Raw genomic sequence first — 62,710 nt, 5'->3', positions numbered from 1 at the left:
GTCTCCCACGCCTGCCCCCTGCTCTGTCCCTCTGTAGTGAGTGCTCCGCCGGTCTGAAGCATGCTTCCTTCTTTCCTTCCTTTGGTCAATTTATGCCGTCAGAACACACGATTTGGGTATTGAAGGATGAATAGAAGTCTGCCAATCACAAGCAAAAGATTGCCTTTTCTGGAAATTATAGCCATTCGCCCCATTTGATGGATGCCAATCCATCTGCCCAGACATTTTAATGCTGGACCAAGAGCTGAGGCAACGCGCGGGTTCCAGTAGAACAGCCCTGTGGGGCCAGTGCCCTGGGACTCAAGTGTGACCTACAGTCTTAGTTTCCATGTCACATCTTCCCAAACCATTAAGAACGCTTTACTCACAGATTGACACTGAACTCCCTTCTCTGCACCCAATTAAAAGTATAATAATAACAACCTTATTAGATCTAAAAGAAGCCCAGAATAGAAACAGTCTGTTTAAAAATCAATAAACTGCCCCTAATCCCTGCAGTGGAAAAAGAGACAGGCTCCTCTCTGTCTTCCCTAAAAAGTCAGTATTTACACAAAGCATTATGTTGCCGGGTTCAGAGACGCAGCGGTGCCCGAGCTTCCACGTGCCTGCCTGCGCCCTCTGAATGCTGCATGACTTATTTGGCTATAACTAATCTCGGCTCCAGGCTTGCTTACATTTTTGGGTTTCCCTGTCGCCTGGAATGCATCTCAGTGTTCTCATTAGTTCTGTCTGCCCGGCCCAGGCCCTCTCTCTCTCCTTTTGTTGCTGTTACTTTCTGTCCTGCCATTAGTAATCTTGACTGCTCCCAGCAGGCAGCCAGGCCCTCGTGTGTTCCCCATCACGCTGACACCCTCAGTCCCCGTGCCAGACCCAGACTGAGGCTCAGACTCCGCGCCCCCCGCCCCGGTCCCCACAGCCTGGGCCACTGAGGCCTCTACAGTAGGCATTTCTTTAAACTCTTCTTTTCTAAATATATTTTATGCTTTTTATAGAAGACTACAAAGAAAAATATTGAGAAAGCCCCCTGATCCAAAATTAAACACTATTTTACTTTTCTAGCATAATCCTTATTTCATTGTATGCTCCATTTTAAAAGTAATGCGTCTTCTTGATATGATATGATGAGAATGTCACTTACCTTCTTTCCCCAAAACTCGTAACTCCAGTCTAATTACGAAATAACATCAAACAAACCCAAATCGAGGGACCATCTACAAAACATGTGACCCGACTCCTCAAAACTATCAAGGTCATGAAAAATGAGCTAACTCTGAGTAAATGTCACGGTCTAGAGGCCCTTAAGGAGACATAATCAGTATCCGTGGTATGGTATCCTGGATGGGATCTCGGAGAAGAAAAAGGACATTAAAAACTTTAAAAGTCCTGTTAAAGATTTGGACCTTAGTGTATAATAATGTATCAGTATCGGTTCAGTGGCTGTGACAAATAAACCGGGGCAAGATGTTAACAATAGGGGAAACTGGATACTACGGGGCAACTCTCTGTGTTATCTTTGCAACCTTCCTATAGATCTAAAACTATCTTCAGATTTAAAGTTTATCTTTTAAATGGGCTGCGTGATCCCTGGGGGTGGAATTTTGAACTGTGATGTACTGGATTGAATGGTGTCCCCCCAAAAATTCATACTCACTCAGAACCTCAAAATGAGACCTTATTTCAAAGCAGGGCCTTCAGCCCTGGCTCGTGTGGCTCAGTGGATGGCAGCCAGCCTGCGAAGCAAAGGGTGGCTGGTTTGATTCCGGGTCCAGGCACACGGCCCTGGGCTGTGGGCCAGGCCCCAGCAGGAGGCATGCAAGAGGCAACCACACATTAATGTTTCTCTCCCTCTCTTTCTCCCTTCCTCTCTAAAAATAAATAAATAAAATCTTTGAAAAAAATAGGGTTTTTACAGATGCAATTCTGTAGAATGAGATTATATGGAAACAAATGTCTTTAAGCCAAGGGGCGCCAAGGATGGCTGGCAACCACCAGAAGCTAAGAGCAGATCCTCCTTCAAAGCCCCCAAGAAGAAACCGACTCTGCCAGCACCTGGATTTGGGGCTTCTGGCCTCCAGAACTGTGACAGAATAAGTTTCTGTTGTTCTGAGCCACCCAAGTTGTCATGCATTTGTGCCCCTTCGTCTGCTGTTTTGCTTTCCGCAGTTTGTTACCCCTGATGAAGGTGGTAACCGTGTTTGATATTAAATTAAAAATTCCAGAAACACAACTCCTAAGTCCTAGATGGGGTGCTATTCTGAGTAACGTGAGGAAACCTCATGGGACCCCACCCCGCCCACAACGTGATGCGTCACCGAGCCCGGTCTCCGCACCGTGGATGCTCTCCCTGCGTTAGTCATGCCACAGCGGTGGCTGTTGTCCAGTCTAGTATCTCGCTGTCACAGTGCTTATTTTCAAGTCCCCGTTATTTTGTTTAATAATGTCCCCAAAGTGCACGAGCGGTGATGCTACTCAGTCGGATCAGTCGGGTACGCCAAAGAGAAGCCATAAAATGCCGCCTCGAAGAGAAGAGGTGGGATTATGGAGGCGGTTTATCTCCTCACAGCATCACAGGAAGGGTGAGCACAGTACAGTAAGGTCTTCTGAAGGACAGAGACACCTTATTCTTGTAACTTTTATTGCAGTATATTATTGCGATTGTTCTATTTTATTACTTACTGTTGGTAATCTCTTACTGTGTCTGCTTGATAAATTAAACTTTATTAGAGGCATTATATAGAGGGTTCGGTACTATCTGTGGTTTGGGGCATCCACTGAGGGTGTTGAAACGGTTCCCATTGGACAACGGAGACTGAAGTATTTTGCATACAGTGGGCTGTGGCCTCAGAGGGACCTGGGTCTGAGCAGAACTCTGGCATTCGAGTGGGGACGGGGGCACTGGTTCCCACTGAGAGGGCCAGGGAGGTGTCTGGGGGCATCGACAGAGATCACAGGTGCCAGGCTTTGAGTAAAAGTCCAATCAGAGTCCAGGTGTTTTGTGTCATCCGTTCTCTTCAGTCATTCCCACCTGGCGGCCATTTCTTCCTGGTCAGAAAGACCACAAAGATCAGTTCCTCTCTTTTATCTGCATCTATGGTATTTCTAGATTTAAGTTGTCATTTGTCAGAATATGCTCTTAATATACAAAGCATCCACGTTGCAAATGCGTTAATTTTAAAAGCTTTGCCTGACTGGTATGGCTAAGTGGATTGAGTGCTGGCCTGGAAAACAAAGGGTCGCTGGTTCAATTCCCAGTCAGGGCACATGCCTGGGTTGCAGGCCAGGTCCCCGGTCAGGACCTGTAGGGTGGGGCACGTATTAGAGGCAACCAATAGATGTTTCTTTCCCTCTCTTTCTCCTTCCCTTCCTCTCTCTAAAAATAAATAAGTAAAATACTTTTTTTTTAAAAAAAAGAGGGGTGTTGCATCTGCCACAAAAACTGATTTTGGGTAGAGAGTCTCCTTAAAGGAGAGGCTTAAGATTGATGAGAAAAATGTAAATGGGATGTTGGTGATAACTCTTCAGTGCGTGAGACCTGGGGACCACTTGGGTCCGAGGATTAATTGTCCTTATGGAGCTGGGAGGGACCATGAGGTCCTGAGGCCAGTGTGCGGTGAGGAATTGACTCGTCTTCTGGGGGTTGTGCTAGACCGTAAAGTCTTGAAGGAGTTTAATGACTTTTAGTACAACTATGGGGTCAGAGTGGCAAGAAACATCCCTTCTCTGTCTCACCCTGGGCTGTTGTGCATGAAACCCGAGGAAAGAGGGTGAGGTTTGTGGGCAGAAAAGCAACCCCTGTGGTTCACCGCAGGAAGGCAGGCCGCACCTGCGGAGCTGCGCCTCCTGTGCTCTGAAGGTCCCGGCATCACTATCGGTGTTCGTTATCCACTGCAGCGTAAGCTCAAAACCTAGTGGCTTAACACAAGGATAAAACATTTATTACCTCATGGTTTTCGTAGGTAAGGAATCCAGGGGTGAGTTAGGAGGATAATTCTGGCTCTGGATCTCTCTGAGGTTGCAGCGAAGAGGTCAGCCAGAGTTGCAGTCGAGTGAAGGAAGGACCGCCTGGGCCTGGTGGATGGCTCCCAGCAGGCTGGCTCACTCATCGGACACACTGGTGCTGGCTGTTGGCAGGCGGCCTCAGTTTTCGCCAAGTGGACTCCTCCGTAGGGGTGGCTTCCCCCGGAGCCAGAGAGATCAAGAGAGACTCAGAAAGATGCCGCAATGGCTTTCACGACTTAATCTCAGAGGTCGCACGTTGCATCATTTCCACAATATCCTATTGGTTACACAGGTTGGCCCTATTCGGTGTGGGAGGGGCCCCCAAACCAGGAGGTGGGGATCCTTGGCTGCTGTCGTGGAGGCTGGGTGCCACCCTCCGCAGAGCTAGGCCGTGCTTGTGGCTGCATCACTCGGTCCAGGGCTGGCCAAGTGCCTGGAAAACTAACTCTGAGGCTAGGGCTTCCAAAACCTGAGCAGAAACTATTTCTTTCTCAGCCCTCAAAGCGAAGCATTTGAAATATGCCCAGCCACACTGGGAACCTGGAAAAGAGCCTGAGGAGTATCCCAAAGAGGTCCGAATTCCAAGACAAACCTCACTCTGCTCTCGCTCATCATTTCCCCCAACTCTTTCTTAGCCATTTTTTAATGTGAATCTTACACATCATTAAATGCGTAAATCTTAGGTGTACATTTGCTCCGTTTCGAATAATGCCTCATACCTTCATAACGCAAACCCCTATAGAAATATAGACAGTTCCCTCTCGTCCCTTCCCAGCCAACCCTCCCACCCCCCACCCCACACACAAACACTCGCAGGCAATCTGCTGTGACACCTTCCACTACAGGGCTGTGCGTTCTAGAGTCTCAAATAAATGGAATTATGCTCTTTTGTGTTTAGTTTCTTTTTTATTTGTCATGCACCAGTAATTGGCTATCCCTTGCACTATTTTTTTAAATTTCAAGCTGCAGAAAACTGAAAGATAGTACAGTGAACCCTCATAGACCCTTGGCGTTGATCTACCAATTGTTAAAATTTTGCCACACTTGCTTTCTTTCAGTTTCTCTTTCCCTTTACTGAACCCCTTGAAAGTTGCAGATATCAAGACTCTTCATCCTTAAATACTTCAGCATGTGCTCCTAAGAACAAAGACATTCTCCTACATAACCACAATACCATTATCACACCCAAGACATTTGACATCGATTCAATAATCTTATTCAGTATGTAGTCTATATTTAATTTCTCCAACAACTTTCTTTAGAGAAGGGCAGGTACACATTGTAGGAAGTATGGTGGGGTTTGGCAGTACAGGGTCTGCCGTCCTGACCTTGACCTCTTCTTCTTCTCTCTCCCCTGTTTTCTCCCCATCCCTTCTCCATGACTATCCAGTGTATACTCAGTCGTGGCTTGGGTAGTCACCCAAATTTCCTGCAGCTGCTCAACTCCTCCTGGGCACTTTATTTCAGCAACATTTATAGGAACTTTCCTACCCTTTCTTTGGCAGCCAACCCCTCCACAGTGCACCTCACATACTCACAGATGCCCCTCCCCAGGGATCTTGGGGTGAACCTTGGTAATGGACAGAAAAGAGTCTTTGCCCATTCCTTGAGGTACCATAGACACTGGAAAATAATCCCCTTCCTCATTTTTTTGTGTTCAGGTCTAACTGCTTACACAAACCTCCCTGTTCTCAGCCTTCTCCCACAACGAGGCACAGGGGCGTTTTCCTGGGGTAAGAGTAAACACATCATTCCAACACCCACGTGCGAGCTGTACCGGCAGCCTCGGACTTGGGACCGATTCTTCCCCACCACCAGCCCCACCCCGGGAGTCTCCACTGGGGCGAGGCAGGAGCCATGCAGGCCGCCCAGGCCAGCACCATGTTGAGATACAGATTCACAGCCCTCTCAGAGAGCCCTGCAGTCTCTTTGCTCTGAGCCCTTAGTAAGCTAACAGGGCCTCCTACTGAACCCCAGAGATCCCTCCTAACCTCAGTTCTCACCTGGTCTCAGGGAAGAAATATGCACTTTGCTCCAGACAGTAATTGGTTATTCTAAGTATTTATGCTCAGTTCTGCCCCAGTCCCCTGCATCAGGGCGTTGCCAGCATGCAGTGATGAGCCTCTCACGGCAGCTGGGAGGCAGGGGAAAGATGGGTGCAGGCACGGAGTTCACGGAGAGCCAGCAACGGGCTGACGACCTGGCCTGTCTGGCAGAGCAGCATCAGACCCCAGCAAACCCTGCCCACCTGCCCGCCCAGGAACAGGTGGGGCTTTGCAAAAAGAGCTGCATATTTACTCCGAAGACTTTGTTCTAGCCTGAGTTACTGCCCATGTTTGAAAGCCTGGCCTCATGAACGAGTGGCAGAAGTTCCTTCTGCTACCTTGTCTAGTGGTTGGAAGCAAGGAATTCAAAAAGTAACTTTTTGGTGCACAGAGGTGTGTGGCTACCAAAGCAGATTTCAGCGCTTTGGCAGGAAACTCCGGCCCCCGCCTGCGCCTGCCTGATTTGCTGTAGGAGTCCCTTCCCTCAGAAAGCTGTGCACCCTGCTTGCAGGGAAGGCCACCCTCGTGCTTCCAGCTGTGCTGAGCGCCTTTCTGTAATACTTGCTCGTAGCCAGGATGGAATCACATTGTTAGACCAGCCAGGGAGTGGAGTGGGGGGCAGTAATTACCAGGAAAGTTCACCAGGTATTTTGAGTCAATTAAAAAATATAGTCCTTTTGTCATTTCCAGAGGCCAGGAGAAGAGTTATAAGGAAAGGGTTACAAAATCGAGAGGAATGAGAAGGAGCCCACCTTGTACCTTCAAAGCTTCATTAAGCTCCCACCTCCCTTTTCCACGTTCAGACCCTTTCCTAAGGGCGATCGCTTGTGGGGAGTTGCCCTTTCTATGATCCCCTGTGCACTTTTTAAATCTGGATCATTCCTTCGAATGTTTACTGGTATGTTTATTAGAGATCTGAACTGGTTTACAAAAGCATAAAATAAAGATTAAAAACTCAAGGTGTAATATTGGCATAGAGAAAAGCACAGTCTTATACAGCTGGGAAAAGAAGGCCAGAAATGTTCTCTTAAGTCTCCAGGAGGCCAAAGCTAAAGGGCACGCCGTCCTTGCAGGGGCCGCACAGGGTTCCTTATGCGTGATCGGGCTGGTTTTTAGGAAGACAACATCTTCTCTGAAAACTGAGAACTGAGAAAAACCTCCCCAGTGGGCCCAGCCAAAGGGCCCTGCTGCACCTTCTCATCTGAGAACACTGCTAATCTCACATGACAGTGCGGGGTGTTTGTTTGGCTTTGTTTTTTTGGTTGCGGTTCTTTCTCTTTTTTAAAAAATCAGAATCACAAGTTGGCTGAAATAACACTGTTGTAGTGACTAATTCCTTTGGTAGAAATGAGAAAAGGGTAAGTCAGCGCAAATGGACAAGGAGGAGTCACAGGAAGAGAGAAAGGGTGGGAGAGGCATTTTATAGCTTATCAAGATCAAAGCACAGACATGCACATGGAAAAAAACAAACCAAAAAACAAAACCCAAACTTCCAGAGCAGAAGTTTGCTGCGTCTGAAGTTTCCTGCACCCCCACTCCAGCATCCATCACAGTGACTGGCCCAGAGCAGTTCCAAGTTGCTGTTCTATGTCACATTGGCATTAGCCTTCCTATCTGGAACTAAAAACGTGCGTTTAACAACTGCTTCCTTCCTTATCTGTTCTTCGGTTGACAGAAGAATTACAGAGCTTGATGAGGCTGCAGTGTTTCAGCTTGCCAGCAGGTGGCGTCAGCTAACAGATTTCAGAGAAGACTGAAAATGCAAAATTCTTTGTCCCTACTTTAAAACTTTCCAGGCCAACAGGCTGGGTGGAGGTGGGCAAAAGTGGGGGAGATGAGGACATGTATAATAATGTCTACAATAAAAAATTTAAAAAATAAAAAATAGCCCTGGCTTGTGTGGCTCAGTGGATTGAGCACCAGCCTGTGAACCAAAGGGTCACCGGTTCGATTCCTAGTCAGGGGGCACATGCCTGGGTTGCAGGCCAGGTGCCCAATGGGGGCGCCTGCAAGAGGCAGCTGCACACGGATGTTTCTCTCCTTCTCCTCCCCTTCCTTTCCTCTCTAAAACTAAATAAATAAATAAAAATTTAAATAATTTAAAAAAGTAAAAATAAACTTTTCATGGAATGTAAATGCAGGCAAAGTACAGGTTTTTAACTTTGACATCTTAGGCCCTTCAGATTTGCTCTCACTTTTTATGGCCTTGGATCTTACCACTTCTGGCACCCATTCAATCAGCAGAAGTTTACTGAACATTCATCTTTTACAAGGAGCCATGTTGGGTGCTGGCGATGAAAAGATAAGAGATGTCGTCTCTGCTCTGGAGAAGGTCACTGCCTACTCCACCCAGGAAAGGGCTAAGCTGCTATGTTAAAGAGACAGCCACACACACACAATGGCTTAAAGAAGATTTGGTTTATTTACTTCTGCATCTGGGTAGGTGGGCATCTGGCTTCTTCCCGTCTTGTTGTGTGTCGTCATCCATGAGATACTCTTCCTGTGTCATTATCCGCAGACAGTTGTCTTTGGTCACATGGGCAGAGCTGGGTCACGTGACCATATCCCGGCTTCCGCTTGGGAAACGGGAAGGGAAACATGGGAAGACAAGAAATTTCCTTTTAAGCCAGAAACACAGAAGGTAGGCCCACCCCTTACTCACATTTCATTCAGGGCACGGACCTGGTCACGTGGCCACATGTGTCTGCAAGCTGGGAAATGCAGTCTCGAGCTCGGCAGCAGCACGAAGCTAGCAGTCTGCTCAGAAAGCATCTTTTTCACACAACCTGACTTTCCTTTTAATTGATTCATGCGACAATTTCGTATCTTCTAGCTTTGCTATCAATTGTAACTGCACTGTCAGGGTTTAAAAAGGCCGGTTCATAGAAATGCATGGTGACTAGAATGTCCTATAGCAGTTTACTGTGCACATTTCATAGTTCTGAGACATATTACTGCCCATCAGAGGTGACGAGTATTATCATTGTAAGTAAGTTGCTAAAATTCCAGTAAAATGAAACTTAGGATCAAGTTTATTTTCTACTTGTGAGAACATGACATTTGAGTTGGCTTCTCTATGCTGTGAAAAAAAAGGGTATGGAGGAATAACACCCGTCTGCCCCTGGGTGGTTTCTGTAAGTCACACCCAAAAACCCCAACTTGAACTCCTCCACAAAGTGTTTCTTGACCTCTTCGGGCTAAGCCGACTTCTCCATTTTCTGAACTCCATTCTTAAGCTGCATCGCTGCAGTGCACTCTCCTGTTTATTTACGTATGTGGAAGAGACTGCCAGTTGTTGCCAATTTTTGTTCTTTCCCTCTTCCGTAGTTGTTAAACTTCCCCAAGCTTTGCGTTTGGCACATGGCTGAATAGAATAAAGCTGACATTTGTCAGGTTCTCTTACTATTAGGTGTGGTCATGTGATTGAGCTCTGGCCAGTGAGGTGCACGCAGAAATAATGTGTGACAGCTTTCAAGAAACCCTTTGACGCTTCTCTTCCTTATTCCTGTTGGTTGGAACAGCAAGGTAATGGCTGGAGCTATGGCAGCCACCTGAGACCGTGAGATGATCTTGGGAATGGAAGCCATGCACATGAGAGGAATTGGAGAGAATTTGTGTTTCACAGCACTATAGTGTACAACACTATCTCTGAGTTACTATATATATCATTTTTGAGGAAGGCCTAAGTTTCCGTTGTGTTTAAGTCACTGTTGTTTAGGGTGACTTTGTTACTCCCGGCCAAATCTCATCCTTATCCTGCAACTCTTGTCCTTGGAACTTTCCAGTAGACTGTGAGCCCTGGAGAGCAAGGACTGATTTTTAATTGTTTTTACCTTTCTAGTGCCCTTTCTTCAGACTATATTCATGTATGAGATAGAGTTCACTTTGACCCTAACCAGACTGGTTCTGTTCTACAAATGATCTCTTGGACCTACTGAGTAACATTGTTGGGCTTTTCCAGTCCACTTACTCTCTTACTCTCATAAGCACGATTTCAAACCCACTCTGCTCTCCTTAGACCCCCTCATGATCAGCAGGCGGCGTCACTCCCACCGTACAGTGGAATAGAAGTGGTTGAGACAGCAGTTCTTTGGTTCTTGCCCAAACCAAACAAAAAGCCAGCCTTTTCCTCGCGTCATTGCAAGGGTGCTGTCCCTCCTCCCAAAAGCTGCATTCCTGCCTTGAATCTTGACAAAGAGCCCTTCATATGAACACAAAACTGCCCATTACCCTTCTCTCTCCTGTTCTCAACCTCTGGCTCCTGGGTCCTTTCTATTAATTTCATAACATACACAAATCATTTCAGAAAAGAACGAAACAAAACATATACCCTTGGCACATCATTTTCATGTATACCCTCTTTGCAACCAAAGTTGTCCGAAGAGTGGTCTACACTCACTACCTTCATGGTCTCACTTCAGCTCCATCAGCAGCATCACTAAAAATGCTCCTGTTGCTAAAGCCAGTGGGTGAGCTTCCATCGTCTAGTTAACCTCTCAGCAGCGGTGAACCATGTGGACCATCCGCCCTGGAGACGTCAAGCATCCCTCCCGACCCCTGGCCTCATCCCCTCCCTCTGCGGGCCCTTCCTCTTCAGCTCAACTATGATAGTAATGACTGATCCAAAGGGACCTGAAGGTACCAGTTGCACTCCTTCTCGCTCTATCCTCTCTCCTTTGTCACCTTCTTTATTACCAAAGCCTCTGGCACCCTCTATAGGTGGACAGATCACACACTTATCTCTCTAGCCCAGACTTGAGAGCCTGTAGCCAATCTGACACATCCTCCTTTGCAATCTGCAAGCCATCACAGATCGCAAACTTCACACTCTGAAATACCAAAGTCTAGACCTTCCCTCCCAAAACTGGCACTGCTACCCATCAAGTTGCATAAGCCACAAATCTAGATGGTGTTCTTAATACTTCTCTCATCCACGCATTCAGTGTATTTCTAAGTATTATTAATTTTATCTCCAAAATATCTCTTGAATCTGTTTACTTCTCTGTTTTCTAATCAAAATTACCCAAGTTCAAGCTCTCATCTTTGGTCTCCTGGGCGCCTGTAATAACTTCTTAACTGTGTCTACCTACACCCCTTTTCACCCCTCTCTATTCTATTCTAAACTATCAAAAATAAACTGAAGCATATTAAAATGTTGAGTTTATTTGAGCAAGAACAAAGTCATGTTGGGCAATATCCAACCTAGTGGATAGAAAGGAGCTCTGCAGAAGCATACAAAAATGAAAGGCTTTATAGGCAGAAGGGCCCAGGACAAAGAAGTCAGACTAGGAAAAAGGCAAAATTACTTTTCGTTAGGGAATGTCAGAAGGTTAACTGGAAGATTGTCTAACTAGTACTGATTAGGTAGGTGATCCTTAACTGGGTTAAGATTCCATTTCTGGGAGAGATGAAATTGTAATTAGGTCTTGGTTTGATGATGTGGGACAAGTAACTCCATTTTTTGGTCTGTTGTCTTGTTCTTAACTCCATACAACAGTAAGAATGAGAGTTTCAAAACACAGATCAGAGCATAACACCCTATGTTCATACACATGCCTCAGTAGCTTCCCCTTGCTCTTAGGATTGAGGAAAGGTAGTTCCTTAGGTGGTCCACAAGGACCTCCATGGTGTGGTCTGTTCCCCGCTTTGTCTCCAGTATCCTGGCATGCCACACATTCTCCTACACTCCAACCTTTCTCATCACTTCACACTTGCCATGATTCCTTCCAGGACAGGACGTTGGCACGAATCGCACCCCTGCTTGGAAAGTGTTTCCCTCCCCACTTCACCTGGTGAAGTTGTTCCCAGGTTACCTCCTCAGGGAAGCCTGCCGTGAGCTCTCTGGATGGCTCTGTGCCCATCAGTACTCATGAGTGTAACTCTCCTTCCTGTCCCATTTGACACAAGTGTAATCTTCCATTAGTTTGTGTGTTGGGTTGGTTGATGTCACATTCACAGTCACATGCCCTTTGTGGTTCTGTTCTCCTCCAGTTAGACTGATCACCAGGGTCCTGGAGGCAGGGCCGTATCTTACATCATTCATCTCCTTCAAAGGGCCTGGCCTGGTGCTGGGGTGTAGTTGGGACTAGAATAGTCAGCAGGTTCTAAGCCCCCTTTCGCAAAAGTATGGGTTTAAATATGAATAAAACAAATGCCTCCTTATCTTGTGTATCACAGTGCTTCTGCCCTTTACCTAGGTAGTTTAAACAGCTGCCCATTAGCCTGTAAGTCACTAGAGTCAGAGAAGAGGTGATTTATCCAATCATTTATGTTCTTATACAGGTATTTAATTAAGAAATATTCATTGACATCAGGCAAAATGGTAGGCAATGGGGAATACAGAGATGACGAAAACACAGTAGCCGATGACGCAGAAGAGCCAGTGAGGAGTGAGCACAAACTGAAAACCAGTTCCTGTTGTACCGGGCAAGTCCTGAAGCAAAGAGCTGCATGTGCCCAGAGGGTGCGCCTTTGTCAGCGAATTCAGAGGGGCAGTTCCTGGCCGTGGGCTAGTTGCTTAAAGTTGTGGGAGAGAAGAAGAATGCACTATGAAGTAAGGGCTAGAATTAAGAAAAGGCTCTGAGGGCCCAGAGGAAAGGGGAACTCAAACCAGTGGAGAACTGAGCAGCCCCTGAAAGGAATGAATAATCAGACTGAATTCTTCCCGCCGGAAGTAAGCATGGACATTGTCCTCTGACTCAGTTGCTTTATCCCAGGAGAGGCCAGGGCCCTCAGGGAGGGCACAGGGAGGGCAGGTAGAGTGGAGAAGGAAGGGGAGTAATTAACAGAGGAAAGGGGGCCCCGGTGCGCACTTCTCTGTTTTGCTCTGGTTTGACTCTGAAAATATTTGTTTGCAGACATGCTGTCTCCGTGGCAGGGACACCCAAACAGAGCTGGACAAGTGAACCCACATGGGCAGGTAGCACCCAAGGGAACCGGTGACACACTAAGCCTGGAATGTTATATGCTAATTAGCAGCAGCCCCCTCCCAGCCTTGCCCACCACCCAGTTGCAATGGGACACCGAGGTGGAGAGGCAGTTCGTGGGGCAGAGGTTTAGGTTGTGTCGGTGAAGAGGAGGGAAAAGAATAAGATAGGGCTCAGGGTTGGCCCACATTGCTTCAATTTGTGGAGGCTTTCATTTCTGGAACCAGAGATTCCACTCACATATTGAGTCCAGAAGCCAAAACCCCTTGCTAGGCTTCTAGCAGGATATGTTTTAGATCTTTAACAATGATTGATAATATTACATATATTCATTTTATGGAGTAGAACACCTCACATATGTTATACAATTTGAGACAGGAAACAACTCAGTGAGGTGGGTGACTTGGCTGAGGTCACACACATGGTTGGTTAATGGGCAAAGCTAGTACGGAAGTCCCTGCCTGCCTAGTGTCAGAATAACTGCTTTATTGTTTTTTACCCAGAGAGAGGGAACAGCAACACCTGCCTTGTGCGGTGGCTATGAGGCTGCAATGAGAAAATCCACACAACGTGGCCCCGTGCACTGCACCCTTAGTTTGCAGCCAAGGGTGACCAACCCCTGACAAACCACAGTACAGAGAACTTGGCCTGGTCCTGGGCCACCGCTGGCCGGTACATGTCCCTGTCTCTATCCCTGTCCCTGTCTCTCCCCCCCGCCCCCCCCGTCACTTTCTCTCTCACACGCACTTTCATCCTCTCTCTCCCTTTCTCTCTCTTACTCTTTCCCTCCCTCTCTCTCTCTCTTTCTCTGATTTCACGGTGTGTACCCATTGCTTGTTGATCAAAGAAGGCATCCTCTAGCCATCAATGCTCCTCATCTTGCTCCTTTCCCAGTAAAAATGCAAAAGTCTGCATGAAGCCTTGGCCGACGTGGCTCGGTTGCTTGAGCAATGTCCCACCAAGCAAAAGGCTGCCGCTTTGATTCCCAGTCAGGGCACGCGCCTGGGTTGCAGGGTCAGTTCCCAGGCAGGGTGCTTACGAGAGGCAATCGATCAATGTTTCTCTTTCACACTGATGTTTCTCTCCCTCTCTTCTCCCTCCCTTCCCTTCTCTGTAAAAATAAAGTTTTAAAAGTCTTTTTTAAAAAATGAGATGGGTTTTATGCCTATCAAATTAGCAGAAATTGAGAAGTTTAATGATATTCAATTTGGCAAAGATGTGATAAAAAGGGAAATTCTTAAACTCTGGTAGAAGCATCAGTTAGTACAATGACTATGTAGAACAATTCACTATTACCCAGTAAGACTGAAAATGTAACTGCCTATGAGATGGCATATTCGCTTACAATTACTACCGAGAAATACTCTTTTTTTTTTAATACTGGCTATTTTTACTTTCTTTACGTCTTTTTTTTTTTTAAAGATTTTATTTATTTATCTTTAGAGAGGAAGGGAAGGAGAGAGGGATAGAAACATCAATGTATGGTTGCCTTTCATGCGTCCCCTGCTGGGAACTGGCCTGCAACCCTGGCATGTGCCCCGACTGGGAATCGAACCGCGATTGTCTGGTTCTCAGGCCCGAGCTCAATCCCCTGTGCTATACCAGCCAGGGCTTCCAAGAAATACTCTTATACATAAACAAGAATATATATATGAGACATTCTTTGAAATATTGTACCATTCTTTGGAATATGGGACAAAATTGAAGACAAAGCGCTCATCAGTTTTTTTACTTTATTTAAAAATAAAAAGCAAGTACTGTGCAAAATCTAACACAGATCAGGAAATGTGGATGGAAACGTCTCATTTGATTCCGTGGTTCGAGGAACCCTGCAGGGCCCAATAGGCACACATACGCAATAGTAAGAAATTGCGCCCCTGGCCAGTGTGGCTCATTTGGTTGGAGCATTGTCCCATGGACGAAAAGGTTGAGGGTTCAATTCCTGGTCAGGGCACATACCCAGGTTTCGGGAACAATCTCCAGTCAGACATCGAGGGAGGCAACCAAATGATGTTTCTTTCTCATATCAATGTTTCTCTCTCTCTCTCTCTCCTCCTTTGTTAAGGATAAAATTAAATAATATTTGTTCTTTTAAAAACTCACATTGTATGTTGTCTGCCAAAACTGTAAGAGATAAATAATGCACTATGCCATTAAGACATTCCTGTCCATTTAAAAGCCTCCAGAGAAGGCAGCAGATGAGCGTGGAGTGAGCTCAGGGGTGGAAGTTACTGCTGGCTGATTATAAACGGTGTTTTGGGGACTCTTGAAAACGCTAAGGAAAGTACAGCCCTGAGGAGCCAGGAGTCAGTCACTGGTGAAAAATACCAGTGCAACACTCAAGATTTAGGAATTTAAGAGGGGATGTGCCTGGCACTGGCCGGTCTGTGGAATCGGGAACCGCATTCATCCGTGGGGCGCAGTGGTGGCCGTACCCCATAATCCTCGCCTCCCGGAATCCATGTCCGTCAGTGGCCTTCACCCACAGTGACTCAGAACCGGTCCCATGTGGCCACCAAAGTACAGTGGAAATGACGCATGTGGCTTTCAAGAGCAGGTCATATACGGATGTGTCCCCCTTTGTTTATCCATTCATCCTGTGATGGACACTCACGTTGTCTTTAGTTTGTACTGTTGTGAGTAATGCTGGTTTGAACACCTGCATGTAGGTTTTTGTGTGCACATATGTTTCATCTTTTGTAGATAAATTCCTACAAGTGTAAATGCTGGGTCATATGGTAACTCTACGTTCATCTTTTTGAGACACTTCCAAATTGTTTTTAGAATGTGGATGTACCATTTTCTGATTCTGCCAACAATGAATAGATGTTTCAGTTTGTCCATATTCCCACCAACACTTGCTATTGTCTGTCCTTTTTATTTTCTTGCTTTGTTTTGATTGAATATAATATTATGCCCATACTTTTACTTTCAATATACCTGTGTCATTACACTTGAAGTTTGTTTCCTGTAGACATTATAGAGTTCAACATTTTTTATACACTGTCAATTTCTGTCTTTTAATGGGTGAATTTAGGCCATTTACATTTAACGTATTACTGATCTGTTAGGGTTTATGTCTGCTATTTTTTTTTTGTTTTCTGTTTTCTCTCTCTGTTTCACTTTTCTATTTTCCTGTCTTCCTTTACTTAAACATTTTCTATTTGTTATTGTATTTTTAGTATATCTCTTTGATTAGCTTTTTTTAAGTGATTGCTTTGGATATATATACATATCTAGTCACAGATATGTATATATTTTATTGTATTGGTATATATAAAACAGTTATATTCAGAAACTTTTAAAAAATAAAAATTCTTTTCTTTAAAAGTACTATATATTTAAGACAAATGCTATACTGAATCACATATTTGAAAAAAACAGATATCAGCCAGGACTAACTCGGACAATCTTAGATGAGACAAAGACCCATCTGAGTCTGGTTTACTATTGTATTCAAAAAGCCTGGCATAGTGCTTGGCTCACAGCGGGCAAACGTATGTGAATGTGAGATTGTGGTATAGTAAGAAACATGTATTTGGTTCCTTGAACAAGGACTTCTAAAACCCTTGAAATTTCCCGATTGATAGGTGTCAGTGGAGTGTCTTTTATCATTCATCACAAGCCCCTTTCGACCACACCTGAATTCATGCCAATGAGGTGACCCTGGGTGGGTTCCTAGACAGCTTCTTGATGGTCCCCAGAGGAACCAACCATGAGGTTAGAGGGTTGGAACTTTCAGCCCTACCCCTGACCTCTGGGGAGGTTGAGTTAGTCACTAGCGTCCAATGATGGCATCAGTTAGGCCTATATAATGGAACCTCTAATAAAACCCCTAACCTACAGGGTCCCGAGAGCTCCCGGGTTGGTGAGTACATCTGGGTGCTGGAAGGACAATGTGCCCAGGGAAAGCATGAAAGCGCCACACTGAATCCCCTCCCCAGTCCTTGCCCTATGCATCTTCTCCATTTCGCTATTCCTGAATTGTATCCTTTATAATACACTGGTCATTGTAAGTGAACCATTTGTCCTGAGTTCTGTAAGCGATTCCAGTGATTTTATAGCTGGGTGGCCAGAAGTATGAGAGGCCTAAACTTGCAATTGGCCTCTGGAGTGGGGGCTGTCTTGTGTGACTGAGCTGTTAACCAGTGGGGTCTGCTGTAACCCCAGGTAGATAGTATCTCCAGTTGGTGTCTCGAGAGTCAGAGAACTGGCTAGTGCAGGGGAAAAAAACCCACACATTTGGTATCAGAAGTACTGTCAGTGAAATCAGAGCACAGTAGTGGGACTTAGTGAAGTCATTATGTATTACTTCTTAGCAAGCTGTCCCAAAATGTAGTGACTTAAAACAAAACCGTTCTTTTTTTAAATTTTAGTGTAGTCCACTATATTTTTTAATTTAATGTTTATTTTGTTTTACAGTTATTCCAATTATTTCCCTGTCTACTCAGCCTGCCCCCCACTTCCATAGTCAATCCCCACCCCATTGTCCATCTCCATGGGTCCTTCATACACGTTCCTTGACTAATCCCTTCCCCTTCTTTCAAACTTTCAAACCATTCTGCTGCCCCCCACCTCTTACAGCTGTCAGTCTATTCTGTGATTCTATGCCACTGGTTTTACTTTCTGATTAGTTCTTTACTGTTCATTAGATTCCTCTTATAAGGGAGATCATGTGGTATTTGCCTTATTTCGCTTAGCGTGATAGTCTCCAGTTCCATCCATGCTGTCGAAAAAGGTAGAAATTCCTTCTTTCTTTCTGCTGCTTAATATTCCATTGTGTAAATGTACCACAGTTAATAAAGCCATTTATTATATCTCATGATATTGTGATTTGGCTGGGTGGTTCTTTTGCTGGTCTTGCTCAGCTCACTTAAGCTGCATTCAGCTGGTGTGTTGGCTGGCGTTGGGAGGTCCACGATGGCCTCACTGGGCAGGGGTAGTTGGGAGAGTGAGACCTCTCTGTTTACACAGGATGAGCTTCTTCACATGGCATCTGGATTCCAAGAGAGTAACCCCAAGGTACAAGTGCTTATCAAGCTTCTGCTGTGTCACAGTTACAGCTCATTAACCAAGCCAGTCATAAGGCCAAGGCCAGAGTTAAGGTCCCTAAAGGCAGGAATACCATGCATACCAGCGGGCCTGATTCACTAGGAGCCTTCAGTGTAACAGTCTATGATTTTAAATATATTATCCACATGATTGTCATCATCACCCCCTTTTACAGATGAGGAAACTAAGTTCAGGGAGGTCAAGTAACATAGACTTGTTCAAGGTCTATTGCAATTAAGTGGTGGGAAATTCTAATTTTTGATTTCAAAGTCTGTACCTTCCACTTTATCACAGGATCCACCTGGGAAAGTCTGGGGTAGAAAAAGATGCAATTCGTAAGAGAACCCCAACCCATATTTGTGTTTTCATGGGAAGCATGGGAGGCTTTATCTCTGCTTGCATGTAATGAAAAAGATTAATGAAGGAAATATTATGGGTGGAGGAGAGTTTAATGTAGGTCAGTTTTCACCTGGATGGCCAAACCATTCCACGCTTTCAACGAGTCTCATGGTTTCAATGAGTCACACGATATTTACACATAATTCTCTCCTGTGGCTCTTACCTGTGTACCATTAATTGTTCCCTATTTATTATGGGTTCCTCCTGGTCTGGGTCCACACTGCCTTGTACATTGTCTGAAGCACAGCAGGCTCTCAAAGAATGTTTGTTGAATGAATTAATGAATGAACGGAGCAGAAGTCAGGGGGGACAACAACGAACTCTTTCGCAGTTTGCCAGGGACCCTGGGGAGAGCCAGTGCATAACGGGGAGTGAGGCATTGAGTGTGATGAACAATCAACTATGTATTATTTGAAGAACAAAAAGGAGTTCACAGAAGCAGATGTTTTAGTTAAATAGGTTTGAAAAATGTGTTAACCTAAAAAAAAATCTTAAAATCAATTTGTGCTTATAAGTATTTTTGTCAAAATTTTCACTTAGAAAATCTCTCATTCCTTTCAGCCCGGTCTGGTGTTTTGTTTTGTTTGAGTGTGGGTTGTTGCTTTTTTCCCATAACATTTTTTTACTGAATAATGTTGTAAGTTGACAGGGAGGAGTCCCGCCCCACAGCACAGGCTTCTGCTCTTGCTTGTTCTACATCTTTCAGAGCTGACATCAAGAATTTACATGTTCTTCTCCAATTCAAAGTAAGGGCTTGTCCTGAAGAAACTGTTAAAAACTGCAGGAGTTGGGAGGTGTTATCTCGAGGGATATTGAATGGTTTGGGATCAGGATTCTGGTGACACTGGGCACAAGTGCAGGACAGGGGGTAAGCAAAACTTAAATTAAAATATTAACTTATAAAATTAAGTAGAAGTCCGCACACTAAATGTGGTATCTCCACCATTTTTGAACACCATGTTTAAGCAGTGTTGATGGATTGTTCTCAAAAAAAGAAATTATCACCGGAATTGCAGGCAACACTGAAGTCCACATGCTCATTCTCAAATGGACAGTGATGATGCGGACCCTGGGGTTATGGATGAGATACGAGACAAATTCACGTGCACTACCGAGTCCTGTGGAGGAAAAGGGACGGTGCGGCCACCCTCTCAAGAGGAGGGCACCCTGACCCTTGCCTTGGCAAGCTTTTATTGGGTTCAGTTTGCACAGGAATAAATCTCATCAATCATTGTCAAGCAGAAATGATTAAATAATAGATAACATTCAAAGAACTCTGAGGGCTTATTTTGAGTCAGGGTCAGATAGTTAAAGGGCCATAAAACTTTGAGGAGCAAACTCACTTCCTGCTTGGTTCCTTATTATTTAAATTGAGGATATTAGCCAAGTGGGTTTCACAGGATTTTACATATTCTTTCTTAGGCCTGATTGCCCTAGGGAACCCGCCCTTTCCAGCACAGGGTTGCACCACCGCTGGCATTGTTTCAGGCTTAAGTCCAGCAGAGGAAGTAAGGCAGCCGAGAGATTAGGAGACTTTTTGCAGACAGAATAAAGACCCAAGCTATGTCAAAAGGGAGGGGCGAGGGTCCATCATCCCCTCTTTCTGTAGCTCCCAAGTCCTTCCCTGGGGGGCCCCGTGATCGTGCCTGTCTTAGGTCTCCCCTCCCTTGAGGAATCTTACCCATCACTGGCTAACTGATCAAGCATTGGGGGCCAGGCAGGGTGAAGTAAAAGGAGCAGAGGCAGCGCCCCTGCCAGAAAGATAAGCTTTGTCTCCTTAGTGGCTTATGGTCCCAAGGTCGCTCACTCAGCCTTAGCCATGGGGGTGGTTACAGCTTCTGAAACCAGGCAGGGTGGTTCTCAACACAGTGATCTTTCCTCAGTTTCCCAGCACAGCCAGTAAGGGCTGCCATCATCCCTGTGTCACCCGGGCTGTGATGGCAGGGGCATCCTGGGGCCACTCTTACTTCCAGATGTTTCTGGCCTTTTTCGGAAGGGTCTGCAGCTCATGTCCCCTGGAAGACTTTGTCCCCTGGAAGATGGTGGGCAGATGGTAAAGCCAGGGCTGAACAGTAGCAAATTTTGGGGGCCTGGGACAGAGCTCTGGGGACCCGGCACGGATTTCAGGTTAGTTCGAGACCGTGTCTTAACCTAAAGGAATATCTTTATGATACAATTTCTGGAAACAGCCATAAGGCCTGTGGGACAAGGTTTGATAATTTCCATAACGGTAACTGATACACAGCACTTAGTTTGAAAAGAGCCTCTATAGCAATCTACAGCACAGGTGGCAAACACAAGGCCCACGAGCTGAATCCGGCCCTCCACCTTGTTTTATCCGGCCTGGCGCCTTGTTTCTACCCAGCGGCAGCACCAAGCTCCTTGCCCCTAGTTAAGGAGCAGTTACATTGATACAGTCCTAAAGTTACATCCGGCCCTTTGAAGGCAACCTCGAGGCTGATGTGGCCCCTGGTGAATACGAGTTTGACACCCCTGCTCTATAAGCTTCATCTCAACTGAGCGAGAAGGGCAAGCACAACTGATCTTAAGTTACCTAAAGGCAAACTGGGACTTTATGAAGACCATGCTGGAGCCAGACAACAACATCAGGACCAGAACCCAGTTCTTGAAATTAACCACCCAGGCAGAGACCTGGAACCAGCAGATCAGCCAGGCCTTCAGCCCATTGCCAGCTCTGTGAACTTCATACCTGGGCTGGTCCCTCACCTTCCTTCTGGCTGTGGCAAGAGTCTGCTCCTCACTACAGCTGGCGATGCCCAGATACAGAGGACAGTGGCAGAACCCAATATACATAGTTATTAATTAAGTTAGTAAGACATGTACTGAGCAAAGTGTGGACTTCTGCTCTGAAGATCAAGGAAACCTTTGAGGGCTGGCCGGGCTGGCAAGGACCAAGGGATCCATCTCTATACATGGCAATGTGCCTGGGGACAAGCTTCCGTGCCTCTCAGCTCCCTTTGACCTATCTCAGCCAGGCACTGGTTGTATCCCCAGGGGACATTTGGCAATGACTGGAGACATTGTGGTTGTCACCACTGTGGGGAGGAGGGTGCTCCTGGCTAGAGATTGGGTAGAGCAGTAGCTAGAGCCTGGGGATGCTGCTACATGTCCTACAACACTCAGGACCGCCCCGCAAATGGCAGTTGTTCTAAGGCTTGGAGACCTCACTTTCAGGTCACAAGCCCGGGCTTAGGAAAGCGCTCCCCTGACAGAGATTTGCCCCAGACCTCACAGCTGGTGCGACCCTTGCCTGAGACGGGGGATTCCAATCAGTGCGTTCCATTCTCACGGGTCTCCTCATTCATTCTGAAGACAAACAAACAAGCAAACAGACACAGTGCTTCTGGACGTTTTCATCTTTCCACTCTTACTCTGTTTCTGTGGGGTCGCAATACCTACCACCGAGTGTAACTGTGAAGACCGAGTAGGCTAGAAAGCAGTCTGGAAACTTGTTAAGGACTTAACGAATAGCTGTTATTCTTATGAGTAATAAGATTGTGAATAACTGAGTGGTACAAAAGGACCCATATCTGGGTCCTCAACTCAACTAAATATGAGTGTCAGACGCGAGAGATGGCTAAAAGAAACCAATGTGGTCTTCATCTGTAAGGTGAGGGACATCCGGTGGTTCTCAAATCTACAGCACAGTGGACAAGAGCATGGCTCTGGGAACAAGCCATCTGGCTTTGAACCCTATTGCTACCACACACTAGTTGTGTAAACTTGGCAGGCTGTGTATTCTCTCTGCGCCTCGGCTGTAAAACGCGAGGAATAAGGTCTCCCTCACATCACATTGTTTCTTGTGTATAATACTGCTTGGCACATGAAGTGCAAAACAAAGGTTAGCTGTTATTATTGTGGCCATCGCTGATGTCTCCTGCTTCCTACAGCGCTTTCTGCTTCTGTGTTCAGCGTAAGCCCCACCCACGAACATTTCTGCCAAATTCGACTCTGTCGTCTATGCTGGGGATCGCCTGCAGGCTGGAGTCAGGACTGTTTGGGTTGGCATTGTATCTGCACTGCCTGACAGGGTGTTGCGGACTGAATTGGGCCCCACCCCCAAATTTATACGTTGAAGCCCCAGTCGCCAGTGTGCCTGTGTTTGGAGATGGGGCCTTTAGGGAGGTAATTAAGGTTGAAGTCATCAATGAAGTCATAGGGTGGGGCCCTGGCCCGCCAGGATTGGTATCCTCCGGAGAAGAGAAGAGAATACTCGGAAGAGGAGCTCTCCCCGGTGCACACACGGGAAAGGCCACGCGAGGGCCCCAAGGGCAGGGTGCCACCCGCAGGCCGGAAAGGGTTCTCACCAGAAACCAAACCTGACCCAACCGCATCTTGGACTCCCGTCCTTCAGAATGGTGAGAAAATAAATTTATAGTATTTAAGTCCCCCAGTCTGTGGTGTCTTCTCACAGAAGTCCTAGCAGACTCCAATGCTCATGGAGTGCCCAGAAAATGTGTTGAATAAATGGAAGGATGATCAGTCCCCTGCTCTCAAGTATTGTAGCAGCTAGTAGAGCAGCTATTTTCAACCGTATTCATCTCGTAGCACACAGAAGCTGAATTACTAACATTCTTTGGCACACCAAAAAATAGATTTTCTGCCCATCTGACAAAAAGAAGATAAGTATAGTTTTGATTCATTCACAACCAGATGGCTATTGTGTTGGCTGTTGTCATTTTTTTCTTTTTTATTGTTGTTCAAGTATAGTTGTCGCCATTTACCCCCACCCCCACCCCCATTTTTCATTTGACAATCTAAGAGAAAAGAAGTCAGTGCCCTGACTAAATAGTCAGGTTTTGCTATTTTAAAAATTCTTGTGGCACACCAGTTGCAAATCGCTGTAATAGAGGCCTGTCAAAAAGTGCTTATGATGTAATGATTACAATTATTTAAACATTTACGGATTCAAAAAGTACTAGTCATTGACTGCATGCCAGGCATTGCGACAGGAACTGGGGATAAAGTAATGAACTCAGCAGAGTCTGCTCTCACATTTCCCTCCGGGGGACCAGCCACAAACAACTCGATGGCACACCAGGTGCTGATACGTGAGAGAGGAATAAAGCAGGGCAAGGGGGAGAGTTCACGTTCACAAAATGCTTCTGCAAAGGACTCTGACACAGTGGTGTTTGAGCACAGACCTGAATAGAGTGAGCGAGGGAGCCAGCTGTTTAGACAGCTGAGGGAAGGGCACTCCAGGCTGAGCAAACGGCAAAAGCAAAGCCTTGGCTCAGCGAGTTCATGCAAAGGTGGCCGATGTGGCTAGACCAGCGACAGGAAAGGGCCTTGGCCCCGGGGAATCTCGTGAGGTTTCCGGGCCCCTCGCTTGCATAGGGCCCTCCAAGGTCTGAGAGAAGCCTGGCAGTGTGTTGATATGGTCACACATTTTGTAAATTTACACATATAAGTATTTTAACTGCAGTTGACTAGGACTGCTCTCTCCTCCCACCCCTCCATCCCCTCCCCTAGATTACCCCCCAAGCTGGATGGCATTGCACATTGGGCAATTGGCATTTTGGGGATCCAGCCAAGGGGACATTGAGTTGGGGAGCTTTTTAATCTATGGTGATTTGTCTTCTCATTGCAAAACACTCACCTTTATACATTTTTGTGTGACATTTCTTAGAAAGTGCTCCCATTTGTATAAGCTTCATGGTTCCCCCGGAGGTAGAAGGGGAAGGAGACGAGGACAGGAAGGTAGCAGGGACCCTCCTGAGTGAGTTGGAAGCCATTAGAATGTTTCGAGGAGTGACAGGACTTATGCATTAAAGGATCTCTCTGCCTTGCTAAGGCTACATCATCCTTAAGAGGGGGTCATGCACACCAGGGCGCTATGGCATAGGAAAGGCAAACCCCTGCATTTGAGCTGAGGCATGGGGAGTTTTTAGAGGGTGCAAGCAGCCTCACCCTTGGATGAGGAGGGATTTTCCACGGGCTCGGGCCAGATAAACAGGCTGAGGGGAGATAGAGGAAGTGAGCCGAAGAGGCCACCAGGGCCAGGTCACAAAGGGCAGGTGCTACTCCTAGTCATCTCTTGTTTTCATGGGCCTTATAGGTGTCAATAAATGGGCACCAGATTGAAGTAGGAAGGAAATGACCCCCACCACTATTTCTTTTGATCTTACTTGGCCCACAAAGACTCTATGGATATAACCATCTTCCTAGTTCTTGGTCACAAGAACTAGGGGTACTGAGGACATCTGGTGACACCAATGCAGCATATTGGTGCTATAGGGACTCAGCGTCCCCTTTTATCCTAAACTACAGTTCCAGGACCAGGGGGCTTATGCATGTAACCCCTCTCCCTCTGAGGAAGAGGGATTTCTGTTTTCCCATAGCCAGGTGACCTTACTCTTGGGAGGTCTACTCTCTGTCCCAGCATGTCCCATCATCGTCTCTTGTGTGTGTCATCTCAGGCCCTCATGTAAATAGATCATGGCTGGTCTCACATCCTGGCCCTTCAGACATGCACGAACATGTCTGGATTCCCTGTGGACACCCAAGTTAGGACCTCACCCTAGAATCCTCACTTTCTGTATACATGTGTGTACACTGAATATGGGGGTGTTATGTACATTTATAGAAGTGTTCGTGTACATAGATGACATGCCACAACTCATTGAGCTAAAAACTAGAGAAGTGTGTTTTTGAATCTATGCGCTAGAATTTCTGTTCATGCCCATGAATGTGACTGGATTGTGGGAAGGAACATTACTTCTCTACCTTAGTGTAAACACAAAGAAGGAGCTCATTTTTATGTTATTACAGTCACTCTTACTTCAGATTAAATGGGGAGAAAGAATTTTCCGTTGAGGTTTTGGCCCTCTCCAGTATTTACTTTGTCTTCCTTCTTTTGCTTGTGTTTTCTACTTTTCAACACAGACATTCAAATACTATTCAGAATTCACATATGTAAAGAGCTTTATGGTTTAAAAATGGCTTTGGCATAAAGCAGTTTGTGTAACGTGTCACAGTATGTCCTGTCACAACTTTGTGTGGAAGGAATTATTCTTATTTAATACATAGAATATTTGAGGATCGGAGAATGTACACGCTTACCTAAAGGCACACAAGTGGTAAATGGTAATACTAGGATTTGAACCCCACCTTTATGCGTTAAGGCCAGTGCTCCAGCACGAGACCAGTCGGTCACACCTTGTGTTTTGGGTAACACATTGTGGTTTGGTATGAGAATATTTAGTTCAAGGGTTAAAGAAAGAGAGATTGATGTTAATATTCAGTGCAAGTGCTTTTTTTTATTGCTATCAGCCAAATACACTATTGGCAGTTTTTTTTAAAGATTTTATTTTTCAGAGAGAAGGAAAGGGAGGGGGAACAGTAGGGAGAGAAACATCAATGTGCAAGGAAACATCAATAGGTTGCCTCTTGCATGCCCCCAACTGGGGAACTGGCCTGCAACCCAGGCAGGTGCCCTGACCAGGCATTGAACTGGGGACTTTTTGGTTTGCAGGCCAGCGCTCAACCCACTGATCCACATCAGCCAGGGCTATTGGCAGTTTAAGAATGCCCATTTTTCTAACAGGGCCAGACAGTTTTTCAAGAACCAAAATTTCTGTGTTGGACGACAAAGCATAATAATAAGCAATAATGCTCAGTTGGTTAGAACATTATCCTGATATGGTTCAATCCTCCCTCAGGACACATATAAGAATAGACCAATGAATGTGTAACTAAGTGGAACAGCAAATTGATGTTTCTCTCTCTCTCTTTGTAAAATCAATCAATAAAAAAATTTTAAAAGAATCAATAAGCCATCCATTTTAAACTAGTTTTTAGCAAGAAAAATAGGTCTTCCTACTAGCTTAGCAGGTGAAGTTCTTTGAGGACAGGCAAGGAAGATGAACCTGAGCTAGCATGAACAGAAGAGAGGAATAAATAAAGTCATGGCTTGTTGCAAGGAACCATGGGGTAGGAAAGCAGCCAGGATGGGACTAGACACCAAGAGATTGTTTTTGTAGTTAGATGTTTATGGGAACAACTTGTGAGCATGACAGCACAGTGATCTCTAGCCAAGTGCTTTGTAGACTTTATGCCTATGGTAAAGGCATGTTGACATTCTATTGAACTGGAATCTCAAGTAGGACAGCAAGTTAGTTGGACTTCTCAAGGTATTGCATATCAAAACCAAATGCCTAAAGCCAAGAAAGTTCTAGAGAGGAGACATAGTATGGAGAGACTATGAAGAAAATTACTTAACCTTTTAGCAATAAATGACCTGATTATAATTCTGATTGGAAAAATTAAATGTTTGCAAAATAGAGAAGAAAACAATACCATCCTAATAGTACCATGTCAACATTTTTTAGCATTTTTTCCAAAGACTTGATTTTGATCCACTTTGATCTCATTATTACTCTGCTCAGAAGCATTGATGACTTCCCACTGCCTATACCTAAAGTTCAAATACCTTAGCTTGTCATTCAAATTCTGATACCAAGATAACCTGTCAATCTTACCTTCCATTGTTCCCCTAATAAACTCTATGCTTTGGTCAAAGCATTTTATTCACCATTTCTGAAATCTACCTTGATCTTTCCTATACTTGGCTACACCTTTTGGAACATCCACCCTGTCTTCTCTTCTCCTTTTTTACTGGTAGCTCTCTTGTGAGGTCAGTTGAAATCCTGTTTCCTCTGGCCTTTCCCTGGCCGGCCTCGCTCAAAGTAGTCCATTCTTCCTTGGGAAGCCTTTAGTGAGTATTGTCCTTATCATTTACTGGACAGTTAACCATTGACTGCTTTATATCTTTTATAATTGTCTTCAACATTTATGTAAATTTTTATGGATACGATATTTTGTGTTTTGTCTCAATTAGATTACAAGCTCTTTGAAGGGAGGAGCTGGATGTTATAGCTTAAACATCGCAAACAATCAGGAAAGCATCACATGAAAGTACAACTTGGTAACTCCATTATAAATAAGGACAAAGATGCTCATGCCATCACAGCATTCAAACAAGTAGCAAATGCCTGCGAGATGACTGCTAGGTGTAAGGTTCTAGATTAGGTATTGCTTTCTATTATAGAAAGGAGAGGCCCCCATTCTCATGTTTCTGTCCCTCTCTATATACCACCCTCATCTCTGCTTTCCACAAAGGGAGGGAGAGCTTCTGATTCATTATGAAACATTTTAGAAGTTGTCATTTCTCCTTGAAAGTTTAACACTCACCCGCTGCAGGCCCTTTATCCTCCAGGCAGCTTCATGCCCTTCTGCAGCCCAAGGTAATAATCAGAAGGGGTCGAGGTCAATTTCCCTGGTCAGCAAGGTCTGGCCAAGTCTCTCTGTTCTTCCTTGTCTCTGCCAACAATGGAGGGAGTCAGTGGGTTTGAGGCTGCAAATTGTCATCTTGGATTCAAGAAGGCAGAATACAGAAAGTCACACTGCATCTTCTTGGCTACATTCTCCAGTTCATTTCCACCATGGCAACCCACATTTGGGGGTATGGAGAGTTTGACCACCTCTTACCAAGTCATGCGTTTTTCCCCGTCTGACTCTTCCTCCCAGCATATAAACCATTTGGGGCTGCGGGCCATGGGATTATGAAAGTCATAGGCTTCTGGCCATAAGGCAATCAAACACGGGTAAAATCTCACTGCTAACTTTACTTTTTTTTTTAATTTATTTATTTTTACAGAGAGGGAGACAAACATCAAAATGTGAGAGAAACATCAATCAGGTGCCTCTCACACGCCCCTACCTGGTGACCTGGCCCACAACCCAGGCATGTGCCCTAACTGGGAATTGAACCATCAACCTTCTGGTGTGCGGGACAATATCCAACTCGCTGTGCCACACCAGTCAGGGCTCACTGCTAGCTTTTAATATTAATTTTAAGTAATATGGAGTCTTTATAAAGACTTTGAATGACTTTTATCTTAAATTTATTTATGAATAAAATAACATCTGCATTGTTAAAAAGCAAGTTAAGAGCTTTTGTTTTAAAAATAGCATCTAACTGAATATATTCTAGAACACATTCTAGAATATTCTTATTTCAGACCTGTGATCCCTCTGACCCCAACCCCATTAGAAAAGCCACTCTAGAAAAAAAGGGAAACTGGTTCAATGGCAGTCTGGCACACAATGCAAGTTTGCAGACACAGAACACTTCGCATTACGTGTGGGTGCACAGAGCTTCCCAGGTTCAGACAACTTCCTATGAGCAACAGCACACGGCCAGAGGAGGCTCCAGCAGGCTTTTTTTCTTTCGGCCTCGTGCTGTTACTGTTATTGTGAGATCCTCTATGCCTATGAGATTTGTGTGTTATTAGCGGCAAAGCTGTATTTCAATTTTGAACAATTGTCTACCATTTCCTAAGGCATCCTAAGCTTTGCTTAAGGGTGAGCAGACACCACTTTAAGGCCACTGGAATTGAAGGCAGCATGGATAACAGGAGGCTCACAGAGCAGCTTGAGCTGCTGCTGCTGCTGCAGCTGAACTTGCCGAGTCCCACGGCACTGAAAAGAATTCTGCACAGAGAAGTTACAGAACAGACCAAAGGTCAAGGAAAGCCAAGGAAGAGGACGAAGGAAGCCACAGATCTTCATCTTCAAGGTGCTGGCAGCCACCTCCTTGGTGAGACTGGTTGGAAATGGCATAGCTTGAGGAGAAATACCTTAAATACTCAAAAGTCTTGGAGATGAGTAGATAAACTGACAACGAGAAGATTCCAGAAGAAGGAAGTGAGAAGTAACCCCCTCTCTGCTGCTCTGTCTGGCAAGCAAACACATTCTGGATGCTGTTCACTGGATGATGTAGTAATTGTTGTACTTTTTGACTTAAATGCTATTTGAGTTACACATACCAGAATAGAATGTTTGCTTAACGTAGGGAGAAGAGATGTTAGGATGGGTTATGGATACTGTCTTCTGGCTTTACTGTGTTGACCAAACGCTTTACACTGATCATATAGCTACTTTAACCATTTTAGAAAGGGCTAGTGTTTTTTTAAAGGTTTGTAATTGCTCAAGGACTTATTTAGACATTATATTTGAGACTAAGGGGAAGGGATGCATAGCCTGGAAAAGTGTTCACCTGGGCTGTAGAGGAGGGGATAGAAAGTCTACGAGTATGTTAGACTAGAAAGAGTATGGTTGGATGGTTCTAGGTTGGTTGAACCAGTGGCTCAATGATATTATCAAGGAGCCAATTTCTTTCCCTCTGTTCTTCCCTCTTCAGTTCCAGCTTCATCTAAGCTGACTTTCCACAACCTGGCAAAAATTGCTAGAGCAGTTTCAGGACTCACATCTATTTGCTTTATCATCTGGGATAGCACCACTCAGTAGAAATATAATGCGAAGCCTATGTGTGATTTATAATTTTATAGTAGTCACATATTTAAAAAGCAAGAAGAAAAAGGTAAATTAATTCTAATAATGTATTCTATTTAATTCAATATATGCAAAACTTTATCTTACTATATAATCATTTTTAAATGGCTAATATACTTTGCATTAATTTTTTTGTCACAGTACCCTAATTTGAAGTGTTCAAAAGCCTACTGTGGCTAGTGGGTTCTGTACTGGTAGGCAAGATGGGTCTAGAAGAAGAGTGAGAGTCCTCTGTCCCAACATTCCTAGCTAGAGCTGACATTTACTCTGATTGGACTGGATTAGTCCGTATGACCATGACCGTGTCCAGGAAAATCAAGTGTGCTAATTGACTTGAAGCTAGGCATGAATGTAGGGGGCAGAATAATGCCCCCCCATCGCACCCCAAAGATGTCCACATTTTAATTTCTGGAAACTGTAAACATATTAGAATATATGGCAAAGGGGAAGTATAGTTACTGCTGGAATCAAGTTTGTTAATGAGATGATCTTGAGAAGATTATCCTGTTGGGTCCAGTGTAATAAAAAAGATCCTTCTAAGGGGAAGAGGGAGGTGGAAGAGAGAACCAGACAGATGGCGGTGTGAGGAGTACTCGGTTCTGTGCTGCTGGGTTTGGCAATGGAGCAAAGGGGCCACAAGCCAACGAATGGGCTTGCCTCTTCTAGGGCCGCCTCTAGAAGCTGAAAAAGGCAAGAAATGGATTCTTTCTGGGGGCTTCCAGAAGAAACACAGCCCCACCAATACTTTAAAACTTATGTTTTTATTTATTGATTTTAAAGACTTTATTTATTTATTTATAGAGAGTGGAAGAGAGGGAAACATCAGTGTGTAGTTGCCTCTTGAGCGCCCCCAGCTGGGAACCTGGCCTGCAACCCAGCCATGTACCCTGACTGGGAATTGAACCAGCAACCCTGTGGTTCCCAGGCCAGTGCTCAATCCATTGAACTACACCAGCCAGGGCCCCACCAAAACCTTTACCTTAGCCCATTGAGAATCGTGTTGGACTTCTGATCTCGAGAACTATCAGATAATAAATGTGTGTTGTTTTAAGCCACTAAATTTGTGGTAATTTAATAGAGAAGTAAATCATTTTTTTATGTATTAAATTGATTTTAGAGAGAAAAAGAAGAAGGAGGGGGAGAGAGACAGAAACATTGATTTGCGGTTGGCACCTTCTTATGTCTTCATTGGTTGATTCATCTGTGTACCCTGACTGGGGATTGAACCCTCAACCTTGGCATATTGGGATGACGCTCTCACCAACTGAGCTACCCAGCCAGGGCCAAAAAAATTATTTGATGCCAGCAAGATAAACTACTCTCAGTGAGACTATAAAGTAGTAAAACTCTTAGGAAATAAAAATCAAGAACCTTTTAAATGCAAAATCTTCATTCCCCTTTACTATTTTCCAATAGTGAGTCTAACATAAGGAAATAAGCTTATTGTGGAAAAAGGCTTTTTAACAAAAATGCTCATCCAGCATCATAAATAATATGAAAAGAAGTAATCTAAATATCCAGTTTTGGGGGAATGATTATAAAATTGTGACAGCTTTCCTCAGTAGAATAGTATATTGTCTTAAAGCGGTAGCCAGCACATCTCGTTGGCTTTAGGACAAAGAGGAAAGTTCGGAGAAGGTTAGCAGCTCTCCTTATACCTTGTTTGGGCAGCAGTGGTGTTCAGTTTTTCATAGGTTACAAAGCTGAAATCTCTGGAATCCAGGGGATTTGTTTATAATCAACCAATGGGTTTATTAAACTATTTTAATTAATTAAAATACGAGGCCCTGGCTGGTGTAGCTCAGTGGATTGAGCGTGGGCCTGCGAACCAGACAATCGCAGTTTGATTCCCAGTCAGGGCACATACCAGGGTTGCAGGCCAGTTCCCTGCAAGCCAGTTCCCAGCAGGGGATGCACGAAAGGCAACTATACATTGATGTTTCTCTCCCTCTCTCCTTCCCTTCCCCTCTAAAGATAAATAAATAAAATCTTTAAAAAAATAGAAAAGGCATGTATTGGTAAGAGAATGCAATGTAAATTCGTCACAGTTTTGAGACTGTGTCCTGTTCAAAGTGATCATGATTATTCTCATAGTGATAACTAATATTATTTGAGTGCTGACTGTACGCCAGGGCCTTTACTGAGGCTTCATACCATCTCAGCTGCTTCTTTTCACACATTTTTGCAAGGGCTGCCCAGACACAGTGATGCGTTGCGTTTTCCTCAGAGGCAGCATGTGTGCCACTGTGGGACGGTGGCTTTTGAGTTACGGTCTGTGGATCCTAGCAGTCGGGCCCAGGGTTTTAATGCACTTCTGTACATTGAGAAGAAGGACTCCGTGGATGACCACCCACCCCCACTCCCAAGCGAGGACCCCCCCAGACACCAGTGGAAAGTGGCGTGCGGGGCACACCCCCTACACAAGGTCCACTGCAGGTGCGGGCCGGCCCCAGGGGTAGTCGCCTGGGCAGGAATCACAGGGAGGCCAGGTCTACCTGGTGCGTGGAGTCTTTGAACGTGGGAAATAGAAATCTGGGCAGCAAAGGAGATGCAAATTCTTCCATTGGAACGGGCCCTTTGCAAGCCCTTCCTCTGTACCCTGCCCAGGCCTACGGTTTAGAGTGGAATAGATTTACCCCAGGTTTGCCTCTTTGGAAGCCAGGCAGGGTCAAAGGAAAATGCTATCTTTTTAGTCATACTTCATGGGGCAAGGTCTGTTTGCTTTCCTCTCAAGGGTGTGGTGGAGATAGTTCAATCGAGTCAGCCTCTGAATGGCTCAGGCTTTAAACCAACCCCATGGAGCCAGCCCTGAGTAGAAACATGAAACTTGAGGCATTTCTCTTTACATCTTTTACATTTTTACATTTCAATTCTTATGAGAAAAATACATGACCTAGTTTAAAAACTAAATTCTGCTGGAATATGGAAGACAAGAGCCCTTACTACATTTGAGTCCTGTACTTCGAATTCCCCCTCTTTTAAGGTATTTTTTTCCCTAGTATTTACTCTGTATTTCTAAAATACAAGCCCACTCAGCTCCGTCTCCACGTTCAGATTTAGGTGTTGGCCAAGGCCTTCTCAAACGGAAGATGAAGGTCGGAGGTCTCCTGCTGCACGCCCTGCCCCTCCTCCCATGCACACGTGCCCGTTAACTCAGTGTTTAGGGCTTTCGTTACTATGACTTTTAATTTTACTCACAGCTGGGGCAAAGGCATGCACTCTCCCCTCTGTGTCCTCCTCCGCTCACTTTGTCCTCCTCCCAGTTTAGGCCCTTTTCCATTCTTTGCTCCGTTTTGGTGGATTTGGGGGAGTGGTTCATGTTCCGTTTTCATCAGTCAGCTGTCCCTCCTCCAAAGCCTTGACTTGTGCTCATTCTTCAGAGTCTATGAGCTGATAAAAGAAAAGCTTAAGTCATTTCCCGTTCCAAGGGTACTTGCATAACTTTTTATTAGGAAACACTGCATGATCAAAAAATGTTCAGGCTCCAAGAGAGAAGTCTGTCTCAGAGCAGGATTTCGGCTGCTGAGTTTTGGACCTGGACACTTGGGCAGCCTCTCTCACAGTCTATCTGTTCTGCTGATGTTTGAGGCTGGCCAGGGAAGGAAGGGGTTAAGAGTCAACTGGCAGGAAGGAACTGGAGGGGAGGCAAAGGAATCCAGGCCTGGAAGGAAGGCTGCTTGGCTGGGACTGCCTAATCCCTTCCCTGACTTGCTAAATATAACCGTTAAGTAATCTGCAGTTACTGGGGTCACTCTAAAAGGAGGAGCAAGACAGAAAAATAAAGGGTGTTTTCAGTTCCAGGTCAAAGGTGTCCTGGAGCAAGCAACCCCCTGCACACTTTTTCCTGCAACTCAGTTCCAGGAGTTGAGTGTCGCGGTTCTGAGGTTTCGCAGGGAGTTGCTCCAGTGGTGTGCCTGCCCTTGCCGGGGCATGATAAAGATCCGCCGTCACTGGGAAACTTTGATGGAGAGCCTGCATTCCTCTCAGCTCGTTATCTGAGGAACATTCCTGACCAAACAGGGCAAATCCCAGAGTGGTGCTGATGAACAGGGGGTCTGCTGACCCCACAGGCTCCTTCGGGGAGTAGGAGTCCCAAGGCCAAGCGGCAGGGCCTGACTCCTGGAGCACCCGGGCTGGGCTCCCGCAGCACTGGGACACTGTCTCCTGACTTGTCTGTTTACTGGGGCGGCACGAGACGGGTCGCCTGTGCAATGTTCAGTGGAGGAGCTGGGCATGGGCTCTGTCAGCTGGAAACTTGTGTTCTCTGTTAAATGATAACAATGGAGGGAAAAGGTGTTGGGGGCAAGGCAAAGAGAAAGGGAGAGCTGGCTGGGCCCAGAGACCAGTTCTACGTCACAGGAAAGAAAACTCCATCCTGTATCTTTGGAGAGAATTTGTGTGCCCTGACAAGAGGTGTTCAAATAGCATTCCCTCTTAGGCAGATACACTGGTTCTGTTTATGAAAGAAAGCAGACGTCTTTCCCCACCATGCATGTTGTAGGAGGACTGTATACACATGTGCACACACATGCACACACATATACACACTCGCAAGTACGGCACCAGGCGCTTTGCAAACACAGCCGGTATGGGGCCAACCTAGGCTTTGATTCCTTCGCACTGGGCACTTCATTAATTTGCTTCCCTAAAATGTTTCATCTGATTTTCTGAGGCCCCAAATCACCAGGCACTGCTGAGTGTTCAGTAGGGTCTATCCCACTCTTTTTCCGTATTAATAGCCTTCCCAGCGAGGAGCGAATGAAATCTAGTTGACTAGGAGGGAGCCAGCCTAAAGGTCTCTCCTTTGACCATCACCTCCTCTCATTCGCTCCCCAGAAGCCACACAAGGTTGTGAGCTGTCCACACCTTTATTGGAAGGTTGTGCTGATTAAGTAAATCGAGTCAGTAGAGAGCCTCATCCCTCAACAGCATGTCTTCTCAAGCTCCAGCGTGCACACAAGTCACCTGTGTGTCCTGGAAATGCAGGCTCTGATTCCGGCAGCTCTGGTGAGAGTCAGCATTTCTAACTGGAGGATGCCAGCTCTCAGTGGGGTTCAGACCCCACTGAGGAGTGAGGCTCCCGGAACCTCGTTATAGAAATACAGAGCAACCCAGGGCACACCTGAAGTCTCTCCTCCAGCCCCCTGGATTTGTAAAGCTCCTCCTTCCCAAGGACTTGGGCTGTCCCCACGGCCCTGGTACCGTTGGCCTACGATCTGTCCTTGTGCTACTCAAGGACTGGGTGACACTGCACACGCGGCCTGCCTCCTGCGTCTCACTGAAAGCTTGTTGAATCTACAATAATAAGCAATGTGTGTGTGCACATGAGCAGCCAGCTCAACTCTGCAGTAGGTGCTGGGCTAATTTCATGCTCCGTGTTCACGATTCATACAAATGAGGTATATTACCATCATACTGATGATCCAGGATGACATCATACTGGTGATCTGGGTGAGGGACAGTAAAGAACTCTAATAACTTGCCAAAGGTCACACAGCCAGTGGGTGGACATCCTAACCACTGCCCCATGCTGCTGCCTCATTCATGACATGGATGACAAATGCCAGGAGGGATCCAACGAGGGGAGCACCTTCATGGTCTCTGGGTGCAGCTCTGGGACCCATGCCTAATTCCGCTATTTGTAGGATCTATCCTCGCCAAACAGGACTCCCTGCATCTGGGGCCTGAAACTGGGGCCACCCCAAGCACTTCCTGGTGGGTTTGAAAATGAGTGGAACAGGGTTACTTTACATCCACGCTGTAGGGAGAAGCCAAAGGGGTGATAATCTTCCAATTTCTGAGGCTTTGGAGAAGAAGCTCTGAAGGGAAAATGGACTCTACCTCTTAAGGTGGCCCTCAGACAACTCTGCTTCCCTTTCTGCTATTGAACTTGACATTCCTCCCTCCCCCCGTCTCCCCCCACTCCAAAGACTGAAAAAGAGAGTTGGGGAAACATCTATTTTCTCTGGGATATTTTACACTCAGCTGTCTACTCAGTGATCAAAAAGGGACACAGGTCCCTTATCTCCAAACGCAGCAAAGGCCGGGTGAGTCCTCATTACGTTGCATGTGCACTCACGCATGATTCACCAAGCACATAAATGCTCGAGTGTGGGAGGGGGACATAGACACGCTTGTGAAAACAATCTTTAAAAAGAACTCTGGGGAGAATCCATCTTCCTATATCTGCTTCCTTATCGTTACTGTGAGTCTTAAGCTACCTCTCACTTCATTAAACTTACCACGGGAAATTATCAACTGTGCTCATCTTTTTTCTGCATTCTTGTTCCTCTACAGCTCCGTCTGAGCTCTCCTCAGGGCACCTGGGGAAACCAGTCATCTCCTGGACACAAACCATCCCGTATCATTAATCTCTACTCCAACCGCTCCTTTCATCACCCCCCCTTCAATCAAAATCTGCCTTTATCTGCAGGACACTTTCTCCCCTCCTTGCACAGCATTCCATGTGCATACCTCCTGTCCCCCTCCTGCCCCATTCCAAACTGACGTGCCGCTAAGGGCCGCTCCTTATTCCTTTCCTTAGTTCCTTTTTCTGACTATTTTTTCCATCACCAACTCTCAACAACGTCTATGGAGTCTCCACCATTCTGATGCCCAGACCTTCCTGCCTACCACTCTTGAGGATATTCTTCAGATGCTCTGGTCTTTTGTTCCTCCCCGTTCTAGAAACATCCAAATATAACCTTTCCTTACAGTTCCTCAGCCCCCTCAGGTCTGGACACCTTTATCTTCGCTGGTCTTCTGTCATCAAGACACAAGCAGACCACGCAGAACCACTCCAGGCCCACGCTCTGGAACCCTGACATTCTCCTTTCAGCTCTGCAGGATCTCACATTCCCTTAACCCTGCTGGACTGACGGTCCCCGTGCTCCTCACTGTCTTCTGAGTGTCCCCCTGACTTTGCTTGCACCCTCGCCCAGGCTACAGACTTCCCCCTTTGAAGATATGCAGTCCCCTGGGGGGGCCATTCCTGGGCTCAACCATTTCTCTAAGGTTCTCACTCCAGCACTCCTGTTCTTTCTTTTCCACGAACTTCACGAGGTGCCCTCTCTGGGTAACCTGCATCTTCCACTTTCTCTTCTCTGATGTGAGGCCACCTGCCGAAGAGCCCGGTTGGTGGTTTTACTTCTAGTTCTTATTGTTTAACCTCAAGGAAGACTTCAATGACCCTGGTCTGCCCTGTAGCCACTTCTGGCTCCTTCTCGCAGCTTCACCCCTGCCCCCACCCACTAGCAAAGCCTTTTTTTCACTCCTCAAGTTCACATTCCATCTCAGTCTCCTGCTCTTTAGATATCCTTCTTTACTAAAAATATTGATTATCTGAAGTAAGTAGTTTCCTCATTTTCTGTCCACTCCTGTTGGCTTCCTCCTACTTAAAGCATGCGTTATTTTCAGCTCAGAATGCCGTAGCAGCCTCCTAACAGCGCGCCTTTATTCTTTCCCTCATTTCAATCCACTGTTGGATTTATTATTCCGAAGACCACATTCCTCTCCTGCTTAAGAATCTTCAGGGCTGCCCATTGCTGCTGAGTGATTTGACCTGCCAGGCATGGCTGTTTTCCACAGATATCCCATTTTGCATGCTGCTAAATGTTTGCTCATGTTGTCTTCTCTGTCTCCAGGATATTCTCTCCCTCATTGCCATACGATTAAATCTTATCTTACCTGAGAGGCAAGCTGAAAAGCTATCTCAGGCAAGAACTTGTCCCTAAAGCCTCACCGTTGCTTTCTTTCAGCTCTTGAATCCCCTTCCAGCACTTATTACCTTCCACCCTATATTATGGTTTGTGCACAATACTGTAAAGTCCCTACAGCTAAAAGTTCTATTCCATACATCTCTATACAACCCTAGCGGCAGCACAGCACATGATACACCATGCTGAAATATTCAGGGTGCTTTTGTTACAAATGGAAGGAACATCGCTATCATAGGCAAAAAAGAGAGAGAGAGAATTTACCAGATAAACACACGCAACAGTTCACACAGCCCTGGGAAGTAGGGACACCTGAGCCTCAGGGGCAAGTAGAACTAGGGACTGGAATTCAACAGGACACATGCTCTATGTCTCTGCTTCTCTCCACATGTGGGATTCAGTCTCCTGCAATAGTCAAGATCCTTCCCGTGGCACGGAGAACTCCCAAGACTCACATACCAGGCTTCCACCTCTTAAAGGGGCCTGAATTCAAGTCTCAGTGTGAAAGATATTCTGATTGGTCCAGCCTGGGTCAGATGACAGCTTCTGGACAATCAGCTGTGGTTGCTGGGGAAAAAATCGGATGACTTAGTCTATTGAGAGATAACTTCTGAGTTCTGAAGCCATTTTTAGTAAAGAGAAATCTTTCTAAGCCAGGCAGGCACCCAAGAAGTATAGCACACTTGTACCCATGAAATTTATTAAAAATATGTGTTTTTAAAATTTATATTACTTGATATGAATTATGTAGCAGTGCCACGAGAAGTTAGTCACTCCTTAGGGTCAAAAAACTCTAAGTGGTCCTTCGTCATTTTAACCGTGTACCCTATGCTTATCTATTCATTAAAGTGTAACTTCTAACAGTTCCCCTGCATTTACTTGAAGGAAATAAAATTGGTTCTTTTTAAAGGACCTTTAAAATCAAATTTTCCCCTAATGTAGATAGGCTTGGCCTCCCATTAAAATGGGTTGATGAATTATCAATGTATATACACTTGGACCCTGACAACAAAAAATGGCATCAGTCCCAATGATAGCTTTTTGTCGTACAGATTTCTGTGTATTTTGACCAGTTTTCTCTCCTCCACTTCCACCAACATTCTATACCTTGAACCCTGGCATTTGTGGACTTGCAAAGCATCTTTGTTTCTTTTATCCACATGGGTCATTATTTGTTATGAAAGATTATGAACATATTCCTTAAGATTGGCTTTTCTGACATGGTCCCTGGTGGCCAGAGCTCTGTGACTCAGATGGGAAAGTATGTCAAGGATGAGTTGGTTTTGTCACTTTGAGCTTTTTCACACTTTGAGATCTGTAACATCTAGAGGAGTCATTTTGAACCCTTTTATCAGTGTCACCTCACTGAAAGTCAATAATAAGCTTTGGTCCTTGAGCCCTTGAGAGTTGGGCGGATAGCAAGAAAAATCCTTTGTTTCAACCAAACACTTATGGTTAGGGGGAGAAAGGACCAAAGGGATGTAAGGATAGGAGAAAGTGAGCTTTTAATACTTTACACCAGTGAGTTTGAACCTTTTTCATCTCATGGCACATGTAAACTACTCACTAAAATTCTGCAGCACACCAATAAATTATGTTTGCCATTCTGACCAAAAAATAGGTATAATTTTGATTCATTCACAACAAAAGGCTGTTGTGCTCTCTGTTACCATTTAAAATATATATATTTTATTGATTATGCCATTACAGTTGTTCTATTCCCCCCTTCATTCCCCTCCACCCTGCACACCCCCTCCCCCACTATTCCCCCCTTTTAGTTTATGACCACGTCTCAAGTTCTTTAGATTCTATATTTCCCATACTATTCTTGCCCTCCCCCCTATCTATTTTCTACCTACCGTCTGTGCTACTTATTTTCTGTACCTTCTCCCCCCTTCTCCTTCTTCCACTCCCCTGTTGCTATGTGATCTTCTCCATGTGATCTTCATTTCTATGGTTCTGCTCCTGATCTAGCTGTCCTCTTAGTTTGTTTTTGTTTTAGGTGTAGTTCTTAATAACTGTGAGTTTGCTCTCCTTTCACTGTTCATACTTTTTATCTTCTTTTTCTTAGATAGGTCCCTTAAACATTTCATATAATAAGGGCTTGGTGATGATGAACTCCTTGAATTTGATCTTATCTGAGAAGCACTTTATTTGTCCTTCCATTCTAAATGAAAGCCTTGCTGGACAGATCAATCTTGGCTGTAGGTCTTTGGATTTCATGACTTGGAATACTTCTTTCCAGCCCCTTCTTGCCTGTAAGGTCTCTTTTGAGAAATCTGCTGACAGTCTGATGGGAAGTCCTTTGTAGGTGACTGTCCCCTTATCTCTTGCTGCTTCTAGAATTCTCTTCTTCATTTTAATCTTGGCTAATATAATTATGATGTGCCTTGGTGTGTTCCTTCTTGGGTCCAACTTCTTTGGGACTCTCTGAGCTTTCTGGATTTCCTGGAAGTCTATTTCCTTTGCCAGATTGGGGAAGTTCTCCTTTATTATTTGTTCAAATAAGTTTTCCACTCATGGCTGTTCCTCTTCCCCTTCTGGTACCCCTATAATTTGAATGTTGGAACGTTTAAAGTGTCCTGGAGGTTCCTAAGCCTCTCCTCCTTTTTTTGAATTTTTGTTTCTTCATCCTCTTCTGTTTGGTCATTTTTTTTCTCCTTCTGGTCCACTCCTTTTATTTGAGTCCCAGTTTCCTTTCCTTTCCTATTGGTTTCCTGTGTATTTCCATTCACTTCAATTAGTTTAGCTTCCATATGTTCCTCTAATTTGTGACTAAAATCAACCAGTTCTGTGAGGATCCTGATAAACCAGTGTTTTGAACTGTGCATCTGAAAGTTTGGCTATTTCTTCATCACTTAGATTTATCGGCTCTGGGGCTCTGAGTTGTTCTTGAGCCATGTCTTGCTCTGTTTATGCCTGTTACATATGAGGAGCGGAGCTTAGGTGTTCACCAGGGCGGGAGCCACCCAGGTCGCTGGTTTGTAACGCTGCATATGGGAGCGGGGTCAGAGAGGGACAATGGCAGTTCCCTCTGCCGCTTCTCGCCACTGGGGCCTGCACAGTCCGCCTTACCACTCGCTCCTTCACCGGTTTATCTGCGTGCGAATGTGTGACCGAGATCAGCCCTCAGTGGGTCCGCCCGCTGCTCCACACCTGGGATCCACCCATGGCTGCTGGTGCACCTGGGTGCGTCACATGCCCCGGGTGGGTCCAGTGGATCTTTCTTGCCCAACCCCGCTCTGCTACTGGCTCTGCCCCTCTTACCGGTTTGGCTGAAGGGTTCATTGTTGTCTGAATTCCAAATAGTTCAATTTTCTGTGGTTTGGCTGTGTTTTTGTTGCTAAAACTTTATTGTTTTTACACTTGGTTGTGTGAGAAGAAGGGACAGTGCTTCCACCTACGCCTCCATCTTGGTGGAAGTCTTTGTTGCCATTTTTTTATTTAACAGTCTAAGGGAAAGGAGGTCAGTGCCCCTGACTAAATAGATATTGCATGCTTTAAAAATTCTTGCAATGCACTGATTGAAAATCACTGCTTTACACAATAGCCAAACATCTATATGAAGAGGAGATTGATTTATTTGGATGATACAAGGTCAAATATCTAGACCATAAACCAAATATTTATTTCCATAGGTTTGGAATTTTCAAATTTAGCAAAGAAAAATATAAGACACCCAGTAAAACTTAAATTTGAGATAAATAATGACTTTTTTTAGAGTAAAAATGCCCCCATGCAATGCTTAGGACACATATATACTAAAAAAATTATTTGTAGTTTATCTGAAACTCAAAGTTCATCACATATTCTGTATTCTATCTGGTAATTCCACTTAAATGAGATATTTGGGGCTTGGATGGACACTGTCCAAATTTTACTTTTAGGCCAATAGTGCTTTTGCTTTAGATGTATGTCCATAGAAATGGAGTTCTTCCTTCGGTTTATCTATTTTTGCACCATCCTTGAAGAGGAAACAGAGACCCCTCTTCTCTACCCCAGGTTCTTTTCCATATGCCCATACCCTTCACATAAAGCACTAAAGCTTCTCACTTTAATCAGTGGATAAATTGAGCTGTACAGCTCTATTCTGTTGTACACCCATTGTTAGTTTGATGGCTTCCAACTTTGAATCCATTGTAGTACTAGTCCAGTACCACAACCTTTAGTCCTCCTACAGGCCCCTGAATGGTGATGTCGCAGCCATCTCTCTCCAAGGACCAATGGGTAAGCACATGTTTCCATGTGATGCACTTTTTTTAGGCTCTATGAACTATACGAAATTGTGCGAAATCCATTCAGTGACTCTTTAGGAACAGCCTATTGTGCCTGTAAGGTAATGAATTACGTTTCTGCTTGGTGATGTGTATGGGATGTGAACCCTCTTTCACAGACTCCAAAGAATCTTCAGTAAAACATCGGTTTTTCTCCTTCATGTGTTGTGGGTTTGGATGTGTTTTGGAGGATATGACAAAGGAGCGAGCACGGCCTTTGAGGGAGTATAAAGTAAGAGCCAAGGCCTCCCACAGGAGCCATCCCCATATGGGCTACATCTTGGGCATCCTTATCTTGCATATTTGATAGTAGTTAAAGAATCCAGCTGCATTTCAGGTTAAGTTGTTGCTAAGAAGACAACTTTACCATTCATGCCAAACATTTGGATTTTTGTGTAAGAGAGTGGAGATACATCTGGCATCTGCCGCAGTGATTCTTGGCATCAGTTAAATTTCTTTTGTTTCAAGGAAATCAAGGCTGATTAAGCAAGGGCAAAAAAAAAGATTCAGGGGAAGGGACTGGTGATAGACTGTATTGGAAGCATGTGGCAGAGCTCACAGACCAGCTAGGTCTTGGGAAGGACAGTGGGGCGGGAGCCAGGCCTTCTTCAGGGACGGCTGAAGGATACCGAGCTTCAGGGACTGAGCTCAAGGATATTTCTTCTGGGCTGTTGCTCTCAGAGGCTGCAGCCATTTCTCTTTCTGTTTTCAACTCTGGGAGAGAGAATCAGGTTAGTGCAGTGTGAGTCAGAGGTCTCTGCTCTCCGTGGTCTACCGGATGGTGCAGCTGTGGCCCACGGCAGAATCATGAGTCTTCTCTTTCCACGTCTCCAGCAAACTAAAAGTAGGTGGAAATGGAGTAACCCCAGACGCTCATCCTGTTGTGTCCCTTCGGTTTAACTGAGAGTTTTAAATTATTCCATCTACTCCCCCAACACACACACACCAATTTGGCGGTTATACTCACTGTTTCTATTCTTCTCGTGGTTACTCCAGAATTTCCAACCTGCGCTTCTAACCTACAGAAGTCTTGCAATAGGTTAAGCAGTACTTTTTACCCTCCTCTCAGGCAATATGAAGGCTTTAGAATGCCTACATTCCATTCCTCCTTACCTACTTGTAAGTTCATTTTATCATATATTTTAATTCAACTGTTAAAACACAATCAAATATTATTAATCGCCACTCTGTATTGTCAGTGTTCATTTGCATTGGCCCCTTTCTTTACTCTTCACTCTTTTTGTATCTCAAACATTCCAATAGGATCACTGTTTTTCTGCCTAAGGTAAAATATACCCTTTAGTATTTTCTTTAGGAGCTTTGGTTAGTGATGAACTAACAATTTTTATTTCTCTGGAATATTTATTTATGTTGTCCTGTCCTATTCTTGAAAAAAATTTTTTCACTGCATATACACTTCTGGGTTGGCGAGTGATTTTTCAGCACACTGAAGAGTTATCACTGCTTTTCTGGCTTCCTTTCTTTGCTGTCAGGCTAGCTGCTGCTCCTTTAAGGGCAACCTTCTCTTGCTTTCTCTGGCTGCTTTTAAGACTTTTCTCTTTATCTTTAGTTTTCTGCAGTTTCACTGTGATATATCTGAGTATGTTTTACATAGCCCGTTTGGAGTTTGATGGGTTTCTTGAATCTCTGGGTAAGTATTGGGAGCAGTTTTGAAAATGTGTGGTTCTTATGTCTTTGCCCAATTCTTCCCCCATCCATCTGGAATCTCTCTTCTGTGTTATCTTGCATGTCTCAACCCCTGTTTCACATTTTCCATCTTTTGGGTTCTGTGTTGCATTCAGAAAAATTTATTTTGCTCTTTCATTGACTCTTTAATTGTGTCTAATCTATCCCCTGGGTTTTTAATTTTGATTAAAACTTAAACTTTGTTATTTTTTAAATCCAGTGATACTTTTTAAAGTTTACCATTCCCTGCGGATATTTCTAATATATTTAAACACTAAGCATGGATTTTTAAAAAAAACTTTTTAATTGAATTTATTAGTTAATAAAATTGTATAGGTTTCAGGTGTACAGTTTTGCATTACATCATCTGTATATTGTTTTGTGTGCTCACCACCCCAAGTCAGGTCTCCTTCCATCACCATTTATTAGCATGGATGTTTTATAACTTACAAATACTAATTCAGTAATCAAAAGTCTACATGTTCTTCTGTTGGTTTCCTTGATGCTTGGATATTTTTAATTATATGCTACTCACTGTCCTAAAACATTATTTGTGAAGATGTTCTATGGCCTAAGATGAACATGCCCGTCTACAAAGAGAATTTGAATCTGTGTTAGCTTCTCTTAGGCAGGTAGGTATTCATCTGCCTGGTACCACTTTAAATTTTTTTGAAGTCTCACCCAAGAATACATTCATTGATCTGAGAGAGAGAAAAAACATTGGCGTGAGAGACAAACATCAGTGATCTATTGCCACCCCCACAGGTCCCCCAACAGTGAATTGAACCTGCAACCTAGGCGTGTGCCCTGACAAACTTCTGGTGCGTGGAACAACGCTCTGATCAACTGAGCCACACAGCCAGGGCTAAGGATTCTTGCATTTCCCAGGAGAGCAGTCTAAGGTCATTGAAAGCAGAAAAGTGTTGCTTACCTCTTTTTACTCTCAGGTGGTCAGTGAGTGTGTGTGGGTGATGCTGAGAGTGCAGCTGTACCATCCTCCTCCCTGTCCACTCCCGGAAATGGCTTGTACCCAAAAGCACAGGAAAGGTCTGAGGGACAATAGGAAATTTGGCTGAAGGCAGGTAAGATGACAGAGACAAGGGAGTCAAGTTTATGGTTAAAAGATGCCTATAGGCTTTTGTTGTCATCTGTTGCTACACTCCTGTCAAGGTCAGCCCCAGTCATAGGACCACCACTGGCAAATTTGACTCAGATTTTCTTGGCTTTTAAACTCCTATCCTGACCATGAAAATCAGAAAGGTAAAACAGAATAGGCAAGTGTTCTAACATTAAAGCTTAGAGTACGAGGACTTGTCTTTAATGGAAATCTGACAACTGATTTATTCCAGCAGTAGGACCAACGTAGCATTGAAAGTTGTCCTTTATTTTATTTTATTTTATCTCACATCTTCACAGGTGTGAAACAAGCGGTCCTTTAGTCTTCTACCGAGTCATCGCTGACCTTCTGCCTTCACTCATCTCCAGGCTGGAATGCTCTCCTGAGCCCTCAGCCGTCAGTGACACCCTGGGCACCGCCCCCATGCCTTCTACCTGCCCTGGCCTCGGACAACAACAGTGCTTCCCAAGTAGGCTTTGCTCCCGCCATGCTAGGAATGCTTCGAGTACAACCAAATGTGAGTAAGAACCAAGGTCCCTCATTACATCCTGCTTACTTCCTTTCACATTCCATACCCTACTCTTAGTGGGAGGGGGCCGGTCTGTTATCTGCTCCTGACTCCCCCTATAATGCCTGATTTGGCCCAGGCTTGTTGGGAGACTGAGTTCTTTATTCCCGTCCTCCTTGTGGCTCTGGGCACCTTCCTGGCTGCCCCATGCTTGCAGCCGTCTGCTCATTGTCTGTCAAAAAGACCCTGGCCCTGCAGCTATTTTCTGGTGACGTGTACCCTTGGCTTCTCCGCTAGGCTGGGGCAGAAAACACAGAAATGCGTTTGTGGGATGGCAGAGGGAGCAAAAGAACAAAAATCAGCCAATTCCAGAGCTTTGCACTTTCTGGGGGGTTTCAAAGTAGAAATGGTTACTATGGCTTCCTTGGTGGAAGTCCCTTCTCTCCTCCAAAATCAAGAGGCTTGCTGGACGTGGAGGCGGGTTGCCCTAGGCCTGGTCCTTTGCTTCAGCGTGAATGTCCTGATGGGAAAGGGAGAAGGATGAACAAAAGGCCAGCAACATCTCCTAGCGCTCAGAAATTAATCCATATCGAGCATCGTCTAGGTGTCTTGCACATTCGTATTTCTTAACAGTTTTGTCTTCACACACACGTCTTCATTTACAGATGCAGAAACAGGTTTACGGTACTAAGTACCTTGCTGAGTCACATAGCTGGAAAGGAGTGGAGTTTTAGTTTGGCGTTCAAAGTCCCTGCTCTTTAATTTTCTCTTATTTTAAAATAAATATGGTTGGTTTTTATTATCTGAATAATCCATCTTCTTTATAGTAAATTTGGAAAGACAAAATAAAATGTAGAATAAAAACAATGATTACACTATCCAGAGATAGTCACTAATGACATTTTAATGTCCTTTTCTCTAGTCTATGTTTATGTTTTGCTATACTATTCTGTGTCCTCCTCCTTTCAGTGTTTGAGGGGGTTTTGTTTGTTTGCTTGTTTGTTTGTTTTTAAATGGACTTTATGTGGGATCCCAACAGTTTCCACCACATTCTCCTGTAGCCAGGGTCACCTTGTGGGGGATGGGGTTGAGGGGCAGGGTTTGCTAGGAGGTAGGTCTTTCCCCTTTTGGGGTTCATTGGGAGATGAAAGCAGCCAGCCCTCCATCTCCATGAACGTGGGAAGAAGGGTGGAGGGCTCTGAGGAAAGGGAAAGTGTTCTCACACTCTTTCTAGGGACTTGGATTTTAACTTTGCTCTTTTGTAGAAGGATTCTGAAAGAAAACCAATAAAATGCACCTAAGCCATCAAAATAGATTAGACTTTACTTTTTAGAGCAGTTTTAGGTTCATAGCAAAATTGAGAAGTTACAGAGAGTTCCCACATTCTCTCAACCACGACATATACACAGCTTCCCCCACTACTGACATCCTGTGTCACAGTGGTATGTACACGTGATACCATCCTTGAACCTCCACTGAGACACCATTATCGCTCTAAGTCCACAGTTTACATTAGGGTTCACTCTTGGTACTGTACATTCTATAGGTATTACCTGTCATACAGAACCGCTTCACCACTCTAGAACTCCTCTCTGCTCCCCCTTTTCATTCCTCCCTCCCCCAAACCCTGAGCTTCTTACCGTCTCCATAGTTTTGCCTTTTTCCAGCATGTTGTATAGTTGGAATCACACATTGTGTAGCCTTTTCAAATTAATTTCTTTCATTTAGCAATGTGCATTTAAGGTTCCTCCATGTCTTTTCATGGCTTGGTAACTTATTTCTTTTTAGTGTTGAATAACATTCCATTGTCTGGATGGATTAGTTTGTCCATTCATTAACTGAAGGGCATGTTGGTTGCTTCTAGTTTTGGCAATTATGAGTCAAGCTGTTATAAATGTCCATGTTCAGTTTTTTGTGTGCACAGAAATTTTCAACTCATTTGGGTAAATACCTAGGAGACAGTTGCCTGATTAGTAAGATTAGTAAGAGTATATTTAGTTTTGTAGGAAACTGCCAAACTGTCTTCTGAAGTGGCTGTGACATTTTGCATTCTCACCAGCAGTGAATGAGAGTTCCAGTGGCTCTGCAGCCTCACCAGCATTTTGCATTGTTAGAGTATGGGATATGTGTTGTTCTGATAAGTATGTAGTGATATCTCATTATTTTTTAATTTGAAATTCCCTAATGACATATGATGTTTAGCGTCTTCATGTGCTCATTTCCCATTTGTATATATTCTTTGGTGAGGTGTCTGTTTAGATATTTTCTCATATTTTAAATGGGTTGTTTATTTTCTTCTTGTTGAGTTTAAGAGTTCTTTGTATATTCTGGATAATAATTTTTATCAGATGTCTTGCGAAAATATTTTATACCACTCTGTGGCTTGTCTTCTCATTCTCTTAACGGAGTCTTTTACAGAACAGAAGTTTTTAATTTTAATGAAGTCCAGCGTGTAAATTATTTCTTCCATGGATCATGCCTTTGGTGTTATATTTCAAAAGTCATTGCCATAACCAAGGTCATCTAAATTTTTCCCTCTGTCATTTTCTAGGGTTTTAATAGTTTCGCATTGACATTTAAGTTTATGTTTCATTTTGAGTTAATTTTTGTGAATAAGGTCCTTGCTAGATTCATTTTTTCCATGTAAATGTTCAATTGTTGCAGCAGCGTTTGTTGAAAAGACTGCATTTTCTCCATTGTATTGCCTTTGCTCTTTGTCAAAGATCAGCGGGCTACCCTTCCGTGGGTTTGTTTCCAGGCCCTCTATTTTGTTCCATTGATCTAAATGTCTGTCCCTTCACCGGTACCACGCTGTCCTAGTCACTGCCTTGAAGTCAGGTCGTGTCAGTGCTTAAACTCTGTTCTTCTCTTGTGGCTGTTCTTGATCTTTTGCCTCCCCATATAAACTTTAGAATCATTTTATACCCACAGAATAACTTGCTGGGATTCTGATTGAGATGGCATTGAACCTATATCCGAGTTGGGAAGAAGTGACATTTTGACTATAGTAAGTCTTTCTGCCCATGAATATGGACTATTTCTCCATTTATTAAGTTCTTTGATTTCTTTCACCAGCTTTTTGTGGTTTTCCTCACAGAGATCCCATTCCTATTTTGTTAGCATTCCTGGTTGTAAGGATTTCGTTAGTATGGAGTGCTCATTTAAATAACATTTTGCTTTTAATTTCAAATTCAACTTGTTCGCTACTGGTATATAGGAAAACAATAGACTTTGGTATATTAAACTTGCATCCTGCAAACTTGCTATAATCATCCATTAGTTCCAGGAGGGTTTTTTGGTCAATATTTTAGGATTTTTCTACATAGACAACCATGTCATCTGCAAACAGACACTTTTATTTATTTCCTCCCAATCTGTACACCTTTTATATCCCTTTTTTGTCTCATTGCATGAGCTATGACTTGCAGTATGATAATAAAAAGGAGTGGTGGGAGCAAATATACCTGCCTTGTTTCTGGTCTTAGTGAGAAAGCATGTAGTGTCTCACCGTTGATTAAGTTAGCTATAGGTTTTTCTATAGATATTCTTACCAAGTTGAGGAAATCCTCCCTCTATTCCTATTTATGAAATTTTTTAAAATCATGAATGACTGTTGCGTTTTGTCAAATGCTTTTTCTGCATTTATCAATGAAATCTTGTGATCCCCCACCCCTTAGCCTGTTGGTGTGATGAATTACATTAATTGAACGAGCCTTGCATACTGGGAATAAATCCTTCTTGGTTGTATATAATTCTTTTTACCCATTTTTGGATTTGATTTGCTAATATTTTACTGAGGATGTTTACATCTATGTTCATAGAGATATTACGCTGTAGTTTTCCTGTAATATCTTTGTCTGGTTTGGGTATTAGCATAGTGCTGGGATGACAGAATAAGTTAAAAAGTATTTTCTTTGCTTCAATATTCTGGAATAAATTTTAGAGAATTGGTATAATTTTTTTCTTAAAAATTTGGTAGAATTCCCTAGTGAATCAATATGCATTCAAGGCTATACATTTCCCTCTCAGCACTAATTTAGCTGTATTCCACATATTGATAAGTTGTATTTTTATTTTTATTTACTTCAAAATATTTTTTAAATTTTTGTGTGATTTCTTCTCTGAACCATGTGTTACTTTGATGTGTACTGCTTAGTATTCAAGTATTTCAGGGTAATTTTGATATGTCCTCCTTAATAATCAATTATTTTAGGATTTTCCAGCTATCTTTCTGTTCCTGATTGCTAGTTTAATTCCACTGTGGTCTGAGAGCAAACATTGTATGATTTCTATTCTTTTACATTTGTTAGGTTGTGTTGCATGGCACAGAATGCAGTCCACCTTGTTAAATGTTCTCTGTTAGCTTGAGAAGAATGCGCATTCCACCGATCTTGGGTGAAGTAATCTATAGGTGCCAATTATAGCCACTTGATTGATGGTGCTATTGAGTTCAGCTGCATCCTCACTGATTTTGTGCCTGATGGTTCGGTCCATTTCCCATAGAGGGGGGCCGAAGTCTCCGGCTGTAATAGTGGGCTCATCTCCTTGCAGTTCTATCTGTCTTACTTCACATATTTTGATGCTCTGTTGTTAGACACATACACATTAAGGTTTGTGATTTCCTCTAAATAACTTCTTAAGTCTGTGTTATACAATTTTATGTCTTGCTTTCTTTTCCTCACTAAAACATGATTTTTTTTCTAGGCACAAGGTCTTCTCACTCCATAAGTCCAATCTTTTAATGAACATGGTTCAGATGAGTTTGTGCTGATTTACAGTATCACTGCAGCAAGATGCCATGTGTGAGCTGTGGGGAGTGGTACGGTGGGGTACCGGACATCAGGAGGAGAGCAGGGTCAGAGGGAGCCCTTGGCAGCTGGCAGTTGTAATCAGCATGGAAGATGGCAGAAGGAGATTCAGTTATCAGGTGAGAGATCAGGCTATTATCAGCAGAGACTGGGCCAGGGACGTTTTTGCTATCCTAACACTTGGCTGTCTGTACAGAGGTAGGACCAGGAACCTAAGGTGGAAGGAAGTTTGAGTGCTTCTTATGAGAGGAGCCAGGGATATAGGCAAAGGGCAAGCCAAGGTTCAGAGTCAATATAAACTAGACACTGTGGTCACCCTCCTCACCCAGGCTGAGTGTCCAGCGGGTCTGCTGGACAGGGCCTTCTGGCTCTCTTCTGAAACTCAGAGAGTTTTCTCATCTGCCACCTTTAAGCAGTGTATAACTTCCTGCTTCCTTGGCAGCTGATCCATAGTTTGAAAGTGAATCAGGATAAATGTTTGACATGTTTAAAAAATGCCTCTGGGAGTTGCTGCAGTTATTACCCCATTCTGTTTGCCTGGGTTTGGGTCCAGGATTCCCCTCTCTTCTGGAAGCTTGGCCTTGATTGGCCATGTGTGTGCTCAGAATAGAAGAAAGGGCTTTAAAGAATTAGACAGTGTTGAAATAGGAGGCTTGGCGAGGAGTAGAGTTAATGGCAGTGCCATCAGTGCTACTGAATCAGCTATGTTCAGGCTGTCCTTAGTTCCCAGGCCTCCAAGGTCTTCCCACAATGCCCTGGGCTTTGGAACCCGCAGGCTCCTGACACGGCCAGCCCATGAGCAAGCTCACCAGGCCAGTAAACTCACCAGCCACAAAGATAAGCACTGGCCTTACCTTGCCCTCTGAGAGGGGCTTTGGCATCTTTTGTGGACTAAAATTTCTCCTGAGCTATCTTTTGTTCTTATTGGAATACAGTTGCCTTTCCATCACAGAATAGAAAATGCTCTGTAATTGGCAACAGGATCCTCCAATAAGCATTGCCTTGACGTGAGGAGATATAGCGGAGAGGACTTTTTCAGTACAAACCTCTGAAGGCTCAGACTTTGAATCGATATGTAGCTAATGCGGTGGGAGAACCAGTAAGGACAGAGCAGGAGGAAGAAGGAGTACAGTGCTGTGGTCAGGATGCACGGTCGGACACGCCTTGGTTCCTTCTTGCCTTGTTATTGTCCAGCTTTGTGCCCATGACCTACTCTGAGCTTCAGTTTCACACACCAGAGTTCCCAGCTTGTCCTGTCAGAGAAAGGTCATGTATCCAGCAAGTGTTTACTGAGCTCCTACTAAGTACAGTGAGCTCCTATACAGTGAATCAGAGCCCTGTGTTCTTCATCTTTCATCCCACATGCCCAGCACAGTATCTGGCACATTTAATGCTTATTGAATAAGTAAATAATTGCATGGGTGAAAGAAATAAATGAAAATGAAAAAATGAATCAGTACAGAAGCATTGACCATTGAGAATCTGCTTGGAAGAGTTGGAGGTCAAGGTAGTGCATTAGTTTTGATGTCTCTAGTGTCACTAACAAATCCATGGAAATAATTAGAAATCAAAGAATTGATTTAAAAAATACATAGCACAGAGAGAGACAAGGCTGCTAGGTAAGTGATGGAAGGCCAGAAGTTAAAACAGCTCCATTGTGTAAGGAACAATGTTCCCCGACAAGACAGTCTATCCAGGTCCGTTAATGCCCTTAATGATTCATTTCTTTGTTAATAATTGACATGACATGGAGAGCCTGGAAAATGAACTGCCAATCATTTCATTGTTTGGGATTCTCCAAATGTCTGGGCCCTGCTAACAGTCATCCTGTGATAGATACATGGAAACATCAGCAAAGGAAGATGCATTTTTAATCTTCTGAAGTTTTGGAATAAATTCAAATAAAATAAAGGTAAACAACGCCCCCCCCCCCCACCCCGGGTTACCTGTAGAAGGATGAGAGTAGTCAAGAAGTCAGGTTGCTCTAAATATCTGGGTGCTCTAACTGGGTCCTCGTTCAGAGTTGGAGACTCTGCCACAGAACAGTCACCCTACGCAGAACTGGTGGGGGCGGGGACAGCGGGATTAACGGGAAGAGCGCTGCAGATTTTTGCCTTGTCATTTCCTCTTTAAAAACAACAGAAACATTTCATCTAGCTGGGATTCTGAAACATTGCCAACTCTCCCTTCCCTATCTGCCTGTAAAATTTAACAAGAGATCATAAATAGTAGATTGCAGTCCAAAAATACATTTGAGGAATCCTGTTGAGTACAAAGGCGGAGGCCGAGGACTTCTGCCCAGCCTCTGATACTCAGTCCCGACAGAGAGAAGTGAGGTCACAGATCCTGGAGTTGGTTCCGCCCAGTAGAGCTGAGTGGAGGGCTCGAGGCGGAGCTGAGGCTCAGCACAGTCTGGTCGCCCTGGCTCTCCCTTATCTGCTGCTGTGTCATAAATGGCTCCAGAAGGCGGCGGGTTAAAACAACATTCCATCTGATGACTTTGCGGGTCAGGAATTCAGGAGAGTTCAACAGGACAGTTTTTCTGCCCCACGTGGTATCCAGAGAGGTCAGCCAATGGTGGTCAGCTGGCAGAGGCCTCATCTGGAAGGTCCAGCATGGCTCCACTCATGTGTTCAGAGCCTTGGTGGGCTTGTCCAGAACTGCGGACCAGAGAATGTTCATATGACCTCTACAGCTTGGAAGTAAGTCTCAGGGTAGTTGACTTCCTACATGGTGGCTCAAAGAAAATGGCGTGGACTAAGAAACTCAAGTGGCAAGGGCAAAGCTTATGTCCTCACCTCAGAAGCTCCAGAATGGCCCTGGCTGGTGTGGCTCAGTGGATTGGGTGCCAGCCTGTGGATCAAAGGTCATTGGTTGGATTCCCAGTCAGGGTACATGCCTGGTTTGTGGGTCAGGTCCCCAGTAGGAGGCACACCAGCGGCAACCACGCTTTGATGTTTTTCTCCCATCCCTCTCTCCCTTGTCTAAAAAATAAAAAACCAAAATCTTAAGAAATTCCAGAGCCCTGGGGGAAGGGCATCAGACTTTACATCTCAATGGGAGAAACAGCAAGCATTTGTAGTCATCAGTAACTGAGAACACCAGAGACTGAGGTGAATGGAGGGAATCTCTCTCCAGTGAAAGTGGGCCACCCACACAAGCATCCTTTGGCCTCTCTGGCTCCTTCTCTCCAGCAGGAAAGAGGCTGGGGGGATGCAAGGCTTTGAACACATGCCCCCAATCCCCCTCAGAGACATGGGGTACTGCAAACACCCCTTCCTCGGAGACAAAGAGCCTTCTCCGACCTCTCTCCTCACCCTTCCAGCTCATCTTGTCTTTAACCTCTGGGGGTCTTGGAGAACCGGAGATGCTCTTCCTGAGCAACGGTTAGACTCGGTGAATAAACCAAAGCACAGGACTCAAGCCTGGCACATCCCACAAATATTCAACTGAAGGCCTTTCTTCGTGTTAAAGATAAATTATATTTTATAACCTTCTCTTATATTTTTCCAGCTGCTAAACACTGTAAAACAAGATCGTGGATACAAAGAACCCACGCATCCCACAATAGACGTGTACTGTCCTTAACCACAGGTCAAGCACAGAGCTGGACCCTGGCAGTGCGAGGGAGAAGGAAGAAACACACGGTCCCTTCCCACTCGGCGGGTTGTAGGTAATAACGGAATCCCAGCGCTTTGAAAATATCTTCTCAAAACCCTCTGAGGAGGGACTGTCATTTAGCCTCATGTACAGATGAGGAAAGAGACTCAGAGAGGTTAGGTGACTTGTCTAAGGGCACACAGCAAGGGGGTGGCAAAACTGGGGTTACAACTCAGATGAGACTGTGCAACCTCCTTTCAAGAGATAAAAGTCCTCTCATAGAAAAGAAGCAAGACACACTTCTGGGTAAAGCAGAAGGGTTTGCTGAGGGTGGGGGTTCACTGGTTCTTCCTACGCACCCCCCACCCCCACCCTCTCACACATTTAGATCACGGTAGACAACTGGAGGGAATCTGATGCAACACACCAGCCAAACTTTTCCAGTTAAGCCACCACTTCTCCAGGCCCCATCGTCTTATTTGGCACTTTTCAAAAAGCGTTCACCCCTCTGGAGATCGGTCTGGCAACATATAAAAAGAGTAATAAAAGTGTTCACACACTTTGACCCAGTCATCCCATTGTTGGACTATACCCCAAGGAAACATGCAAGAAAGAAAAGAAAGCAAATAGCACAAAGATGTTTATGGTAACATCATTCATAACAGTGGAAAAATGGGACGTGACCCAATGCCCAAATTGGGAAAAGGTTATGTAAACCATGGTACATTAAGACAATGGAATGTTATGTTGCTATTAAAAGGAATGAAGTTTACAGAGTCTGTTGATATCTCCAAATGTACATGTAAGATAATGTTAAGAGAAAAGAGAAGAATGCAAAGGAAAAAAGTCCGGGCCGGCTCCAAACAGGTCAGTCTGACAGCTTATTGATGAGAATCAAGTGAGCACAGGGCTGCAAATAGCTGGTGCCCCACCTTTGCAGCATTTCCCTGTCTACAGCCCACAGCACCATGAAAATTTTAAATTTTGGTTTGGAAAAAGAAAGTGGCAAAAAGATCCATTATTCCCTTTTGTTTATGGTGAGGAGAGAGGGGATTTCCTAGTCTACAAGCCCAGTGTGCGTCTGCAGCGTAATGCTCACCCACCTGCTGGAGACTCAGTGTTTAGAGCAAGGAGGGAGGCCTGGCCTGCCCTCGCTGGGCCCAGTCCTGATGCTTACAGACAGACCTCGGCACCGCGCTCCACACAAGACTGACCAATTGGACCTCCTTTCGCAGGTTGTTTAACTAGGATGTGCTGTGACTTAAACACGAGGGGATATTGAAGAAGCTTGGAAAGCTTAAGGATGTCTCCCCTGCAGCAGAAAAACCTATCAGAGGCCCGGAAGCTCTCCCTTAGTTCCTGGGAAGCATTCATGCAGTGAAGGGTTGGACTTGTTTGGGGGCTGGGAAGGAAGCGTCAAGAGCCATGGACAGAAGTTATGAAAGAGCAGACTTCAAGTCAATATGAGGAACAGAGTCATTCCAAAGAAGCAGTGAGAGCCCAGGCTGGTGTAGCTCAGTGGATTGAGCACGGGCCTGTGAAGCAAAGTGTCACCAGCTCAATTCCCAGTCAGGGCACATGCCAAGGTTGCAGGCCAGGTCCCCAATAGGGGACACATGAGAGGCAACCACACATGGATGTTTCTCTCCCACTCTTTCTCCTTCCCTTCCCCTCTCTCTAAAAATAAATAAATAAAATATTTTTTTTTTAAAAAAGAGGCAGTGAGTTCCACACGACTGGAAGTATGTAAGCAAAGTGTATAAGGTTCTATCACAAACAAATAGGCTGTTTCTGTGACCCTCCAATATTGCTTTTACCAACTTACATGGGTTTATGCTTCAACCAGGGAGCAGAGAGGGTTTCTCTGATTCATGGAACCCTGAGGGGAAAGCTTATGGTAAAGGTGGAATGTTCTGCCCTTCACATACAAGGTAATTCTACTGGCCCACTGTCAATGGAAGTTCTGCTGTGAGCAGTTTTCCTCAAGCTGATCGTACGTGTTTATAAGGCGACGTGGTGGTGAACCCGAGGCAACCCAGACATACAGCCTGTGGGACTCATGTTTCCAGTGAAAAGTTTGTAGTCCTGAATGAAGCAGCACCTGTGATCTTTGACCTCACTGATCAAGCAAATAACTATCAATCGCCTGTTTGTATCTTTTAATCACTGTACAAGGCCCAGTGAGGAATGCAAAACAGTATTAGCCGTGATCCTTGCCTTCAAAAATCTTACATTAACAGGATGTTCTCATCTAGTGGCTTCCACACTTTTTAAATTGAGAACCCCTGTTGGCAAAAAAAATTTTGAACACGTACCCCCAATGTATGTATGTTAATATACAAGTTTATATGTGAACTACTGTCAAAGCATACTTAAAGATTTATAAAGATGATTTTTTCTTATGTGTAGATAGAAGTACGTAAGCAGAAGTTCTCATATTTTCTTCCCAAACCCTTGGATCGTTTTGCGCCCCCACCTCCCCCTCCCCCCACACCCTCACTGTGAACACTCACCCTAGAGACCAAAGCTCCCGCCCCCTGAGAGGTAAGTCTGATGGTGTCGGACAGGCTGAAACAGGACCAAATGCTTCGGGAGTTAAGGGAGTGCGGACAGCCAGCAAATACCACCATTCCTGAAAAGAATGGAGGTCTCTTGATAGATAATTAGAGTTGAAGCTTGAGCAACTTTCCCTAAGCAAGTCTAAGACTATGACCAATAAGATTTTCATCATAAAATATATGGCACTTTATAACACATAAATAGAAAATTTTTAAAAAGTAAGGGCTCAGCCCTGGCTGATGTAGCTCAGTGGATTGAGCATGGGCCTGTGAACCACACGATCGCGGTTCGATTCCCAGTCAGGGCACATGCCTGGGTTGCAGGCCAGTTCCCAGCAGGGGACTCACGAGAGGCAACCATACATTGGTATTTCTCTCCTTCCCTTCCCCTCTAAAGATAAATAAATAAAATCTTTAAAAAAACAGATGATGTAAAAATTAATTTGTATGTCTTGCTCAGAGTTTCTGAAAAGTTATTAAAAAAAAAGGGTTCTCATCCTTGAATTTAAAGTAGTGCTAACACTTAATGACTGATTCACTTATTAATTCAATATTTACCAAGAACCTACTAAGTACCAATTAGGTACCATGTGTTATGGGGGATACAGTAGAAAGAAAAAAGCCAGAGGGTCCCTGAGCTGGTGAGGTGGAAGCAACCGTGTAAAACAAAGTACACACGCAGGCGAAGACACCTCCAGCTGCACACTGTGATCTGTGCCATGAGGTGAGCAGGCAAGGTGCTGTGGGGCAGGGGGGGAGGAGGACCGCAGTTCCGGTGCTCGGGGCAGGCTTCTCCGGGGAGTGCTGTCTAGCCCAAGAGGTGAAGACTGAGGGGAGACAGTGCCACGTGAAGAGGAGGAGGACACAAACAGCACACTGCCAAACACAAGGCGTGACACCAAAATGCCCTACACCGTCGGATGCCCTTGGAGCCCGTCCCGTGTATCAAAAATGCCCTCTAAGAGCCCGGAGCAGAGCTTTGCTCATTTTAGGTGCTCACTACACTGAGTGAACAGACACGGGACTCTAAGAAGAGCTTTCCTCTTCTGGGCGAATGTATTCCGTTCCGCACAGCACATCCACTCTCCTCTCTGGGTCAAGGCTTCTTGGCAACTGTGACAGGTGGCACAAAGGTAAGAAGACTTCACATCTGCAGACAAGCCACTCACTTGTCCTGCCCTCTTAGCTCAGCAGGGTTACTGCAGTCTCTACCTGGACATCACAAAGACAACTGTGGATTTGTTCTAAAGTTGTTAAAATTCCCAGCAAGGGTACCTGCTTTATCTCAAGCTGTAAGACGCTGGAAGGAGCACGTTGTAGGTTCCATGCCTACGGCAGACGTTAATGGATGGTAGGTAGTTTGGATTTACGATGCAGTATCATCTGGGAATCACATTCCGTCCATTAGGTAGAGCTAAGTGCCGTCAGGAATGTGGGGAAGGGTGGCGCTGAAGCGAGGAAGCAGATAAGTGGTGACAGCGCCGTAAGTGAATCCAGCTGGGCCAGCAGGTCCCCGGGGGGCAGCTCCACACTGGACTCCCCTGTCGAACAGTCTGCAGACTCACTTAACCCTCAGAAATTGGAAATTCAAAACACCAGCCCTCCGCTGTTTCATTTCACTTGCTTTTTATACGCACTTACATGACAAGAGAGCTTGAAGAAAAATCACCCAGACACACTTTAGATTCAATCTTAGAACTGGAAGTCTGACCTTGAACCCAAACTTGTCTCAACTTCTGAGGTCTTGTGGAAGACCAAGCAAAACCATAGCCCTCGGAGCTATAATTAACACTCATTTCAGTTCTGCCTCACTCCGGAGAAAAAGACTGAGGCGGGAAGTACCCGATTCTGTTTATAGATAACAGTGAACCTGGTAAAAATTGGGCATTAAAATAGCATTACAAGAGAAAGACTTCTTTGTATTGGAACCAGGAAGAGCAGAGCCATTTTTAAATGTAAAATCTGTGTCATTTTAACTTCAAAGCAACATGAAATACAGTATACCCCATGGTACCATAAGAATGTAATCCGAGCCATTTTCAGCAATCTTTTACAAAATTAAAACAGGTAGCAATACAATATGCCAAAATTCAACAAGGGAAGAGGAATGTATTCCAGAGAATGTAGACCGAGTTTGATTTGATCCCCAGTAAAACCCAAAACTTGACAAATAACAGATGGTATGTAAGCATTGACACGAAGAACCAGTGACAGGTACAGTCAAACTAACTTGGTTATCTTTCAAGGGTGTATAAAAAGTTTCTTTGAAGTGTGTAGTTGTGGACTGATTGATTTTAGAAAGAGAGAAAGGGAGAGAGGAACATCAGTTTGTCGTTTCCCTTAGTCGTGCATTCATTGGTTGATTCCTCTCTGTTCCCTGACAGGCATCAACCTTGCAGCTGTGGTGTATCAGGATGATGCCCTAACCAACTGAGTGCCTGGCCAGCACTCTTTAAAGATTCTTTTAAAGATTTGCTTTTAAAAACTAGTGGAAGTTTGTGTACTGTTGTGTACTGGGCATCAGGATACACATTTCACAAAGCCCCCTCGTGATCTCCTCTTGGCCAGAGGGAGCTCCGAGGGCTCCACAGGCAGATAGCAGGCTCCACGGTTAATAAAACAACCTGAGTGGGTTGTTGGCCCTGCCTGGGCCTGCAGAGCTATCCCTGGGGTTGGGGGGGGGGGGCGTGGAGAAGGGACCGGCTATGGAGTGTACTGGTCCCGTCCATTTAATAGTCTTGTCAGCCTCCATGTGGAGACTTGGAGAATCCGTTTATCAGGTTTATAGCGGACCCCAAGTCCTAAGGGACCGCTGCCATTTTGAAGGGCACCACACAGGTGTCCACTCACCCACTCACCATCTGTGGGAGCTTCCACGAGCCTCAGTTTCCTTCTCTGACTCTCAGTAAAATGAGGATGCCTGATAAAGGGGCTTTGTGAGAATTAAACTGCACAGCAGCAGTCAAATGCCCAGGAAAGAGCTGCGATCACGTGAATGTCCTTCTAGTCTGAGAAAGTGCTAGGATTCAATATTGTATTGGTAGCTGAGATTGATAGACTAAAAATCCAAACCACAGAATAATAGAGAACTAACGCATACCTTATCTTAAAGTAAACTAAGCTAGGCTATGGGAGAATTAACCTAATATCCACTTTGGTTTCAAAAAAATTTTTTTTAACTCTGGGAATTTTATAATGGGCTTTTCACTGTCTGTTCATGGTGAAAAGCATGATTTTAAAAAGGCATACACAATCGGAAGGTACATTTCTAGTGGTGTGGTATGGAATATAACTAATGGCTGCATTTGCAACCAGGCAGAATTTGCTCAAAAAAGTATGTGTGAATGAGACTAGTTTCCCGGTGAGGTTGTGACTCCCCCACCAGTTCTGCACGAGAGGACGCACTCTCGTGTTCAAGGTGTCTCAAGGTCTCCTCTGGACGTCTTGGGGAAACCGTGTTGCTGGGCTTCTCTTCAGTGGGCTCTGGTCTTCCGGAGCAGGAGTGAGGCGCGCACAGGCCGGGCCTGCCTGCAGTCCAGCCGCCTGGGCTCCTCACTGGAAAGCTGACCTGGCTTCATCACCACGTGACTGTTTCCCTCCAAGGTCAGGCAGTAGCGAAGTAAACAGACTCAGAGAGCGAGCCCCAGTCCTGGAAAGGCGTGGCACCCCAACCTCCACTCTCCAGGAGCCCATGGTGGGGTGGTATCAGGTTCTCAGTTCATGTCACCAGTGCTCGTCAACCAGAAGCCCTGTGTCTGACGGCAGCGTGAGAGGCATCCGTTCCAGCTTATGAACATTTACTAAGTGATAACACTGATTATCTCCTAACAATGAATCTATAATTGAAGTTTTTTATTTAGGTGGCCCTTTCTTTTCTTCTCCATTAGCTAAAAGTACTGTGAGCATTTAAAACCTGGTTTCATAAATCTGTATCAGGAAGGATCACTGTGTCCTTCCTAGAACCTAGTACTTTAAAAAATTCATATTGACTCAGGTAACATACTTTTCAGATATGTTGTGTACAGAAGCAAGTCACCACTGAGTCATGTTTACAAGGAACACAGGTGAAGGGACAGAACGTGTTTACCTAAAAGTGGCAGACCGCATCAGGTCTGTGCAGAAAGGAGCATTTAAAACATTCACAGATATAGACACTCAAATCTGTTGTCTTTAGATAAGGCCGTATCCCCGTCCATGACCAAATTTAGCATATGCCAAAGTCATTAAAAACAAAGCCATTTTTAGTTATGAGTGTAAAGATTAATCTGCTTCTTTTTCTTTTCTTTTTTTTTTTTTTTCTGACGAAAAAGGAAATATTTTCACCAATTTTAAAGTGACCAGAAACAGTGAAATGGACTTTTAGGGGGTTTTCTAAAATTAAATGAAAGGGGGAAGTTAGCTGTTGTTAGATATGAGAGAACCTGGTACCTGAATAAATTTTGTCCAAATACATAAAATGTTTAGCAAAAATCAAAAGTGCATCAGGTCTCATGGGCTCAGAATTGCTACTAAAATATATGGATAAGTATATCATTTATTATACAATTTATATTGTTATAAGTGCAATATTCACTTGAAGCTGATGTTAAGCACATTAAGAATTCAAGCTTTGCCCTGCCTGGTGTGGCTCAGTTGGTTGGGGCATCATTCTGTGAACTGAAGGGTCTTCGGTTCGGTTCCCAGTCAGGGCCCAGGCCTGGGTGGTGGGTTTGGTTCCCTGTTGGAGCCTGCGGGAGGCCGATGATCACACTGATGTTCTTCTTCCTCTTCCTCCCTAAAAATCAATAAGCATGTCCTTGGGTGAGGATTAAAAAAAGAATACAAGCGTTATTAACCAAGTTTACTATAATTTTCTATTGTTAGAAGTTGTTATCAGTAATGTGGTATCTCAGCCCTTCTCTTGTCAGGCTTTACACTAAGCAGAGCTTCCAATTTAAGGAAATACTTGAAACGCTTTCTTTTAGTTGCCTCTAACAGGAGACTCCTTGAATGAGCTAAACCTGCTTAGTGCTGCTGACACCCTTGTTTCCACCGGCTGGTGGTGCTGACCCCAGGGCCCAGGAAGGTAGGGAGATACCCCGATAGCCTCCGAAATTAACTGACGCATTAGTGGAGGCAGCCACTGGCTTCTCGACACTTCGCTGCAGTGGCTATTTTCAGTGCAAGCCATCCCCCTCCGTGGGGAATTTCCTGGGAAGTACTCGGTCTTCTAGTCCCCTGGGTTGCCTTTCTCCCAAAACTCTGTTTACCTGAAGTTCTTCCCTTCTCTGCTCAAAGAACTACTGCCTTCAGTCCTTCTCCTCTTCTAGTTAGCGCTCTGATTTAAAATGTAAATACCTACTTGAACACGACTTCTCCATGCTGTCTGGGAGAATCCAGGAGCAAGGACAAAGAAGCGTGGGGTGGGGCAGCGTTGGGTGAGGGAGTAGTTCAGGGAATAAATTAGTAAGTGTGGATATACTTACTATTGCTATGAGGGTCAGTCTGTAAGAGGTGCAATTCAATTCGTACAAGGGTCTACAAAAACACTATTTTTATTTAAAAAGTCAAATGGTATTTTATCCTGTGGCTGTTGTATCCACATCAGATCAGTAAATGAGAACAGCATTCCACAGCCCGCTCATGCTCCGATTATGTTAGTGATCCTCGCATTTCACTGGGGCCACTTTCAAAGTACAGTCCCGCCCAAGCTTCACAGCAGATTTCTCAGTTTCCAAAAGCCCTTGGGCTCTCTCTGTAGAAACCGATCCGATCATCCTTTTTTCTCACGTGAAAAGAGGAAGTAAAGACCACCACTGGATCTGTGGGCCAAGCCAAGGACACAGGTAGAAGATACGATGAAGGGGAGGAGAGAAACAGGAGTTAAGGGGGAGGCCGCACGCTCGGAGCCTCGGCCACTGGGAAGAGCCATGCGCTCAGGAGCGAGGACAGACGTTGTCATCTGTAAAACACTAACATAATGTCCGGGGTGGGTGTCGGTGCAGAGAGACCGGCTGAGAAGGAAAAACGGGGAAAGGTGGGAGAGGTAGGGGAAAGGGGGCTGAGCTCGGTTTGGGAAATTCCCATCTTGAAGAGGAAGATGTTTAAGCACAGCCGTACCCCCACGAGATTACAGATTTCCAGCTGGACGCTGAGTAATGGAGTGAGTCTGGAGACAGCGAGTTGGGAATCATGTACTCGCGGGGGAGGCCTGAAGGCTTTGAGTGGCTCAGGCAGCTTGTCATCGATGATGGCAGCCCTGGGGTTTTCCCAATGTGTATCTTTTCACTGCCTTTTCCTCTGGGATGGAGTCACATCTTTTCTATGTCTGTCTTTTTTGTTTTAGCTTATGCAATCCTGAAGGGTGTAAATGTGTCCAAGTCACTTTGCACGGTATCCGGTTTCAATATTGTGAGCAAGTAGCCTCTTCACATGCACCCTCATTATCTCGATATGAGTTGGTTTGGCCTGGGCTGGGGTGGGGGAGGGTGTGACTCCTGGACGTGCAGCGTGGAGCTGAGTGGAGAGACAGGGCTTAGAAGCCAGCACCACTGTGAAGCCCCAGGAGGAGGCGGAATCCAGGTAGAAGACCACCGGAGGGCAAACAGGAAGGGAGAGAGAGAGGTCAGAGGTTTCACGGAGAAGGAGGTGATGTCTAACACGTGACG

At 44.7% G+C, this 62,710-nt stretch overlaps 1 long non-coding RNA gene across 1 annotated transcript; it reads right to left on the bottom strand.

The window, feature by feature from the left end:
- Window positions 1-27,640: 27,640 nt before the first annotated feature.
- LOC119036919 (uncharacterized) lies at window positions 27,641-51,949 on the bottom strand. The gene is made up of 4 exons (XR_005080100.2): window positions 51,852-51,949; window positions 44,404-44,521; window positions 32,996-33,187; window positions 27,641-27,763 (listed from the first exon to the last, which is right to left on the bottom strand). It is a non-coding gene; the product is annotated as an uncharacterized LOC119036919 (long non-coding RNA).
- Between the last annotated feature and the right edge of the window lie 10,761 nt (window positions 51,950-62,710).

Source organism: Artibeus jamaicensis, unplaced genomic scaffold (genome assembly GCF_021234435.1).
Source record: "Artibeus jamaicensis isolate MK-2021 breed Jamaican fruit bat unplaced genomic scaffold, CSHL_Jam_final scaffold_833, whole genome shotgun sequence".
In the NCBI taxonomy this organism is placed as follows: domain Eukaryota; kingdom Metazoa; phylum Chordata; class Mammalia; order Chiroptera; family Phyllostomidae; genus Artibeus; species Artibeus jamaicensis.
This window is presented reverse-complemented; position numbering and strand designations above follow the sequence as displayed.